Source organism: Arachis ipaensis, chromosome B7, assembly GCF_059453495.1.
Source record: "Arachis ipaensis isolate K30076 ecotype BB chromosome B7, ASM5945349v1, whole genome shotgun sequence".
In the NCBI taxonomy this organism is placed as follows: Eukaryota; Viridiplantae; Streptophyta; class Magnoliopsida; order Fabales; family Fabaceae; genus Arachis; species Arachis ipaensis.
This window is the reverse complement of record NC_142442.1, coordinates 19922762-19994850: the sequence shown is the minus strand read 5'-3', so window position 1 is coordinate 19994850 and position 72089 is coordinate 19922762. Positions and strand designations below refer to the sequence as shown.

The 72089-nt window shown below is 35.9% G+C and overlaps 2 protein-coding genes and 1 pseudogene across 2 annotated transcripts; all 3 read right to left on the bottom strand.

Annotated features, from left to right (window-relative positions):
* Positions 1 to 28514: 28514 nt before the first annotated feature.
* Positions 28515 to 28952, bottom strand: LOC148550517 (uncharacterized). The gene has a single exon (XM_088494523.1). The coding sequence runs from the start codon at positions 28950 to 28952 to the stop codon at positions 28515 to 28517; it is 438 nt and encodes a 145-aa protein (XP_088350649.1).
* Positions 28953 to 31187: 2235 nt separating this feature from the next.
* Positions 31188 to 32694, bottom strand: LOC107606839 (uncharacterized). Its single transcript, XM_016308854.1, has 2 exons — positions 32542 to 32694; positions 31188 to 31733 (listed from the first exon to the last, which is right to left on the bottom strand). Exons 1-2 carry the CDS (start codon positions 32692 to 32694, stop codon positions 31188 to 31190), a joined length of 699 nt encoding a protein of 232 aa, XP_016164340.1.
* A 14527-nt stretch (positions 32695 to 47221) lies between these two features.
* On the bottom strand, positions 47222 to 54954 carry LOC107606838 (uncharacterized; annotated as a pseudogene).
* Positions 54955 to 72089: the final 17135 nt, after the last annotated feature.

Genomic DNA, 72089 nt, shown 5'->3' with positions numbered 1-72089 from the left:
ACTGTTACACTTGAGAAATTCAACGAGGATAGAAACTCCAATTAATTTTCTCCTAGTCAAGACTTTTTAAATACACAACATATCTTGTTAATTGCTTCTTGCTTAATTCCTAGTTAATTAATTTTTCGTTTCGAATTTCTAAACTTTCTCGGAAAATTCCTGACCAATAAATTACACCCTGTGTCAACTCGTTGGGAAACGACCTGGAAATTCTACTCCCAGTTATTTTAAATTTAATTGTGACACAACTTTTTAAATTGATAGTAGAATTTTAGTCAGTTAAGAACTGTACTCACAACGTTATTTTACTAGAAATTCTTAACTGACAATTTTTCGCCCGTCAGTGGTACCTGTAAAAAGGACTCCGACGCTCAAGTCAGCAAAGAATCACTTATCAAAAAGAGTATATGATCAATGGGTTATATGTTGGATGGTCTGCCTTATTTCGTCAGCCTTGAACTAGGTTTTATAGTTTGATCAGAGCTGAATTATTTGTCAGTTAGTTCGAGATCATCGTGGCCGACGTTATGGCGAGATATTTGGGAAAGTGGTTTGTTGAGATAGCATTCCGTTGCGTTGAAGGATTCCAATTGATCTTGATTTTACCGAGGTATAACCCGATTTTTCCGACGTATAGGAGATACGGTACATAGCCCCTAAACTTGACTTGCCAAGTTGACGCTTTAGCAAGTTGAGCTTCAGTATATGGTTATACCTCGGTTAGGAATAGATGTATCGGCCCCAAGCTCAACGCGCGTCAGTGGTTTTCAAGTTTGGGGCTTAAATGAGAGGAAAAAAAAAAGAAAGAACAAAATAAGAATAAAAAATAATATTTTAAAATTTTACCTTGTGAATCGTGTTTTGTCATAAATTCACGATTTATTTTTTGCTGATTTGCTTTGGGCTTTGGAACTTCCCGGGTAGTGGAATAGTTATTCTTTTCTAGTTACCCACTAAGTTAGTGGGTTATAATCCACTTTTATTACCCTTTCTCTTGGAAAAAGACATCAAAATAAACTGAAGGTGTTTTTGCTTAAGTAAATAAAAGACATGACTTCTAGAGGTTAGCTTCTTTGTCTTTTTTTTTGTCGTTTCACCTTTACCATGGTTAAGGAAAGAGAAAAACAGGAAAAAAAAGGGAAGGAAAAAGAAAAGGTGGTTGAGGTGAAAACTGAAAATCCTTATTATTGGGTTCACGTTGATGTAAAAACTCGTTCTTCATCATATTGAACGTGGAGTCCCTCCGCGTACTTAGGGCTATGAAGTTAACTAAGGATGGGTCATGTATAAGCGTCGAGTTACTTCCCTGTAACAATGATCATAGGGTTGTGAAAGAATGGGGAATTGGGGTTATTTTTATATGGATTCTCTATGCTTTACTAAACTTTTCCTGAAATTTCCATTTTTTATTTTGAATGCAAAGTCTTGACTCAGCTCAACTGTGCTCCATCATAGTTGCATCCCATCTCTTGGGCGTTTTTGAAAGCATTCGAATGTTTGATGGAATTTCTGAATTTTCCTGCTTCTCTGAACGTCTTTTTTTCTTTGTTTCAATCGAAAGGTATTCGTAAAGGGTTATAGGTTTTCTTAGTAGTTTTCCTGGTCACTCTATATTCCTTTTGTACAAGTCGTCTTTTAAAAATTTAAAGTCCATATTTGTGAGGGTTCGGTCTCAAGAGACTGAATATCCCTTTTACTTGGATGAAGAACTTGTTAAAAAATTTCCTCTGTTTTGGTGCCTAGAGCCCATACGGATTCTTAAAGCTGTAGAGACGAGTGATGAGGAGAACAATTTTTTGGATTTTTTTTAATTGAGTACTTTGCTGAGGGTGACTATTTATCCATTCCTAATTTATTCAATTTTGATAAGGAGAATGACAAGCAAGGACTGGAGGCATACATAGGTAATGTTTTATTTTGTTGTTCTCCTGTAGTGCCAACCTTGTTGTTAATAGGAGTTTGTCTTTTGTTGTAGGTGGAAGGGTGCCGAATTTAAGCATGTCTCAGTTCCAGTCGTATTTGAAAAAGAAAAACAAAAAAGGAGGAGCGTTTCTGGAGTGGTGAAGGAGACGGGTGGAGATGTCGCCTATTCTTTTGCTCAACCCCCTTCTTCACCCAAAAGGAGGAAAGTGGAGTCAGAAAAATCCCTTGAAGTGTTGTCTGAAGGTGATCATGGTATTGCTGGTAAGTCTGTTTTGAAAGGCAAAGAAAATTGCATGGATTCATAGCTGGGGTGAATCCCCATTCTGTTTAGAGTGACCGATTTTCGATTTTCGAGCTTGCTGACCGTGTGTCTCAGTATCCTGACGACATGAGTCTGACAAGCCGAACTAGGGTTGAAGAGATGGAGAAATTTATCCAGGTTGGTTTTTTGTTCGTCCTTTTTAGTTGTTCTTTTTTATGAAACTGTTTCACTATATTCGTCCTCATGTTTGCATATTGTTGCTTCACGCCTGCTCTGTGTTGGACGTGCTGCCAAGTTATTAGGCTCGGAGCAGCAAGTTGTTGTCGAGAAGGTGGTTAACCTCGAACGCTCTGTTAAAGAAAAAGAGGAGGTGATTATTAATGTCACCTCCAAGATGAAGGACATGGAAGGCGAGGTTTCCCGTCTTCAAGATCAGATTCAATTGCTGCAGAGTGATATAAAGGAGAATGATAAGACCAAAGGAGAGATGATCACCCGCATTCATGAGCTTGAAGAGGAAGGAATGGATATGATCGTCGCCTGCTTTGATCGCGCTGTCAGTCAAGTTTTGCTGTTTTCTCCTAAGTTTGACGTCGGGAGGCTTGACGTAGCTAAGATAGTAGTCGATGGGAAGCTTGTGGAAGACGAGGCAGGCGAAGGGCATGCTGAAAATGTTCCTCCTCCTTCTTGAAAAGATTTGGATAATTGTATTTTGTTTGTTTGACTTTAGTTTATTTGAAACTTTGTGGTTTTCTTTCCGATTTAATCAGAATATTTTAAACTATTTTGTCCGATGTTTTGATGTCTGTTTTGGCTATTATGATACTTATGCGAAAGATGTTCTAACTTTTTGTTTTGTTGGTTTGACGTTAGCAACTGACAAATTATAGTTTTTCCATAGTGATCGGATAGAAAAACAGATTTGGATTTATTCGTATATGAGAAAGACCACTTCATTTGAAAGATGTGGGGTGGTCGGCCTCTTTAAAACCTGTTCGAGTAAAACGCTCCTTAGGGATAAAACCTCGTGATCAGGAAAAAGAGTACCTGGCCACTCCACTTTTACAAGAAGAGTTTAACTATAATATATCTTTAGAGATGAGATCTTCCAAGTGTTGGGAAGAGCTGTTCCTTCTAATGTTTCGAGGCAATATGCTCCTTTTCCAATGACCTTGGATATTCGGAAAGGACCTTCCCAATTTGCAGCTAATTTTTCATGTCCTAGAGGTTTCTGAACTTCCTCTATTTGCCTTAATACCAAATCTCCTACTTTTAGAGTTCTCAGCCGTACCCTCTTGTTGTATTGCTTTTGCATAGCTAGTTGCATAGATGATAAAACCATATTTTATGATATAATTTGTGATCAAATTGAGTGTTTCTATCAATTCTTCATATAAATTGCAAGGTTTTAACTATTCCTTCCTTATTTTATGATATATGTGAAAAAACATGTTTCCTATGCTTTAAAAATATTAATTTTAATTACCCTTTATTACCATTCGATGCCGTGATTTGTGTGTTAAGTATTTCAGATCTCATTGGGCAGGAATGGTTCAAAGGACAAAAAAAGGAAACATACAAAAATGGAAGGAAAACACAAAAATGGAGTTTTGAAGAAAAGGGCAGCGACGCGAACGCGTGCCTAGCGTGAAAATGCAGCGACGCGAACGCGCGCCTTGAGCAGAACGCAAATGACGCGTACGCGTGACAAGGAAAACTCCCAGATGACGTGAACGCGTGACCCACACAAATGCATGATAGACGCCACATACAAGAATCTGCAGAAAATGCCCCCAGCGATTTCTGGACCCTTTTTCGGCCCAAATCCAAGTCAGAAACACAGAATATAAGACAGAGAATAAAGGAATCAAGATATACGTAGAACAACTTAGTAATACATAATTTTTTAGGTTTTAGATGTAGTTTTTAGAGAGAGAGGTTCTCTCCTCTCTCTTAGGATTAGGATTTAGGATTTCCATTATGTTTAAGCTATGATCTCTTCAATCACAGGTTCAATGTTCCTTTAATTTATTTTCTACTTTCGTCTATTTCATTACTTTAATTGATATTTATCTTCCAGATTTGGCTTATGGACCATTCATGTTATGATTTTCTTAATTAATATATTTTGAGGTATTTCAGATTTTATTTTGCTTTAATTTATTTATGAATGATTCAATTCAAATTAGATTTATTTTCCCCTTTTAGCTTTGGTTAAGTAATTTATAACACTTGAATTATCAACTCAGCTGTTGATTGAAATTGGAATTCTTAGCTGGTTAATTTGCACTCCAATAACTCTAGTCTCTCCATAGGAGTTGACTAGGACCTGAGGATCAAATTAATTTGTCTACTTGACTTTCCTTTGTTTATCAAGGGTTAATTTAAGTGGGAGCAGAATCTAATTCTCTTCACACCTGATAAGGGTAACTAAGATAGGACTTCAAATTCTTATACCTTGCCAAGAGTTTTATTATTTATTTAAATTAATTCCTACAGTTTACTTTCTTTCCATTTACTATTCTTGCTTTTTATCTTATACATTAAAAAACCCAAAAACATATCTTTTTACATAACCAATGATAAATCATACTGCCCTGCAACTCCTTGAGAGACAACCCGAGGTTTAAATACTTCGGTTATAAATTTTATTGGGTTTTGTTACTTGTGACAACCAAACTTTTGTATGAAAGGATGATTGTTTGGTTTAGAAACTATACTTACAACGAGAATTTATTGTGAATTCTAAACCATCAATATTCCGTTCGTCAAAATGGCGCCGTTGCCGGGGAGTTGCAGCTGTGTGCTTTATTATTGGTTATTGTAAATATTTTCTTTTGCTCGTTTATTTCTTTTTATTTTCGCTTTTAATTTTTATTATTTACTATGAATTCTCACCCCTATCGCTTTGAGTTTGGTTCTAATAATGTTGAAAGGAATGAAAGTTATAACAAGAACATGCATCAAGGTTAAAACAATCAGAGATGGACGGAGCCACGAGGATCTGATCAACCCTTAGGCAACAACACCTTCCAAACTATCATAGACGACGACCATTCAATAATGCATGTCGGAACAATAGTTATGGTGGACCCCCTTGTAATTACCGACAAGCCCCATCATACGCCTATGAACCACCTCTTCAACACAGCTTTGAACCACCACACTCACAAGCCAACTACCACCATTCACCTCCATATGACCCTAACCCGTATCCACCCCAATTCCAACCTAATTACTCCTGAGAACCACCACTTCCCTATGCACCATGTCCATATTCATCACTCCAAGAATCAAGGAAGCAACTCAAGGAAACATTTGAAAAATTTCATGCCACACTTCACCAATTGAATCAAGCGATAAATAGACTACCTTCCCGACGTCCGGACACTCAAGGAACCCCCATGACTTCATGTGGACAAACTAATGAAGAACGTAGCATGAAGGAGATACTAGAAACACCACTGGATAGTACGGAGCATGACTTTATACTGGAACAAGTGGAGGAAGCTAAATTTATCGAAGAAGAAGAATTGGTTGAAGACTTAGGAGACGCTGAACCTCTATGGGAAGCCAGAATTGTGGAGAATTTCGTAAGGAAAAATGCAGTTGATGCTAAGGAGGACAGTGCACAACCTCCGAAGCAGGAATTCTATGAAGAACTGGACAGAATAACTCAACAAGCAAGTTTCCTTGATAACGAAGATCATGAGTCAAGTTCTCCTAGTAATGAACTTGCATCCTCAAGTGAATTCTTTGAGATGGAAGAATCTTCCCCAAGTGAATACGAAGATGATGCGGAGGTAGACTTTTCGCAACCTCCAACTTATGATTTGAGTGATGAGGAAGATATCGAAGACTTCGATCAAGACATGGTTACAGCTAAAGAAAATTGCAAAGAAGTGGAAGAATTCATAGAAGAATACAAGGGAGTAGAGCTTGCAAAACCACTGGAAACACCTATCCCAAGGCCATTACCGCCCAATACAAACTTCAAGTGGGTAAAATCCTTAGCTTTTATCTTTACTTTTTCACTTGAATATGGTTTACTTGAAACAGATGGTCAGCTTAGAGCTCTTTGCGGCTTTAAGAGTAAAAAGGAAATGGTTTGTGCTCAAGGCTGGTATGCAAGATTCAATAAGGTTCCACGCTTCAATCTGAAGTGTAAGGATTGGTTTCGAGTTCGATTGAATGGGTCTCAGAGAATGTTTGGCCATCTTGGTGAGAATGTAACTTCCAAACCGCCCGGCTGAAAAAATATAAATAAAGACAAAGGTGGATATAAGAGCAAGGTTTGGGATCCTGGAATCTATTCTGACATCCAACACCCCGGGAACCTGAGAACCTGTTTGAATTTACTCAAAGGCTTTACATGCCTAGTTTGGGACCCCGGAGGCTGTTGGCATCCCAAACAGTGGTGGAGATTTTGGATGAATTCAAGCACAAGCCACCATAACAAAGGACTCCCCAAATGTCCAACTTAAAGACTTTAACTAAAAGTGCTAGGTGGGAGACAAACCACCATAGTATGATCGTTCCTTTTTCAATTTTATTTCATTTTGTTTATTTTTATTTTATTTTATTTTCATTGAACCTGGAATTATTCATAGCATCTACATCAGCATTACATATTTCATACTGCATAATTGCATAAAAAAAGTAAAAAAATCACCCCACGCGAGCGCGCAAGCCACGCGTGGGCGTCGATTGGAAATCGGCGTAAAGATCCAACGCCCAGAAAGTTGGGCTGGAATCGTGCGACTGGTGTGCCTTTAGCACAAACTAGCCCACGTATTCGCGTCCCTGACGCGAACGCGTCAATGCACCACACACATCCCACGCGAAAGCGTGAGCGACGCGTGGATTTTATGGACCCCATTGGAAACAGAGAGTTGTGCCAAAATGACGCTGGAACTGTGCGTTTAGCGCAATTTTTAGCGATGCGTTCGCGTGCTTCACGCGTACGCGTCCCTTACTTTTTACCCAATTCACGCGATCACGTCAATGACGCATTCGCGTCAACACCCTTTTCGCCCAAATCACGCGATCGCGTGCTCCACGCATTCGCGTGGATTCAAAAACACTAACCTCCATTCATGCGAACCCCCCCCCACCTTCCTCTGCAACTTCTCTTCTCCCACCCCCCAACCACCACCTCTCCCAGCCGCCCAGACCCGCCGCCGTGCCGCCATCCCACCCGCCGGACCGCCACTGACGCCACCCCCCTTCTTCTTCACCCCCTCCCCTTCTCCCCCCCTCTTCTCCCCTTTCCTCCTCCCTCCACATTCACCAAACCCCACTCCCGCCGCCCCATCACCGAGCCGCCACCACCGCGCCACCACCAGCCACCGTACCAACCCTCACCCCCTTCTCTCTTCCCCCCTCAACCTTAACTACCCACAACCACCAACCGCCCCTGCCTCCACCTCGGACCGCCGCCGCTCCGCCACCAATCGCCGTACAGACCTCCTTTTCTCACTGCCTCGGGTGAGGCAGCCACATCTTCAGCTGTCCCTTCTGCATCCACTGCTGCACCAGCCCCACCCACTGCACTTCCACCTGCTCCTGAGCCCATTTATCATCTGGTGCACCGCCTCTTCGCACGCCTGGATCGTATGGAGCGTCGCCACAAGCGACACTATGAGCACCTAAAGTTGATGATCCGATCTGGCAGCGACATCCCCTCCGAGCCTGACACCACTTCTGAGCCTTCTGATGCGGAAGCGGATGATCATGAGGAGGAGGCACATGCCCAGGCTGAGCAAGGAGGACCTGAGCAGGCTGCACTACACCATGAGGAGCCCCACCAGATCCAGGCCGTAGATCCAGAGATTCCTGTACAGACAGAGCCTCCGCTTCAGCAGGCAGCTCCTCCTACACTTACAGAGACTGTAGATCCTCAGCCTACCACAGAGTCACCAGCAGCCCATCCTTTCGGAGATGACACTTCTCACACCCAGCCTGAGTGAGCATCAAGGACGATGCTATTATTTAAGTGTGGGGCGGTCGCCATCTCTGGCGTACTTTATTTTGGTGAACCACTCTTCAGACACTCTTTTTTTTCTGTATTTTGACAGTATTTCTGCATTTTACACTTTAGTTTATATATTTATCTTAGATATTTAGTTTAGTCTAATTGCAATTTTAGTTATTAAGTTGTGATATAGAATATATGGATTAATTAGTTTAGTTTACCCTTTTTAGCATACGATAACTTAGATTAATTGGAAATAAAAAGAGTAAACTAAAAACTTTAATATAACAGAATCACAACAATCCACATACTATATATATATAGCAATAAATGATTGGTTAATTTACACAATATTTTTCAAGAAAGAACACTAAGATTTTAAGGGCCACCCTAAGATTCATGATGAGCGGATATTTTATACGCTTTTTGGGAATAATTTCATATAGTTTAGAGTGTGTTTTAGTTAGTTTTTAGTCTATTTCTAGTAGTTTTTAGGAAAAATTCATATTTCTAGACTTTACTATGAGTTGTGTGTTTTTCTGTAATTTCAGGTATTTTTCTGGCTGAAATTGAAGGAGCTGAGCAAAAATCTGATTCAGGCTGAAAAAGGACTGCTGATGCTGTTGGATTCTGACCTCCCTGCACTCAAAGTGGATTTTCTGGAGCTACAGAACTCGAAATGGCATGCTTCCAATTGCGTTGGAAAGTAGACATCCAGGGCTTTCCATCAATATATAATAGTCCATACTTTTCACAAGGATAGATGACGTAAACTGGCATTCAACGCCAGTTCTCTGCCCAATTCTGGCGTCCAGCGCCAGAAAAGGATAAAAAACTGGAGTTGAACGCCCAAACTGGCATAAAAACTGGCGTTCAACTCCACAAATGGCCTCTGCACGAAATCTCAGCCCCAGCACACACCAAGTGGGCCCCAGCACACCAAGTGGGCCCCAGAAGTGGGTCTCTACATCATCCATCATAGTCCACTCATATTTTGTAACCCTAGGCTACTAGTTTAGTATTTAAACAACTTTTAGAGACTTATTTTGGATCTCATGACATTTCAGATCAAAACTTTGTATTCTCTGACAGCATGAGTCTCTAAACCCCATTGTTGGGGGTGAGGAGCTCTGCTGTATCTCGATGAATTAATGCAAGTATTTCTGTTTTCCATTCAAACACGCTTGTTCCTATCTAAGATATTCATTCGCGCTTAACTGTGATGAAGGTGATGATCCGTGACATTCATCACCTTCCTCAAACCATGAACGTGTGCCTGACAACCACCTCCGTTCTATATCCGATTGAATGAGTATCTCTTAGATTCCTTAATCAGAATCTCCGTGGTATAAGCTAGAACTGATGGCGGCATTCATGAGAATCTGGAAAGTCTAAACCTTGTCTGTGGTATTCCGAGTAGGATTCAAGGATTGAATGACTGTGACGAGCTTCAAACTCCTGAAGGCTGGGCGTTAGTGACAGACGCAAAAGGATAGTAAATCCTATTCCAACCGGATCGAGAACCAACCGGTGATTAGCCGTGCTGTGATAGAGCGCGTGAGCGTAGTTTTCACTGGAAGGATGGAAGGTAGCCATTGACAACGGTGATCCACCAACACACAGCTTGCTATAGGAGGACGTGCGTGCGTGAATCAGAAGACAGAAGAAAGCAGAGATTCAGAGGACAAAGCATCTCCAAAACTCCAACATATTCTCCATTACTGCACAACAAGTAACTTTTAATTTATGCTCTACTGGTTATTCACAATTCAACTGATAAACATAATTGACTTCCTGACTAAGATTTACAAGATAACCATAGATTGCTTCAAACCAACAATCTTTGTGGGATTCGACCCTTACTCACGTAAGGTATTACTTGGACGACCCAGTGCACTTGCTGGTCATGTGTGCGAAATTGTAAGAGAGTAATAATTTCGTGCATCAAGTTTTTGGCGCCGTTGCCGGGGATTGTTCGTGTTTGAACAACTGACGGATTATTTTGTTGCTTAGATTAGGAAAAAAATCTTTCTTTTTAGTTTAGAGTCTTTTATTATTTATCCCTTGTTAAAACACTTTAAATTTATAACTCAGTTAGTTAGAGCGTGGTGTTTATGTTCATGATAATTGGCTATCATATTTTTTAAAAACCTTTTTCAAAAATAATTTTTCTATTAAATCCTGTGCCAAACTTTAAGTTTGGTGTTTTCAAAAATAATCTTTCTTAAAATAAGGTCCCATAACTCATTTGGCTAGAACATTAATTTGATTGGGTTAGAATCTTTTATACTCTTTTCAAAACATTCTTTTTCAAAAATATTTTTTTCTATTAAATCTTGTGCCAAACTTTAAGTTTGGTGTTTTCTTGTTGATTTCCCTTTGATTTTCGAAAATTTTGTTTGGTTTTCAAAAAAAATTTTAAGTTTGGTGTTCTTCCTTCATGTTCTTGTGTTCTTGTGAGTCTTCAAAGTGTTCTTGAGTTTCCTTGTGTCTTGATCTTAAAATTTTTAAGTTTGGTGTTCCTTGGTGTTTTCCCTCCAAATTTTTCAAAAACAAGGAGCATTAGATCTAAAAATTTTAAATCTTGTACTATCTTATTGTTTTTCTCTTTCCTCACTAAATTCAAAAATATCTTTTCAAAATATCTTTTCTAACTTCCTATCTTTTCAAAATTTGTTTCAACTAACTAACCAACTTTTTGTTTGTTTCTTAACTTTTTCAAAACTACCTAACTAACTCTCTCTCTCTCAAATTTTCGAAAATATCTCCCTTCTTTTTCAAAAATTTCGTTTTTTTTTTTAACTAATTATTTTTAATTTTTTTTTACGAAAAAAAAAATTTTTCAAAATTCAAATTCTTTTTAGTTATTTTATTTTATTTAAGTATTTACTTCTTATAAAATAAAATAAATAAAAAGATAAATCAGTCCAAGTTATATCCATAGATCCATCATGGACATAAGTGGAAATGAACAGTCCAGGAGGACTCTGGGGTCATATTCTAACCCCTCTACTGCTTCATATGGGAGTAGCATATGCATACCCTCCATTGGAGTTAGTAGCTTTGAGTTGAATCCTCAGCTCATTATCATGGTGCAGCAAAGTTGCCAGTATTCCGGTCTTCCACAGGAAGAACCTACAGAGTTTCTGGCACAATTTTTACAAATTGCTGACACAGTACATGATAAGGAAATAGATCAGGATGTCTACAGACTATTACTGTTTCCATTTGCTGTAAAAGATCAAGCTAAGAGGTGGTTAAATAACCAACCTAAGGCCAGCATAAGAACATGGAAACAGCTGACAGAAAAATTCCTGAATCAATATTTCCCTCCAAAAAGGATGACACAGCTAAGGCTGGACATCCAAGGCTTTAAACAAGGGGATAATGAATCTCTTTATGATGCCTGGGAGAGATACAGAGAGATGCTACGAAAATGCCCCTCTGAAATGTTTTCAGAGTGGGTTCAGTTAGACATCTTCTACTATGGGCTTGCAGAAGGAGCTCAGATGTCTTTAGATTACTCAACTGGTGGATCTATCCATATGAGAAAGACAATTGAAGAAGCTCAAGAGCTCATTGATACAGTTGCCAGGAATCAACATCTGTATCTAAGCAGCAACCCTTCCATGAATGAAGAGGTTAAAACAGTAACTGCTGAATTCAGTACTGTAAAACAAGCTGCTGAATTCAATCAGCAATTAGATTTTCTAACAAAGCAGCTAGCTGAATTCAAAAACAGGTTACAGGAGACAAGGATAGCTAATATACATATGGAAGAACAGTTTAAGCAAACAAAGCAGCAGCTATCAAAGCAAATAGCAGAAGAATGCCAAGCAGTTCAATTAAGAAGTGGGAAAACATTAAATACCCCACCTCAAGGCATCAAAAATTCAAGAAACGAGCAACCCACCAAATATCCCCCTGAGGATAGTAAGAGCCCAGGGAAAAATAATTCTGGCACTAAAACGCCAGAAAATGGGTGGAAGGCTGGCGCTGAACGCCCAGACTATGCCCAAAACTGGCGTTCAGTGCCAGAAACAAGGCAGGATTGGCGTTCAACGCCAGAAATGAGCAAGAATCTGGCATTGAACGCCCAACAGGGGCACATTTCTGGCGTTCAGGCGCCAGGAACAGACAGTGAGTTGGCGTCTAACGTCACTCCAGCTTCTGACTCTGGTACGCAATTGCCAGTGAGGGATCAGACACACACAAGTGCTGATAACAACCCCTCTAAAAAGGCTCCTCTAACCACTAAGGTTGAGGATTATAAAGCCAAGATACCTTATCCTCAAAAACTCCGGAAAGAGGAGCAGGATAAGCAATTTGCTCGCTTTGCAGAATAACTAAGGACTCTTGAAATAAAGATTCCATTTGCAGAGGCACTTGAGCAAATACCTTCTTATGCCAAGTTCATGAAAGAGATCTTGAGTTATAAAAAGGAGTGGAGAGAAACAGAAAGAGTTCTCCTCACTGAAGAATGCAGTGCAGTCATTCTGAAAAGCTTTCCTGAAAAGCTTAAAGACCCTGGGAGTTTTCTGATACCATGCATATTAGAAGGTGATTGCACCAAGACAGCTTTATGCGATCTTGGGGCAAGCATCAACCTGATACCTGCATCCACTATCAGGAAGCTTGGCTTAACTGAAGAAGTTAAACCAACCCGGATATGTCTCCAACTTGCTGATGGTTCCACTAAATACCCATTAGGCGTGATTGAGGACATGATTGTCAGAGTTGGGCCATTCGCCTTTCCCACTGACTTTGTTGTGCTGGAAATGGAGGAGCACAAGAGTGCTACTCTCATTCTAGGAAGACCCTTCCTAGCAACTGGACGATCCCTCATTGACGTCCAACAGGGGGAAATAACCCTGAGAGTCAACGATGACGAGTTCAAGTTGAACGCTGTCAAAGCCATGCAGCATCCAGACACATCAACAGACTGCATGAAAGTTGACCTTATTGACTCTTTGGTAGAAGAGATCAACATGGCTGAGAGTCTCGAATCAGAGTTGGAAGACATCTTTAAAGATGTTCAGCCTGATTTGGAGGATTCAGGGGACATGAAAGAGCCTCTGAACTTTCTTCTGAAAGAGGAAAAACCTCCTAAACCAGAGCTCAAGCCACTGCCACCATCCTTGAAATATGCATTTCTAGGAGAAGGTGACACTTTTTCAGTGATTATAAGCTCTGCTTTAAATTCACAGGAAGAGGAAGCACTTATTCAAGTGCTAAGGACACACAAGACAGCTCTTGGGTGGTCCATAGGTGACCTTAAGGGTATAAGCCCAGCTAGATGCATGCACAAAATCCTATTGGAGGATAATGCCAAACCAGTGGTTCAACCACAGAGGCGGCTAAATCCAACCATGAAGGAAGTGGTGCAGAAAGAGGTCACCAAATTACTAGAGGCTGGGATTATTTATCCCATTTCTGATAGCCCCTGGGTGAGCCCTGTTCAAGTCGTCCCAAAAAAAGGAGGCATGACAGTGATTCATAATGAAAAAAATGAACTGGTTCCTACAAGAACAGTTACAGGGTGGCGCATGTGTATTGACTACAGAAGGCTCAATACAGCCACCAGAAAGGATCATTTTCCTTTACCATTCATAGACCAAATGCTAGAGAGACTAGCAGGTCATGATTATTACTGCTTTTTGGATGGCTACTCAGGCTATAACCAGATTGCAGTAGATCCCCAGGATCAAGAGAAAACAGCATTCACATGTCCATCCGGAGTGTTTGCTTATAGAAGGATGCCCTTTGGACTATGCAATGCACCTGCAACCTTCCAGAGATGCATGCTCTCTATTTTCTCTGACATGGTGGAAAAATTTCTGGAAGTCTTCATGGATGACTTCTCAGTATATGGAGACTCATTCAGCTCCTGTCTCGATCACCTGAAACTTGTTCTGAAAAGATGCCAAGAAACCAACCTAGTGTTAAACTGGGAAAAGTGTCACTTCATGGTGACTGAAGGAATTGTTCTTGGGCATAAAATCTCAAACAAGGGAATAGAGGTGGATCAAGCAAAAATAGAGGTAATTGAAAAATTACCACCACCTGCCAATGTTAAGGCAATCAGAAGCTTTCTGGGGCATGCAGGATTCTATAGGAGGTTTATAAAGGATTTTTCAAAAATCGCAAAACCTCTAAGCAATCTGCTAGCTGCTGACACACCATTTGTGTTTGACACAGCATGCCTGCAGGCGTTTGAAACGCTGAAAGCTAAGCTGGTCACAGCACCAGTCATTTCTGCACCAGACTGGACATTGCCATTTGAGTTAATGTGTGATGCCAGTAATCATGCCATTGGTGCAGTATTGGGACAGAGGCATGACAAGCTTCTGCATGTCATTTATTATGCCAGTCGCGTTCTAAATGATGCCCAGAAAAATTACACAACCACAGAAAAAGAACTACTTGCAGTGGTTTACGCCATTGACAAGTTCAGATCATACTTAGTAGGATCAAAAGTGATTGTGTATACTGACCATGCTGCTCTTAAATATCTACTCACAAAGTAGGATTCAAAACCCAGGCTCATCAGATGGGTATTGCTTCTGCAAGAGTTTGATATAGAAATAAGAGACAGAAAAGGGACAGAGAACCAAGTGGCTGATCATCTGTCCCGGATAGAGCCAGTGGAAGGGACGTCCCTCCCCTTCCTTGAGATCTCTGAGACGTTCCCTGATGAGCATCTATTTGCCATTCAGGAAGCACCATGGTTTGCCGATATTGCAAACTATAAAGCTGCAAGGTTCATACCCAAGGAGTACAATAGAATACAAAAAAAGAAACTAATTACTGATGCAAGGTACTACTTGTGGGATGAACCCTATCTCTTTAAGAGATGTGCAGACGGAATTATCCGTAGGTGTGTCCCCAGAGAGGAAGCACAGAGAATCCTATGGCATTGCCATGGATCTCAATATGGAGGCCATTTCGGAGGTGAGCGAACAGCCACCAAGGTTCTCCAATGTGGCTTCTATTGGCCCACACTCTATAAAGATTCCCGAGAGTTTGTACGTAATTGTGACAGTTGCCAAAGAGCTGGTAATCTGCCTCATGGGTACGCCATGCCTCAACAAGGAATCTTGGAAATAGAGTTGTTTGATGTATGGGGAATTGACTTCATGGGACCTTTCCCACCATCATACTCAAACACTTATATTCTGGTGGCAGTTGACTATGTATCAAAATGGGTTGAGGCTATTGCCACACCCACCAATGATACTAAAACAGTGCTGAAGTTCCTCCAGAAACATATCTTTAGCAGGTTTGGTGTCCCTAGAGTGTTAATCAGTGATGGGGGCACTCACTTCTGCAATAAACAGCTTTACTCTGCCATGGTTCAGTATGGAATTCGCCACAAAGTGGCCACTCCATATCATCCACAAACCAACGGGCAAGCTGAAGTCTCTAACAGAGAATTAAAGAGAATCCTGGAACGGACAGTAAATACCCGTAGAAAGGATTGGGCAAGGAGCTTGGATGATGCTCTGTGGGCTTACAGAACAGCATTCAAGACCCCTATAGGGACCTCTCCATACCAACTTGTGTATGGTAAGGCATGTCACCTGCCCGTGGAACTGGAACATAAAGCTTATTGGGCAACCAGATTCCTAAATTTAGATGCCAAATTAGCAGGAGAAAAACGATTGCTCCAGCTAAATGAGCTAGAGGAATTCAGATTCACAGCTTTCGAAAATGCCAAACTTTATAAAGAAAAATAAAAAAAATGGCATGACAGAAAGCTGTCATCTAGAATCTTTGAACCAGGACAGAAGGTCCTGTTGTTTAACTCTAGACTCAGGCTATTCCCCGGGAAACTGAAATCCCGGTGGAGGAGACCATACGTGATTACAAGTGTGTCACCATATGGTTATGTGGAGCTTCAAGATATTGATTCTGATAAGAAGTTCATTGTCAATGGACAGAGAATCAAGCATTATCTTGAAGGCAACACTGAGCAGGAATGCTCAAGGCTGCAGCTAGATTAAAAGCTCAGCAAGGTCCAGCTAAAGACAAAAAAGAAGCGCTTGCTGGGAGGCAACCCAGCCATGGGGCATCAATCCTCTAAGCATTTTTGCCCTATTTTTATTTTTATTTGTTTATATAAAGTTCACTGACACTAAGGTAAAGAATCATTTGCATAAGTTTACAGGGTTACAGAAGGAATCTACACACAAAACAGAGATAGGGAGCTTACTGGCAAGAAAACGCCAGTGAAGGCCATTTTGGGCGTTCAGCGCCCAAAATGGGCATCCAGTGGGCGCTGAACGCCAGTAAGGATAGCTATCTGGCGTTCAACGCCAGAAAAGGGCAACAACTGGGCGTTGAACGCCCAGGAGAGCAGCATTTGGGCGTTGAACGCCCAAAACAGGCAGTGTTTGGGCGTTCAAACGCCAGGATGGTGGGTAGGAGCTCTCCTTCTACCCATCTCCTTCTTTTTCTTTTGCTTGAGGACAAGCAAAGCTCTAAGTTTGGTGTGCTTATCCGTAATCACTAAGATCATGGCCCCTAAAGGAAAACAACCCACTCCAAGAGGAGCAAGGGCGTGATTTAAAGGAACTGAAGCGCCAGAAATTCTCTCTTGAAGGACCAAGCACCTCACAGACTAGAGGAACATCCACTTCCCAAACCTCAAGGTTGTTGAGTTCTAATCTTAGCCTTAACTCTGTGATAACTGTTCTTATTTTAATTCTACCTTAGGAGTCGTATAGTAGTAATTAGTATCTATTTTGATTTTATCTCCAATTAAGCTATAGTTTATTTTTCTCATCATCATTAAACATGAATAAAGTAGTAGATCTTTTGAATAAGAAGCAATAAAATTTCGAGTTTAAATAAAACAAATTCTAATTGGTTAAATGTGGTGGCAATGCTTTCTGTCTTCTGAATGAATGCTTGAACAATGCATATGTCTTTTGAATTTGTTGTTTAAGACTGTTAAATATGTTGGCTCTTGAAAGAATGATGAACATGAGAAATGTTATTGATGATCTGAAAAATCATAAAAATGATTCTTGAAGCAAGAAAAAGCAGCAAAGAACAAAGCTTGCAGAAAAAAAAAAAAAAGAAAAGCAAGCAGAAAAAGCCAGTAACCCTTAAAACCAAAAGGCAAGGGCAAATAAAAGGGATCCCAAGGCTTTGAGCATCAGTGGATAGGAGGGCCTAAAGGAATAAAATCCTGGTCTAAGCGGCTAAACCAAGCTGTCCCTAACCATGTGCTTGTGGCGTGAAGGTGTCAAGTGAAAACTTGAGACTGAGCAGTTAAAGTCAAGGTCCAGAGCAAAAAGAAGAGTGTGCTTAAGAACTCTGGACACCTCTAATTGGGGACTTTAGCAAAGCTGAGTCACAATCTGAAAAGGTTCACCCAATTATGTGTCTGTGGCATTTATGTATCCGGTGGTAATACTGGAAAACAAAGTGCTTAGGGCCACGGCCAAGACTCATAAAGAAGCTGTGTTCAAGAATCATCACACTGAACTAAGAGAATCAATAACACTATCTGAATTCTGAGTTCCTATAGATGCCAATCACTCTGAGCTTCAATGGATAAAGTGAGATGCCAAAACTGTTCAGAAGCAAAAAGCTACTAGTCCCGCTCATCTAATTAGGATCTGAGCTTCAATCAAAAACTCTGAGATATTATTGCTTCTCAACATATTAGTCTTCTATTTTATTTGTCTAGTTGCTTGAGGACAAGCAACAGTTTAAGTTTGGTGTTGTGATGAGCGGATATTTTATACGCTTTTTGGGAATAATTTCATATAGTTTAGAGTGTGTTTTAGTTAGTTTTTAGTCTATTTCTAGTAGTTTTTAGGAAAAATTCATATTTCTGGACTTTACTATGAGTTGTGTGTTTTTCTGTAATTTCAGGTATTTTTCTGGCTGAAATTGAAGGAGCTGAGCAAAAATCTGATTCAGGCTGAAAAAGGACTGCTGATGCTGTTGGATTCTGACCTCCCTGCACTCAAAGTAGATTTTCTGGAGCTACAGAACTCGAAATGGCATGCTTCGAATTGCGTTGGAAAGTAGACATCCAGGGCTTTCCATCAATATATAATAGTTCATACTTTGCACAAGGATAGATGACGTAAACTGGCATTCAACGCCAGTTCTCTGCCCAATTCTGGCGTCCAGCGCCAGAAAAGGATCAAAAACTGGAGTTGAACGCCCAAACTGGCATAAAAACTGGCGTTCAACTCCACAAATGGCCTCTGCACGAAATCTCAGCCCCAGCACACACCAAGTGGGCCCCAGCACACCAAGTGGGCCCCAGAAGTGGGTCTCTGCATCATCCATCATAGTCCACTCATATTTTGTAACCCTAGGCTACTAGTTTAGTATTTAAACAACTTTTAGAGACTTATTTTGGATCTCATGACATTTCAGATCAAAACTTTGTATTCTCTGACAACATGAGTCTCTAAACCCCATTGTTGGGGGTGAGGAGCTCTGCTGTATCTCGATGAATTAATGCAAGTATTTCTGTTTTCCATTCAAACACGCTTGTTCCTATCTAAGATATTCATTCGCGCTTAACTGTGATGAAGGTGATGATCCGTGACATTCATCACCTTCCTCAAACCATGAACGTGTGCCTGACAACCACCTCCGTTCTACATCCGATTGAATGAGTATCTCTTAGATTCCTTAATCAGAATCTCCGTGGTATAAGCTAGAACTGATGGCGGCATTCATGAGAATCTGGAAAGTCTAAACCTTGTCTGTGGTATTCCGAGTAGGATTCAAGGATTGAATGACTGTGACGAGCTTCAAACTCCTGAAGGCTGGGCGTTAGTGACAGACGCAAAAGGATAGTAAATCCTATTCCAACCGGATCGAGAACCAACCGGTGATTAGCCGTGCTGTGATAGAGCGCGTGAGCGTAGTTTTCACTGGAAGGATGGAAGGTAGCCATTGACAACGGTGATCCACCAACACACAGCTTGCCATAGGAGGACGTGCGTGCGTGAATCAGAAGACAGAGGAAAGCAGAGATTCAGAGGACAAAGCATCTCTAAAACTCCAACATATTCTCCATTACTGCACAACAAGTAACTTTTAATTTATGCTCTACTGGTTATTCACAATTCAACTGATAAACATAATTGACTTCCTGACTAAGATTTACAAGATAACCATAGATTGCTTCAAACCAACAATCTCCGTGGGATTCGACCCTTACTCACGTAAGGTATTACTTGGACGACCCAGTGCACTTGCTGGTCATGTGTGCGAAATTGTAAGAGAGTAATAATTTCGTGCATCAATTCACATTGAGAATAATGGGAACTCTTGATTTCTACTTGCATGACATACATAACTGATATATGGTTTTTGAGCTAGAGAACACACAACCTGTGAGTTTTTGAGCTTATTTGTATGGTTACATTATTTAACCATAATTATTTCATTCTTGTGTGTTCGCCCTTCTTTTTTATTCTGGTGATCTTTACTTTGTTTTAATCTATATGTCCAATATAGAATATAGATACATACCAAGAGATGATTGAGGCCATCATTTAAATTTTTCCTCACTTATCCCAAATAAACTTACCTTTTACATCACCCTTGTTAGCTCCCTTGAGCTTTTAATCTCCTCTTGTTCTATAACTACATTACTAGCCTTAAGCAGAAAAACAAATTAAAAAAATTCTCAAGTTGAATCCTTAGTTAGCTTAAGATAGAGATTGTGTATCCATTAAGTGTAGGGAAACACGGGAACATGGGTTGATAGGAGAGGATTAATTCAATAAGATAATAAAGATTTTGGGAGCATGCTCATGTAAAATCAAATTAAACCAAGATACCATGTGCATTGATATATGTTCTGTTTATATTTCAAAAAAAAAAATCCTTTTAGTTAAATAAGTAAATAAGGGGACAAAATTACCCCAATGATAAGTTTAGTAAAGAAATCAATGCACATAAAGTGAAATTCAAAGTAAAGTTAGTACATGAGTATGTAATAAAAAAGTAAAAAAATTTGGGTAGCTAGATAAAGCATTTCAATTTATATAAAGTATATGTTAGGTGAGACCTTAGACTAATTAAGGATTCAACTTATAGCTCACTTAGCCTTACATATATACCCCTACCTTTACCTTGGCCCCATTACAACCTTTAAAAGACCTCATGATCTTTGTATGTCTGTATTCAATATTTGTTGATTGGTTAGACGAAGAACAAAGTTTTAGAAAGTAAGAATAGAAAAGAATAGAGTGATTAACCCCAAACACTGAGTGACTAGAGAGTAAACACAAATCCAGTGAGGGTTCAATAGTTCATCACCATATATCTCTGTTTAAATATTTAATTGTCTTGCAAGCTTATGAAATATTTTAACCCAACTCAATTGTGACAGTGCTTTAACATGATTTAGGTTTGGCTATACATATATAATTTCTTGAAAATATGAATTAGATTAACCACATGTAAGCTTTATATATATAGGTGGGTGATAATTAAAATTGTATGATTCATGTAGGTAGTTTGTATTTAGAATAGATTGCATTGCATGAGATTCCACCATTCTAACTTTACCCTTTCACTTAGATTTAGCATGAGGACATGCTATTGTTTAAGTGTGGGGAGGTTGATAAACCCATATTTTATGATATAATTTGTGATCAAATTGAGTGTTTCTATCAATTCTTCACCCACTTATTCATGTAAATTGCATGGTTTTAACTATTCCTTCCTTATTTTATGATATATGTGAAAAAACATGTTCCCTATGCTTTAAAAATATTAATTTTAATTACCCTTTATTACCATTCGATGCCGTGATTTGTGTGTTAAGTGTTTCAGATCTCATAGGGCAGGAATGGCTCAAAGGACAAAAAAAAAAAAGAAACATACAAAAATGGAAGGAAAACACAAAAATTGAGTTTTGAAGAAAAGGGCAGCGACGCGAACGCATGGACGATGCGAACGCGTGCCTAGCGCAAAAATGCAGCGACGTGAACGCGTGGACGACGCGAGCGCGCACCTTGAGCAGAACGCAAATGACGCGTACGCATGACAAGGAAAACTCCCAGATGACGCGAACGCGTGACCCACGCGAATGCGTGACAAACGCCACGTACAAGAATCTGCAGAAAACGTCCCCAGCGATTTCTGGACCCTTTTTCGGCCCAAATCCAAGCCAGAAACACAGAATATAAGCCAGAGAATAGATGAATCAAGATATACGTAGAACAACTTAGTAATACATAATTTTTTAGGTTTTAGATGTAGTTTTTAGAGAGAGAGGTTCTCTCCTCTCTCTTAGGATTAGGATTTAGGATTTCCATTATGTTTAAGCTATGATCTCTTCAATCACAGGTTCAATGTTCCTTTAATTTATTTTCTACTTTCGTCTATTTCATTACTTTAATTGATATTTATCTTTCAGATTTGGCTTATGGACCATTCATGTTATGATTTTCTTAATTAATATATTTTGAGGTATTTCATATTTGATTTTACTTTAATTTATTTATGAATGATTTCAATTCAAATTAGATTTATTTTTCCCTTTTGGCTTTGGTTAAGTAATTTATAACACTTGAATTATCAACTCAACTGTTGATTGAAATTAGAATTCTTAGCTGGTTAATTTGCACTCCAATAACTCTAGCCTCTCCATAGGAGTTGAATAGGACCTGAGGATCAAATTAATTTATCCACTTGACTTTCCTTTGTTTAGCAAGGGTTAATTTAAGTGGGAGTAGAATCCAATTCTCTTCACACCTGATAAGGGTAACTAGGATAGGACTTCAAATTCTTATACCTTGCCAAGAGTTTTATTATTTATTTAAATTAATTCCTACAGTTTACTTTCTTGCCATTTACTATTCTTGCTTTTTATCTTATACATTAAAAAATCCAAAAATATATCTTTTTTACATAACCAATGATAAATCATACTGCCCTGCAACTCCTTGAGAGACGACCCGAGGTTTAAATACTTCGGTTATAAATTTTATTGGGTTTTGTTACTTGTGACAACCAAACTTTTGTATGAAAGGATGATTGTTTGGTTTAGAAACTATACTTGCAACGAGAATTTATTGTGAATTCTAAACCATCAATATTCTGTTCGTCAATAGACCTTTGCCTGAGCTCGGTTAGGCATCGTTCTTTGTTTATTGTGTCAAGTTCGGCTGTTCTGGCATCTTCGTTAGCGCTTTTGTCGAAATACTCAGTCCGAGTTGACCCCTGGCTGATCTCTATGGGGATCATACAGTCTGTTCCGTACACTAATCGGAATGGTCTTTCTTTTTTTCTGGATTGTGGTATTGTGTTGTAGCTCCACAATATTTCTGGTATGAGTTCGGCCTATTGTCCTTTAGTGTCTGCTAATTTTTTTCTTAAAGCCTGCAAAATGATTTTGTTATCTGCCTCTGCGAGCCTGTTACTTTGCGGGTGCTCGACAGAGAAAAAACGGTGTTTAATATTGAGGTCGGTTAAATACGAAGCTATTTTCTTGTCAATAAATTGCCGACCATTATCAGAAACATTTTCCATAGGTAAACCATATCGACATATAATAAATTTCCAAATGAACGTTTGTACCTTATCGGAAGTTATTTTCGCGAGTGGTTGTGCTTCTATCCACTTTGTGAAGTAATCAATTGCTACTAATAGGAACTTTACCTGCCCTGGTGCGATTAGAAATGGGCCGAGTATGTCTATCCCCCATTTATGAAAAGGCCAGCTAACATCTGAGGTGTGTAAAAGTTCGGCTGGGCTATGAATAAGTGGTGCACATTTCTGACATGCATCACATCTTTGTACTTTGTTTCTGCAATCTTCTTTCAAAGTCGGCCAATAGTATCCTGCTCATAAGATTTTTGTGGCTAGGCTTCTACTCCTAGTATGGTGCCCACAAATGCCGTCATAGAGTTTGGCTACAGCATTTGCTGCCTCCTCTCAGCCGAGGCATTTTAACAATGGCCTAGAGATACCCCGCTTGTATAGATCGGCTCCCATCATGGTGAAATGACTTGCTTTATATTTGAAAGACCTCGGATTTTCATTCTCTGGTATCTCTCCGTTTCTTAAATATCATATTAATGGGTTCCGCCAATCTTTTTTGTGTGACATCCTTAGAACAGTTTTGACATCTAAGCTAGGTTTCATTAGTGTAAAATGATATAATTTTCCTATTGAGTTAGTTTCTCGATACATAGCTAATTTTAATAGAATATCAGCCCTACAATTTTGTTCTCTAGGTACATGTGATATTTCAAAATTTTAAAAATATTGTATCATATTTTTTGCTGAAGTTAAATACTTTCTAAAAGTGGATCTCGTACCTGGAAATAGCCAATTACCTGTTATACTACAAGGAAGGAATTGCAATATACCTGTAGGTTTTTTACCTCAGCTTCCTCTGCTAACCTGAGGCCTGCCAGAAGTGTTTCATACTCAGCTTCGTTATTCGTGGCTTTAGAGAGGAATTTGATCGATTGTTTAGCCTGTACACCAGTGTTATCTCTTAGTAGGATTTCTGCTCCACATCCATGTTCGTTTGATGCTCCATCGACATACAATTGCCTTGTCTTGACATTTTCTTTTATGTTTGTGAATTTCGAGATGAAGTCGGCTAGTGCTTGGGTTTTAGGGGATCCTCGTGATTGATAAGAGATATCAAATTCAGAGAGCTCTATTGCCCATTTCGTAAGTCGGCCTGCTAAATCCGGTTTTGATAATATTTGTCGCAGGGGATGACCTGTCTGAACTATAATCGAATGTGTTTGAAAATAATTTCGCAGAGGCCGAGCTATGATGATCAGGCTAGGCTTAATGCTAATTTTTCTATTGTTGGATACCTTGTTTCGGCGTTTTGTAATACTTTGCTCACGAAATAGACTGGTGTTGCTCTTTCCCTGTTTCTGTTACAAGCGTGGAGCTAACCGTATTAGTGGAAATTGAAAGAAATATGAAAAGTGGTTTACCTGGCTTTGATTTTTTTAGTATAGGTGGCAATCCTAGGAGGTTTTTGAATTCGGCAAAGGCCTTTTCGCATTCGTCCATCCAGACGAACTTCTCAGCCTTCTTCAGAGTGTTGGAGAAGTGGTGTGATTTGGCAGCTGCTGCGGGTAAGAATCGGGATAGGGCTGCTAGACAACCTGTGAGTTGTTGCACTTCTTTGATGGACCGAGGTGACTGCATGTTTACCACGGCTTGACTTTTGTCGGGATCGGCTTCTATTCCCCTGTTTGTGAGCAGGAAACCGAGGAATTTGCCCCCGTGTACCCCGAAAGCACATTTTTCTGGATTCAACCTCATATTGTGCTCTTGGAGCTGTTGAAAATTTTCATTAAGATCGGCTTCATGTCGTTGTTCCGATCTTGAGTTGATGACCATATCATAGACGTATATTTCGATGTTTCGCCTGATTCGGTCTTTGAAGATCTTGTCCATTAGTCTTTGATAAGTTGCTCCTACATTTTTTAGTTTGAAAGACATTACTTTATAATAGAAATTACATCAGTCAGTCACAAACGCTCTTTTGTCTTCGTCATCGGGGTGCATCTGTATTTGATTGTAGCCAAAATGAGTGTCCATGAAGCTTAGCACTTGGTACCCCGAGGTGTCGTCCACTAATCTATCAATATTGGGTAGTGGATATGAGTCCTTCGGACAGACTTTATTTAGTTTTGTAAAGTCCACGCAAATGCGCCATTTTTCTGAGCTTTTCTTGACCATTACCACATTAGCTAACCATGATGAGAAGCGGAGTTCTCGGATAAAGCCTGCATCAAGTAATTTTTGTGTTTCTGCTATTGTTGCATTTCTTCTTTCTGCACCTAGATTTCATTTCTTTTGCCTTATAGGTCGGCCATTAGGATTGACTGTGATCTTGTGGCATATGAAGTTCGGATCGATCCCTGGCATGTTGGCTGGTATCCATGCAAATAGGTCGGTGTTTGATTTTAATGTCTCAATCAGATTTCGTTTTGTTCCTGCAGAGAAGATGGAGCCGGTGTTAGTAAATTGGTCTGGATTCATAAGTTGTACCTTTTCTAAGTCGTCCGTTGGGGCTGAGATACTATTACTTTCTCTTAGATCTAGCTTGGCCAAAGTTGGAATGCTCTCCGAGTTGTAAACAGAATGGATCTTTGTAATAGTCTCCTTTGGGTGACTTTTAAGCCCGCATTATAGCATTGCCTGGCTTCCCTGTGGTCTGCATGGACTGTTGCTATTATGTTATCCTGCATAGAAAACTTAACACAAAGGTGAATAGTAGAGATAATAGCTCTGAAGGAGTTAAGGGATGGATGTCCCGAAATGACATTATAAAGGCTTGCACAATCCACTACTAAGAATTGAATATCGAGGGTTTTTGAGTTCGGAGATTCCCCCATCGTTGTTCTCAACCATACATAACCTGATACGGAGACCATTTCCCTGGAGAAACCTACCAATATCCCAAGAATTCCTAATCAACATAATCTCATATTTAACCATTAAAGTATCATCATTATACATTCAATTCATCATCTCATCAACCATCAATCATGAGAATCAACCACCAATCCATTTTCAAACCCATTCAACATTTTTCATTAATTCTACTAAGCATTCAACATAATCATACATTCCAACCTATCCTATGGTCCTCTAGTCTAATTTTTCACAAAATATTATATATTACATACAAGAAACCAAAATCATACCTTGGCCGATTTCTCTCTACGCCAAAGACACCTCAAATTGGCAAAGTCACAAGTCTCCACCACTAAATATTTAGCACCCAAAGCTCAATCAAGCTTCCAATCTCCTCAAATGTGTTCCAAATTCACATATGCACTACCTAATACATATTACCACATTCATATACAAAAACTTAATGCTCAACCACAATTAATCAAGAAATTCACTAGGGTTTGAGAATCCTTACCTTACCCGTGCCTCAAGTGAACACAACCCATTAATCCCTCAAGCTTAATTTGAGCCTAAACACCAAGACATCAAGTTTTAACAACCAAACTCTCACATTTTTTAAATTTATGAGAGAATGAAAGGCTGAGATGAAATAAGGTTTCTTACTGAAATTAGTTATCGAGCTTTGTAGAGCTTGACGCAGTGGACACGTGGCTGTAAATGGTGCAGCGATCGGAGCTCAGAGTGAAAAATTATATGAGAGCAATGGTTTAAATCTTCTCCTTCCTCCCCCTTTGTATTTTTAACGTGTGTTGTGAATGGAGGAGGAAGGAATGAGCTGAAGCTCATATCGGCTAAGTTAGTCGGTTGGGCCTTGGGCCCGATTCGACCGGTTTGGCCCGTTCGGTCTAATTTTGGGCTAAAACCGTTAAAATTAGTGTCAAAATTCATATTTTAATTATTTCTACCTCATTAAATAATGAAATTCAATTTTATAATTTCTTGGATTAATAATTAATTCATTGGCTAATTATTTGTTAATTACACGAGATTTACATCCTACCCACCTAAATAAGAATTTTCCCCACAAAATTCAAACTTAGTTACCTGAAAATAAGTGTGGATAGTCCTTTCGCTTTTCGGATTCAAGTTCCCACATATGCTCTTCAATTCCGGTCCGGCTGATAAACCCCAATTTTGTGGTTTATCTTGTGCTTAATTTGGGGAATTTTATCACCTTTTCCCACATTTATTCAATGAAATAGCATGGTTTTGCAATTCTCTCTTGATTTGTGCTTAAATGTGAAAACATGCTTTTTAGGCCTTAAAATAGCTAAATTCAATTCACTTTAATTCCATTCGATGTCTTGATATGTTTGTTGAGTGATTTCAAGTTCATAAGGCAAGTATTGAATGGAAGAAATGAGGAGAAAAGCATGCAAAGTGGGAGAACTCATGAAGAAATGAAGGAACCGTAAAGTTGTCAAGCCTGACCTCTTCGCACTAAATCAACCATAACTTGAGCTACAGAGGTCCAAATGAGGCGGTTCTAGTTGCGTTGGAAAGCTAACATCCGAGGTTTTGAAGTGATATAAAATTTCCATAGTTACTTGACATCTAGAGATACGCACGCGCACTGTACGCGTGCGCGCCGATGGAGCAGCGTGGGTCCACTTTGGGCAACTCGTTGGGGGCGATTTGTAGCTCATTTTGGGCCCAATCCAACTCATTTCTGATGCTATTGAATCCAGGGATTGAAGGGGTAATGAACCAAGTAGTCATAGTTTAGTTTTTATCATGTTTTAGGGTAAAATTCTAGAGAGAGGCTCTCTCCTCTCTCTAGATTTAGGATAGAAATTAGGGTAAAGTTAGGTTAATCACTCTCAAATTTCTCTTTCAATTCTTGTTTTGATTTCAATTCTCTTTACATTTTATTGTTCTATTGTCGTAATCTTCTTAGTTTCTCTTGTTAGTTTCTTATTTTACTCTCTTTTATGTTTATGAACAATTGTTGGATCTTGATTTCTTCTAATGCAAATTTATGTTTCCATATCTCTTTTATGTTGATCTTGATTGTTATTGTTGATTTCTTGCTTGTGTTCGTTATGGGTATCCTTTAATTCTTGCATTTTATGATGTTTACTTTTCTTGCACACTAAGTGTTTGATAAAATGTTTACACTAGTTTTTGAGTAGTTCTCTTTACTCTTGCCCTAGGCTAAGGGAATTAAGTGACCTTAAGTCATTGGGTCTCAATGATTTGGTGATTTGAGAACCCTTAGTGATCAATTTGATATCCATTACACTAACCCACTACTAATCTAATTAGTAGATAGGTTGGGACTTATGGGTTGATGTGATCAAGCCTATTTGATGTACTTCAAGCCTAGGAGTAGATATTATGTACTTAAGACTTTTGGAAGTAGACTTAATAGGTTGGCCTCTCATAATTGTCAATATATGGTTTGTAGACAAGGATGGTGATCTCAATTACCTATGTCTAGCCAAGAGTACTTTTCATTTCTTTTATTAGTTCTTGTTGTTTACTTTCTTGTCATTTATTTTCTTACAAAAACATAAAATCAAACCCCTTGTTCTTCATAGACAATAATTGACCACTTCATTGCAATTCCTTGTGAGACGACCCGGAGTTTAAATACTTTGGTTAATTTTTATTGGGGTTTGTACATGTGACAAAACCAAAATTTAATTTGATGTGAGAGTTGTTTGTTGGTTTGGAGCTATGCTTGCAACGAAGTTCTTTTTCTATAAGAAAAATTCCTAACCAACACGATTCTTGCCATCACCAACTCCAAGCGACTTTAACCAATAAAACCTCTTTTTCGCGTAATCGTTTGATGCTGGTGTCGTTGATTCTAACCGGGATTACTTGAAGTGTCAAATTTTCTCTTACTTGAACCGATTCAGATTCTAAAACATGACTGGCATCAAGAGTATACTTCTAAAGCTACAAAACATAAAATACGTCGTGCAGGTTCGAAAGATGCAACGGTAAGGCAATTTTGTAGGCTACCAGTCCAATCCTCTTCAGAATTTGAAATGCGCCGATATAACAAGGGTTTAGCTTCTTTGTTTTGATCGCTCTACGTACTCCAGTTGTTGGTGTGACCTTTAGTAACACATGCTCCCCTTCCTCAAAATCTAAAGATTTTCGTCTTTGATCGGCGTAGCTTTTTTGGCGGCTTTGAGCGGTAAGCATTCGGTTTTGGAATTTATTGATATGTTCTGTAGTTTCAGCTACCAGCTCAAGCCCTAACAAACTTGTGTCCCTAGCTTCATACCAGTATAGCAGAGATTGACACTTTCTCCCATCCAGAGACTCATACGTAGCTATTTCGATGCTCGCATGGTAGCTGTTATTATACGCAAACTCCACTAGCGACATATACCGATCCCAGCTCACCGGCTGGTATAAAACACAAGCCCTAAATATATCTTCTAAGGTTTAGATTGTCTTCTCCAACTGGCCATCGGTTTGAGGATGGTACACCGTACTTAAGCTCAACTGAGTCCCAAATGCCTGTTGAAAACCCCCCAAGAATCTAGAAGTAAAACGTGAATCTCTATCAGAGATTATGGTGGTAGGCACGCCATGTAGTATCACAATTTTTTTGATGTACAAATGTGCTAGCTACTCTAAGGTACAATTCATCCGAACGGGTAAAAAGTGAGCTGACTTTGTCAGTTGATCCATAATCATCCAAACAGTGTCAAATCCAGCTCGAGTTCTTGGCAATCTTGACACAAAATCCATTACGATGCTTTTCCATTTCCATTGTGGAATTTCTAAAGGCTGAAGGATTCCGGATGGCCTCTGGTGTTCAATCTTGACTTTCTGACAGGTTAGGTATTTAGAAACGTGAAACGCTATATCATTCTTCATTCCCGGCCACCAGAACATCGCCTTTCAAATCATGGTACATCTTAGTACTTCCTGGGTGAATAGAGAGTCTGCTCTTATGCGCCTCTTTCAAGATATCTTGCCATAAATTCTCAATATTCGGCACGCAAATCCTACCCTTGTATCTCTATAATCTGTCTCCGTTCCACGAAGCTCCCCATCGCTTTCCTTTCTCAATCGCCGGCAACATCTTCTGTAACACCTGATCGTCTTGTTGAGCTTTTAAGATTTCAGCGTTAAAATCACTTGAAACTTGCAATTGACTTAAACACTGAGTTCCAGAAACTTCTTTGAAACCCAAGTTTAGATTCTCAAATTCCTTTAGCAACTCTTCTTCTCGAAGCATCATCCAAGCAGCACATAATGACTTTTGGCTCAAAGCGTCAGCCAATACATTAGCTTTTCCTGGGTAGTAGTTTAACTCGAAATTGTAATCTTTTAGCAGCTCCATCCACCCCCCTCTGACGCATATTCATTTTTTCTGATGAAAAAGATACTTTAAACTCTTGTGGTCCAAGAATAATTAAAATTTGACGCCATGTAGATAATGTATCTAGACTTTCAGAGCAAATACAACCACAGCCAGTTCAAGATCGTGAGTCGAATAATTCATTTCATATGGTCTCAACTGCTGTGAAGCGTGTGCCACGATATTACAGTGTTGCATCAGCACACACCCCAGACCCTTCAATGATGCGTCACAATATGTCTCAAAAGTTTCGTTAGGCTCAGGCAATACCAACATTGGTGTAGTGGTCAGTTTCTGCTTCAATGCTTGAAAACTTTCCTCGCATTCAGAGGTCTAAACAATGGTGTGTCCTTCCTAGTCAGCTTAGTTAAAGGCAAAGCGAGTTGTGAAAAATCTTTGATGAACCTTCGGTAATAACCCGCCAAACCTAGGAAACTCCTTATCTCTGTCACAGAGGTTGGTCGCACCCAGTCCATTACCACCTCAACTTTAGCAGAATCCACAGTAATCCCTTCTTGACTTACCACATGACCAAGAAACTTCACCTAATTCTTCCAGAATTCGCATTTAGATAACTTGACGTACAATTTTCTTTCCTTCAAAATTTGTAGCACAATCTGCAAGTGATCCACATGTTCTTCTTCGGTCTTGGAATAGATGAGGATGTCATCAATAAAGATGACGATGAATATTTTCAAGAAAGGACAGAAAATTCGGTTCATGTAGTCCATAAACACTGCCGGGGCATTGGTTAACTCGAAAGACATTACAGTATATTCATAGTGGTCGTAACGAGTTCTGAAAGCAGTTTTTGGAGTGTCCTCGTCTCTCACTCTTATCTAGTGATAACCAGATCTAAGGTCAATCTTGGAAAATACCACAGCACCCTTCGGTTGGTCCATCAGATCGTCAATTCTTGGTAAGGGATATTTATTCTTCACAGTGACTTTGTTCAGTTGCCGGTAGTCTACACACAGACGCATACTCCCATTCTTCTTCTTCACCAGTAATACTGGCACTCCCCACGGAGAAACACTCGGTCGAATAAAATTCTTACTCATCAGTTCTTCCAGCTAAGATTTAAGTTCAACCAATTCCAACGGCAACATTATATAAGGTGCAATTGAGATTGGCTCGGCCCCAAGCACTAACTCAATCGCAAACTCGATTTCTTGAGGGGGAGAAAATTCAGGAATGTTGTCCGAAAACACTTCAGGGAATTCATTCACGACCGGAATCTGTTTTAAACCTTACTCCTCGCCCGACACATTCACTGCTAACAACATAACACCCCGATATTCACACCCATTATAGTTTACAATAACAGAGTTCAAATAATAACCCTTCATCACAACCGGTCCTTCCGAGCCTTCCGTCATAAAATGCAACAACCTTTCAAAAAAGTCAAGTAGAATGCGATTCTTAGATAACCAATCCAATCCCAAGATGAGATCAAGACCAGTTATCGGTAAACAAATTAGATCATGAATAAAATCTCGCTGTTTAACTCGAAACGAAACTTGTGGATAGCCTAATCTAGTCACAATAGCTTCAAAAGTAGCATTATGTACTTTCAGATCATAAGTCAACACAACTATCTTCAATCCTAACTCGCTAGCCTTCTCGAATGCAATGAATGAATATGTTACTCCAGAATCAAATAAGGCATTTAAAATTTTATCAGCCACTTCATAATTATCTCTAATCAATGTCTCGAATCCCTCGGCACCTGCAGCAGATGTACCGAACACTCGCCCTGGTTGCTGTGCTCTCCCGGCCTTATACTTTTTTCTTTTCTGGACAATTCCAGACCATGTGCCCAGCTTGTCCACAAAAGTAGCATACACCCAGTCCAGCTCTGCACAGAACTCCAGGATGATTACTCCCGCACCTCGGACAACTCAGCTCGTTCTGTGGCTGCTTCCCAAACCTTCTCCCTTGATTATCATTGTTATTAGGCCTTCGGAAGTTGTTCTAAACCTAATTCTGTTGCAAGACAAAACCTCCACGCTTAAAAGTCGTACCCCTTGGTGCGAAATTCCTCCCTTTGTTCCTCTGAAAAGGCACCCTTTGACTCCCTTTCTCCACTGCTGCCTTCCTTACACACTCTTCAGCGACTCGGCTCTTATTCACAAGTTCAAAAAAGACCATTATCTCCATTGGCCCAACGGAGCTCAGAATGTCACTCCGAAGTCCTCCCTCATACTTTATAAATTTCCATTATGCAAAGTCTTCTGTAGCACCTTAGCAGATTCGAGAAAACCAACACAATTCTTTGAATTTATTTTTGTATTCAATAACAGACATCTGGCCTTGTTTTAACTGCAGCAGCTCAAGCTCCTTAGTGTTTTTAACTGAGTTAGGAAAGTATTTTCTGTAGAACTCAGTCCGAAACACCTCCCAAGATATCACAGCACCGTCGGGTTGTAGAATATATTGCGTTTCCTGCCACCAGTATTGAGTTTCACCCTATAACTGGTAGGTCACAAACTCCACCCATTGTTCTTCGGGAACCTGCTGAGCTTGCAAAGTCCGCTCCATTGGTTAGAGCCAGTTATTGGCCTTAGTAGGGTTTGTAGTCTATCTGAAGGTCGAAGGATGCACCTTCAGCAAAGTGGCAAGTGTCATCGGCCCCTCTTCACCGTTATTACCATTCCCATAGTTCATCTGATTTCTCATTACTTCAGCTGTCGCTTGCATAGCCGCAACCATATTTTCCAGGGCAGGCATAAAGTCCACAGGGTCGTTTCCTGCCATTCCATGGTTTGCATTACCTAATCTACCTCTGCCTCGCACGCGACCGCTTCCACGAGTCGATATCGGGTCTCTGTTCACACCAAACAAGTGATATCAAGTTGATTAGTCTCAATATCACAAGTCTAGTGCTTCAAAGTCCAAAATGCATGTTCATGAACATTCATGCCACATATATCAGTTAGATAACCTAATTTAGCATGTACAGACACCCAGAGTATGCCCAGAAGCATAGTCAGTCTGTCCCCAGGCCCTACAGGAACGAACTGCTCTGATACCATAATGTAATACCCGACCACACAGAACTTTACGCTTAAGCCGTAAAACAGAGGTAGTGTAGTATTACGACATCTAAAATAAAATATACATACATAATATAATTTAAGAAATATAATATTCAAGGAGTCTTGAAGGGTGGTTAAGCAAAAACATGAAAAATAAAAGCGCAACATTCAAGGTAATAATTACTTGCGTACGAAGAAAAGTAAAGATACATGTAGATAATAGGAACAGAGTGTCAAGAATACAAAATAATTAAGCTCAGGGCTAAACCTGTGAAATTAAGGCTGGCCGGAGAATAATTACATAAGTATATACAAAACCCAAGTTTCCAAAATACCCAAAATACTCTAGTTCTCCATCAAAAGCCTCTATGAGATACAAAAGCTAAACAAAATAAGGGAGAAGTCTACACAATATATATATACTCATCAAAATAACCCAAATTCTATTTTTACCACATTTTCCATCTCAAACCAACATTCCAAGTTTCTAAATCAACCCAAAACAAGCTAAATTCAATCTCAGCCCTTTTCACTCATTCCATGACCCATCAATACACATATTCATCAATTTCAACTCCAAGAATTCCTAATCAACATATCTCATACTTAATCATTAAAGTAGGATCATTATACATTCAATTCATCATCTCATCAACCATCAATCATAAGAATCAACCACCAATCCATTCTCAAACCCATTCAACAATTTTCATCAATTCTACTAAGCATTTAACATAATCATACATTCCAACCTATCCTATGGTTCTCTAGACTAAGTTTTCACAAAACATTATATATTACATACGAAAAACCAAAACCATACCTTGGCCAATTTCTCTCTACGCCAAAGACACCTCAAATTGGTGAAGTCACAAGTCTCCACCACCAAATATTCAGCACGCAAAGCTCAATCAAGCTTTCAATCTCCTCAAATGTGTTCCAAATTCACATATACACTACCTAATACATATTACCACATTCATATACATAAAATTAATGCTCAAACACAATTAATCAAGTAATTCACTAGGGTTTGAGAATCCTTACCTTACCTGTACCTCAAGTAAACACAACCCATTAATCCCTCAAGCTTAATTTGAGCCTAAACACCAAGACATCAAGTTTCAACAATCAAACTCTCACATTTTCAAAATTTAGGGGGGAATGAGAGGCTGAGATGAAAACAAGGTTCCTTACCAAAAGTAGTTACCGGGCTTTGTAGAGTTCGACGCAGTGGACGCGTGACTGCAAACGATGCAGCGATTGGAGCTCGGAGTGAGAAGTTTTGTGAGATTAAAGTGAGAGCAGTGGTTTGAAGCTTATCCTTCCTCCCCCTTTGTATTTTGAACGTGTTGTGAATGGAGGAGGAAGGAATGAGCTGAAGCTCATATGGGCTAAGTGAGTTGGTTGGGCCTTGGGCCCGGTTTAGGTCTGGTTCGACCGATTTGACTCGTTCAGTCTAATTTTGGGTCAAAATCTTTAAAATTATTGTCAAAATATATATTTTAATTATTTCATCCACATTAAACTATGAAATTCAATTTTCTAATTTTTTGGATTAATAATTAATTTATTTACTAATTATTCGTTAATTACGTGGGATTTACAACGGGCGTTCCCGCACAATCATGCACGTACAAAGTCCACGACTTGTTAACATTTATCCTTCGGCACCAAAACCATATTAGCATCATCCTCTCGTGACCTTCCCATAATCACACGTGCCAATTTATCTTTTCTCTTTCTTTAGTCTTTTACTTTATAAATCTCAAAATATCGAATTATGTTCGCACTATTCTCTCACCTTTTCCTAGTTATCTTATGAAAAGAGAATTATAAAACTCTTTAATAATATTCTGTGTTTCTAATACTTTTAGAAAGTCTTGCTACTTTACTTTTCTTTCTTATTAAATAAAAATAAAATAATGGATTTTAAAAAATATATTAATTAAATATGCATAATTACAATAATAATTAAGAATACTAATATTTAATATTTCTATTTTTGTTATACAAAAACTAGCTTTATTAAAGCTTTATTCTTATATTTTTATAAATTATACTTTAAACCCCAAGTTTATAAATATTTATTTTTATCCCAACATTTTTAGACAAATATTAATTAAATTTCACATATTTTAATATTTATAAAAGTAACCCATAATTTTTATAAAATATTCGTTCATCTCTGAACTCTTACTTTTTACTCAAAATACCCCAAACTTATATATTTACAAAATAAATCTTAATTTTTATCAAAATATAATTTTATTCTCAAAATAATAATGTTATGTTGGTGATAAGCACAACTCTTAAAATCCAAAAATACCTTATTGAAATCTGTTCGAAAATATATATGATTCTAAATCTGTTTTCGAGTTTTACTGTTACCGATTTTTTATCGTTTTTTAGTTAATCTCTTAGCCATCAAACCTCATCAATTTTCTTAATAATTGTCATTCGCAACAGTCCCAAAATTATCAAAATAATCCCAGCTGGACTGTTCTTCCTAGCCGAACCATAATTCACAAGCGACAACAATAATTCAATAAAATTTCAACATAAATTTAATCAAATTCAACCAATAATCAATCAAGCTAACAATCACTTATCACATTAACATTTAATCGGTGAAAAATTACCAAATTCTACCTCCGTATGAAATCAAAATAACGAGAACTCCAGAGAAGATTTTTGACCAAGCTGCTGAAGAAAAAAACGTCAGAAATCGTCTGTGCCTCCTAGAATTCCAATTGACCGAACTCAAGGAGAAGGGGAGCTATGTTACCGTCAACTTCTACCAACCAAAAGTGATTTCAATGTGTAGAGGAGAAAAATATAAACACTTTTATCGGATTAAATTTTTTTTTGGAGTTACGGATCACAAGAAATTGAAACCAGAAGTCATGGAGATTTTACGGTTCATATATATAAGAGCACTCTCGGTCTCTCTCTTTTCTTTTTAAGCTCAATTGGTGATAAATGAAGAGAAAAGGAAGATGATTAGGGGCTTATATATATAAATATATATAGCCACATTTCATTTTTTTTTCTTTGTTCCCTTAATGGCTTCGGCCAAATTCTTTTTCCTGGTTCTCTTATCAAAATTGAATAATTATCAAAATTGAATAATTATTAATGGTAATAATAGTGAATGGAACTAATGGTAATGATAAAAATTAATAGTAATTTAGTGACTAGGTGTCAAGTTTTAGAGCTGCTGAATTAGTGATTTAAGTTATAAATATCTTAAATGAATAATTATGAAAACTGAATATATTAAAACACAAGTAATAATATATATATTGTAACACCCTAATATTCAAATTCTTATACTCGAGTCATAAGTCAATGATAATAAGGTGGTACGACTCTCAAGGGGAATTTTTAATACATAATTATAAGTAAGATTGAAAGGAGTATTAATCGAGAAGCCTGAAAAGAGTAAAAATAAAATCGCAAAGTCGTATCACTCACGTATCGATAACTAAAAGATAAAGCGTAAAGTCAAAAGCGATATAAAGTTAAAGGCATAAAGGAGAGTAAGATAAGGACAGTATATAGATATATAACATAAGTAAATAGCCACTAGTCGTGACCCGCAAAGTTTAGGCCGGCTAGGGTACAGTATAACAGTAGTTTGACAACCATATCTCCTAATCTCTCCCAAAAGATACACAAGGGCCTCTATAGGCAAGTTTTCAAAAGGATAAAATACATAGCATGAGTTCTTTAAAAATAAAAGTGGAGAGAATCTAAGCAAAATGTAAATAAGAGATCTTAGAAGTCTTCCACCGTCTTTCAGACAAACCACAGCTCACTTCTGAGCACCTGAACCTGTATCTGAAAAACAAGATATATATACGGAATGAGAACCCTAACCCATGGGTTTTCAGTACGTAAAAGTGCTAAATAAATACAATGTATTGTAATAAAAACTCACTAAGCATCCTAACTTTCTTTCACCAATTATTCATCCTATGTTCTCGATAATCCATAAATAGGTAACTGTCATAAGGGAATGCTAAATCTAATTCCTCTTCCTCATGCTTCTCAACTCTCTAACTCTCTGACAATTCACAATCAGGATTATAAACAAAACCATCACCAGCTATTCTGTCTTAGCAATTCTATATCAATGCCTTGTATCCTTACTTGGAGCAAGTGAAATCACTTCACTGCGTCCACCCAAGGAGCTCAAATCATCTCATTTTCTACCTGGAGCAAGTGAAATCACTTCATTGCGTCAACTCAGGGAACTCAAATTACCTCATTCAATAATCATCATTTTAAATTAATCGTATCATTATTCCATTTCAATAAGAACAGCCTTCAGCGTCAACCGACACCAGCATGAGGGACCTCTCAGTTGTACAAACACAAGCAATACAGGCAAGTAATACACAATTAAAGTACAAGTACAACAAGTAGCACATAGTCAGGTAACATAGCATATATGATATAGCAATCCAAAACAAATAGAAAAATTCAAACAATTCAAACATATGCAAATGATGTATGCCTGCCCTATGGCTGATGATATCATCTGTCGGTTACAAAGCCAACCCGACATGTCCTGGTATCTAACCATTGGACAGTCCCTGTGAGCGCGTATCCCCAAGTTCAAAATCATAATCAATCAAAATAAAATATCCATGGGGGAGAGCTCATCCGGAAAGGTCTAAGTGTCCGGCCACATCTTATAACGCAGGGTCAACAGAATCTCGGATCTCAACATGGAGCAAGTGGAGTCGACCCACTGCATCTACCCAAGAAAATCCAAAACTCAGATAGTTTCACAAATCTTAAATCAATCTCGACTGGGAGCAAGTGGAGGCTAACCACTGTATCTACCCCAGGAGTCTCAAAACCAAACCCGGAGCAAGTGGAATCACTCCACTGCATCTACCCAGGTAGGTATGTCTCACCATGTCCCGGAGCAAGTGGATAAATGCCACTGCATCTACCCAGGCAGGTATGTCTCACCACGTCCTGGAGCAAGTGGATCAATACCACTGCATCTACCCAGGCAGTTGTTTAAAAGCTAAACCTGGAGCGAGTGGAATCACCACTACTACTCAGGCATCTCAAACATACATTCATTCAAAATTATATAATTAAACTCATTTATCGTAATCCTCCTTCCCCATCTCATACCCAGGGTCACACGTCACATTCAACATTTTCCATCATTATTCATTTACCACATTTAATCATTAATCATATACATATACATACTCAGCCATAATTCAATTCTTATCACAGCCATCCGACTCATACTATACATAGCACTTCCACCATCATCCTCAACAACTCATACAATCATCATTACTTATCATTCATCATTGATTCTCACTTTACTTCATCCACAAGTTACCACATGTCCTAACTTCTTTTCATTACTAGGCATATTAAGGGACTTAAAGGATGAAAATGGAGGTTTAGAAGTCTGAAATTTGGCTTTAAAAGTCCAAAAATCAATTTTTGTTGAAAACAGGGTCACGTGGGGAGGGCAGAAAAGTAAAGTGACGCGTGAGCGTCGACCGTGTGCACGCACAGAAAGCAGAGAGGTAGTGTGATGCGTGTGCGTCAGTCATGCGTAGAGCGTACACGTGGGTGCGTTTTGTGCTCCTCGCACAAAACCGGCACAGTACCCGCGCAACTCCCTGGATTTTTACTGGGGCACCTGCATCAATATAGCGACACGTACGCGTCGGCCAGGCGCACGCGTGAGAGTAAAAATCGTGAGTGAAGCAGGCGCGTCGGCCATGCGTGCGCGTCGGAGTACGTTTTCTTAAAAATTTTACTAAGTCTGAAAAAGTTGCAGAATTTCATTTTCAAACCTCAAACTTTCGTCACACATAACTTCTTCTACAAAATTCCTTTTTCAACCATTTCTGAACCGTTGGAAAGATCGTTGAATAAAATTTTATAAAACTTCGGTTTTGAAGAATTCCTAACTTCAGGGACCGAGTTACGGACCACCGAAATTGGTCAAAAATTAGTTTTTACCCAAAAACATAAATCACCAATTATTCCAATGTTCACAAGCCAAATTCATTTTCACTCATCCAAGTGACCACAACCCAACCACATTTACATAATTACACTCAACCAAAACCAAACCTACCTCGTCTACATAATTCAATTCAATTTTGTCACCTTCCACTCCTAAATTCCTAATTTCTTATTATTCCACATTCCTCCCATTTATTCACACACTCAATATTCAATATCCATTCAATCTCATATGACATCACTCAATACACACATCACTTACCTTCCTTACCTCTTTCCGGTCTCCGGCCAAAGATTCACGGCCTCCGGCCCAAATTCACAATTTAAATGCATATTCCACAAATCAATATTCATTACCCAATTCATCAAATTCTCAACACACCAAACATACAAATTCACACAATTCTCAACCCAATCATTAATTTACATTACATATCAACTATACATATTAGTACCAACCATTTACACAATCCAAACTTAATCCTAGGAGCATCTAGCCTAGGAATTCTCATCACACCACACGGTACTTAAATGATACTTAAATCGTACCTCTTGTAGCCAAAATAATTGAGCCTCTTCTTTGGAAGTCTCCACCAACCTTAGCTCCAAACCTCACCCAAGAATTCCACAAGCCAATTCAAGTTTCCAAGAGCACCAAAATCTCACCCAATAACTCTAACACAACCAATATCATACATACATCAACTTAGGGTTTATTAAATCTAGTAAATCACAAGGGTTAGTGATTACTTACCTTAACCCACTAAATTTTGTGATGAATATCACAAATGGCTCATACTAGAGCACCCCTAAACAACCAAAATCATAAGATTTCCTTAAAACCCAAACCAAATTTGAATTTAAAGGAAAAAATGAAAAATAGGAAGAGGATAGTAACTCACCACAAAACTTAGATAGAATTGTAGAGGATGAAAAGAGCGACGCATGGCCATAAACGGCTTGTCAATCGGAGTTCCAGAGAGAAAGTTATGGTGATTTGAAGTTTGGGAAGTTAGGTTTCCTTTCTCTCTTCTCTCTCTATCCGCCCCTTCCTCTCATTTTTAGGGTAAATGAGCTGAAATGCTTATAACTAATGTTTATATATATTGGGACTTGGGCCCACTTGGACCCGGTTCACTTGGTTTAGTCCGTTGGCCCAGCTTTGGGCCAAAATCTTTAAGATTAGAGTTTTAAATCGTATTTTAAATATTTCTATCTTCCCAAATTATAAATTCTCATTTCTTAACCTTATTCACTTATAATTAATTTCCTCAGCTGCAGTACCAGACGGATCTCAGTCGGTGCTGCCGGTCAAATTTTCAGTGCGCATTTTTATTCAGAAAACTATGTTTTTCGACTCAAAAAAATTCACTGAGTCCAAATATCATATTTAAATTATCAAATTCCGATTGCTAGATTTTCTAACCATATTTGCTCCTATTTAATTTATTATTTAATTACTTACGGTTTGACCGGATTTTACATATAGGGTTAAATATACATGAGTTATTAATATAAATGACATTAGTAACTTAAAGATGAAAGATATTTGATGAAACATTAGCAACTCTAAGCTCATCAGAAAATACTAATAATTATATATATCGGCAAATATCGGACTTGAGAATAATAATAATATTGTTATCTAGGCTCTATTATAATTATAGCATGTAAAATAAATTAATAGCATAATAATAAAATTATATTATCATTTATTGTACTTCGAAACTCGGAATTAACTCATCAAAATAAAACTAATTGCTGAAAATAATATTTTTCGAAAAATATCATGTTGGCATAAAAATTTGAGTTGTTACATTCTACCCTCCTAAAAAAAATTTTGTCTTCAAAATTTTCTTTACCTGTAAACAGGTACAGATAATCAGCCCTTATTTTATCTTCTAGCTCTCAGGTGTGTTCTGTTTCCTCATCTCGTTTCCAAACTATTTTGACTAAAGAAGCCGTTTTGCCTTGTAGATGCTTGTCGCTCGTGACTACTTTTCAAACCGGTTTGACAAGATGTGTCAAGTTACTTCGAAATTACACCATTTTCGGTTGCAAAACATAACTTTTGTCGGGATTATACCTCTCTATTTGTGAGATATGAAAAATATTATGAAGATTTGACAAAGAATGGGAAAAAACTATCTAGTAAACTATTAGGCCGACTCCTTTGCGTATCTGAAAAGGTCCTATATATTAAGAGGTTAAAATTTTAGGAGCTCAACCTATTCCTGCAGTAGGGGTTGCTTTTAGAAAAATATGATCACTCTCACAGAATTTAAGTAAGAAAAATGAGATGACACAGGTCTAGTATGCAAATAATTAGATAAAATAATAGCAGTTTTTTTAAAATAGTCAAGAAAAATATGATTCTATTGTCTATATCAAACTCTACTTGTCGACACACTAGGCTAATCAGAACATTTTAGGGTGTAAGTGTATGAACAAGTAAATCAAAATTCAACTTTGAGAAATCTAATCCCAACTCACACACAATAGTTAAAAAAATAAAAAAATGCGATACACCAAAATCGTAAAGTATAATTAAGAAATGAGTCTTGACACAATACTGACCTTAGGTCAGGGAGTCCAAATACAAATGTTTTCAGCAATCATTATAAATAATCTTTTTTACTGATGCGGTCTAGCTATTCCTTATACTGACTTCTATCAAATTTGAACACAAAATCATTTAATAAAAAGAAAAAACTACAAACAAATGGCAATGGCTTTTATATATGGAGCAGTTCTCATAGAACAAACTGCAAGACGAAAATTTGGAATTAAAAATCTGATACTTCCATCTCAAAGGTTTTATATCGTTGTGAGAATCTATAAATCAAAATCAAAATCAAAATAAAAAAAGCCGCCCTAAAATTTTCGATTTGATTATACGCTCTCTTAACAAATGCTCGCAGTATGATTATTAATAAAGAGATAAACTTTATGTAAATAAACTACACAAGTCCTTTATAAATTTCATCCCAACTAAGCATTATTGGATTCCAAGAACAAACTAAAGTCAACTCACATGTGCATGGATCTGAACATATATATAAACCAGTTAGTTATTAATTAGCATCCCCTGCCAAATAATAATCCATTTTGAATTTTCTCTCATATGTTGTTCATTTTTTGAAAATGATGAAGATATAGAAAAAGAAAAAGTGACTACTGACTAGGGTGTGAAAAAATCATGAGTGCATGAATCAAAACTTGGTCATATAAACATACCCAATTGTCATGCATGCAAAGTGTACAAAAAGACAAAGCATTATCTACCCTTTATTGGGGGTTGGTGTGGTGCTGAGCAAGTCAAACACAAGCTTCATCATGATTATGATGAGTTATGACTCAACAGAAAAACAAAAATAAATAAACAAATAAAAGGAAAGGAACAAAAGACAAAACAAATCTACATCCAACAGCTCTCACCAGAGCCACTTTTTATGTTTGCCAACTACTACTTCTACCTGTTTTCTGGATCTAGATCTCTATTTGTTTTTAATTTTAATTTTCCACCTTTCACAATAACCACAAAAAATTAATAATCTGTGCCATACTAAATGTTTTAGCTTTTCTTTTCCCTGCATAAATGTTTTAACAATATCTTAGAAGCCAAGACCACATGGAAACATCCTAGTTACATAACTTCTATATAATTTAATTTTAGCTAAAATAATATTTTAGCTAGCATTACTTTACATTTATATAATTTTAGTTATATTAATTTATACCATTAAATTATTTAGTATAGTGCATCATGCATGAAGGAAAAAATTCATATTAATGGATAATTTTATGATGTACGGAAGGAAAGACGAATTTGAGACGTTTCCATTGCATCCATGGCTATATATCTATAAGAAAGTTGGACTAGTTAATTTTTTGTGAATTTTTATATTATAATAAGTTTGCCATGGAACTGCTTGGTCAATAATAATGATGATGAGAAAGCTATGCAAATTTAAGCTTTAATTCTAGCATAGAGATCATGTCTCACCTTTAGCCAAAGAATACATGATTACAGATGTGGGCTTCATTATTGTGCGTTTGCATGGATTAAAGTTCGTAAATGAGAATTTGCATTAAATTAAATTTTTAAATTTAATTTTGATAAAAAATAATTATATTTAATAATTTTTATATAAAGATAAATTATGATAAAATAAATATTATTTAAATTATATTATTTAAAATTATATTTAGATAAAAATTACTAAATATAACATATATTTATATTATTCAAAATCACATTTCTTTTTTGAACATTCTTTTGGCTATAATTTTTTAAAAAAGAATTTAAATTTATATGTTAAAATTTAATACTCTTTTAGTCATAATTTTTTAATATTTTTTTATTTAATCTGGTTTTTTTAATAAAATCAATAATTTATATTATAAAAAAGTAACATTAATAAATAAAGTGCATTCTAATTTAGAAACTCACAATAAAAATTATATAAAACCAAACAAAAATAACAAAGAAAAGTTTCATACAAAAGAAATTTATATTAATAAAAATGATCAAAAAATTTATACCAACAATGAATATTAAAAATTCCATAAAAAAGCAACAATATACATTAGAGAATATTAAAGAAAAAACTCCAAAAAAAAAAATCCACAGTATGAACAAAAAAATATATAAAAAATTGGTAAAAAATCAAAACTTAGTAGAGAGTACTAAAAATGATATTATAAAAAAAATTAAAATATTTACTTGTAAAGTATTGCCCTAAAAAAATCAAATATGAATATTATGATGATTATTTTTTCAATTACTTCTCCAATTGTCACAATTGAATGCAAAAACCATAATTTGTTCTTTCGAGTAAACAGAAGTTAAAACTTAGAATCACATTTGTATTTAGAAAAAAAAATAGTTAAATAAAAAGTTGAGACATTTAAAAAAAGAGTAAAATCCCTCCCCGGTCCTTAATCATTTACGAAATTGACCTGACACCCCCTCACGATTGGAAATTAACAACGCGGCCCTTAACCATTCTCTCCGTGTGACTAAAAGGACCCTATTATCGGTTTACAGGTAAAAAATAACCGGAAGATCCTACCTGTACCGGTAGCTGTTATACGTGAACTGAGTGTTGTTGATAGGATAGAATCTATGTACACAGTCATCAAAAACGCTGCAGTTTTGATTCCAGTTCTTAATAAGAGTAATCCCAAATGTTAATGTGAATCCTAGATATTAAATCTTACCTTGCCTTCAGTGATGAATACGGAAGAACATTTATCAGATTCAATCCGTCGCTCATGGAAAGAGAAGTCGATCGGAGCTTCAAGCAACAACTCTGGCAATGTTGGCATGGCAAGGAAGAAGTTCACACATCCAAGCTGTTATTGTGGAGCTCATGCGATTCTCTTTGAATCCACCACATCAAATAATCCAAATAGGTTATTCTTTGGTTGCAGTTATTTCAAGGTACATTAGGGTTTATTCCATCTTACAATCTTTTCTGTAATTAGGTTGATTAAATTTTTTTTTCATAATTGTAGACTCCTTCAATGCATTGCAAATATTTTAAGTGGCTGGATGAGCTGATAACTAAGTCTGGCTATACAGTGGTAGAAGTCCAAAAAATGGAAGTTCATGGGAGATTGAAGGAGTTGGAGGACAAAGTTAAAGAGATGGAGATTAAGCTATATGATGGAGTTCATGGAAGAAGATACACTAAACAGAATAGATGTATTATCATGGCATTTTTCATTGTTGTTGTTGGTGGAATTTTTGTTACTGCACTTCAGCCTAATAGGATGTAAAAAAATTGTAACTTATTTTGGATGTTGATGTTATGAACTAGATGCACATTAAGAATGATGACTGTGATGTTAAATTGTTGAATTTCAATGATAGAAATGTTGTTGTGATTTAAATTGTAAGTAACCTTGTGACAATTTCTGAGTGTTTAATCATTTGAAGTATATTTTCATACAATCTCATTGAATGAAGAATAAACCAAATCTAGTGTGCAACCAAAATCTTTAGACTGAAACACAATATCATAATATATAAAAAGTTGCAGAACACCTACATGGCATTACACCTACATGGCATTACATGTTATGCCTGGGTAAGTATATAAAACACATAATCTAAAGTGTTCATGTACTAGAAATTCCAAAATACTAGACCAATGTTAGGCAGAGTTTTCAATCAGATATAAGTCACAAAATATTATCCAAAATACTAGCCATAACTATCTAATCTTCATTTTTTCCGTGGAGCTTTAAAAGGGGGTGCAGTGGAGCCAAATTCTTTAATGCTTAGTGGTGCTCCGAAGCTTGGTGCCTTGATTCCTTGTTTGAGTCCTGGTGTTGGGATGAATTGGAACAACCTAGCTGCCGTGCCAGCATTAGTTGCTGCCTGTGTCTCGAGAGAAATGCCAATGGATGTAGTTGATCTTGTAGCCATCCTTGATTGGGTTGGTGGGGCTTGGTTTGTGGGCATAGTGGGTGGAAGTAACGGCCCATGAACTTGAGATGTCAATGACTTACGAATTGGCTGTTTCTTCCGGAAGGGTGTAGGAATTTGTGGACCATTCACCATATTTTGCAAGACATGGTAGGTTGCAATTATGGTTGGGCCTGGGGCAGTTGGACTAGGTACAGCTGAGTTTGGTGCAAGTGATCCATCACCATTTTCACCAGTTTGTCCATTGATGTCTTGAGCCTGCTTTTTTGACCAACAATAATGAAAATTAGATTTCTTTTTGGTACACTAAAATTTCAGCCACAATGTTATATTGATCACTACTATTACCTCATTCGTAGGAGCAGATTGTGACACTGAAATTTCTACTCCTACCTGTTGAAGGGTCACTGGAGTAACATTTCTTGGTATCTTCTTCTTATGCTTTCTTGCTTTAGCCTATAATTTGTGTACAAATTAAGGGTTATCCTATTTTATGCCACACCATAAACAAGATAACACATATTAGTCATCAACTTACGATAGGATCTATGACCGTAGAGGGAGCAGCACCAGATTTAGGTAAACAATAGCTTGGTTATCACCCTGTAATCAATTGTAAGAAATTTAGGACACATAAACCCCTCATTAAACCATTTATAAGATACATAAACCCCTCATTAAACCATTTTCTAGACATATAAACTCCTTCGATACTCACATTAACAGACATTTAAATCCCTATAACTCCTAATACTACCCTACGTATTGTACCTTTGCATTTCTTGCCTTCTTCTTCTTTGGCTGCCAATTGGGATCCCTTGGAGCTCCCTTACATGTCTTGTAATAGTGATCCTTTTCCCCGCACTTGCTGCATGTCACCTCGAAGGCCTTTTTTACCTTGTTCCTTGTTAGTTGGCTCTCAGACACAGGATCAGTAGTTCTTCTCTTCCTAGGACGACCAGGAGGTCTCTTGATGGCAGGTGCCACTGGCCTAAGAGCATCTTGATGGCATGCCTGCAACAAATTACATTATTACATGTCTACTTAATAGAAACAACTAAGTGGAGTTTACTAGAGAATTACCAGTAAGTTGCCATTGATTACAAGTGCAGGTCTTTTCCCTTAGATTAACCCCAAGCTTACTTTGGCGTCTTTGAACCTCAAAGATAACTCGTTCATCATCTCCAGTCCACTCAGCTGTCCACTTACAGCTTTCAGGCTTAATGAATTCGTCAAACCTTTGCTGTTGAACAGGAGCCAGTTTTCCATGATAGTTACTTAACCTCTTCTTATGTCCAGCCATTTTTCTCATTATGTAACACCTCAAATCCTCACACATTGTCAATATCGACTTGCTCCTATACTCCACAATCTTTACATTCCAAACCTCACACATATTGTTGGTGATGTTATCAACCTTCGGATAGTGAGAGAATTGACTCTTAGTCCATGCGGATTCACGAAATTTGGAGAGATACTCCCAAGCAGGCGAGTTCACTAATTTCAACTTGTCCATTTGGAGTTGTTGTACTCCTTGCACATTGCCCATACCAAACCCTTCAATTGTTTGTCTTTCCATTGCTTAACAAAGTTTTTCCAAATGTGGAGGACGCAGTTCCTGTGGTGCGTCCGTGGCATAACTTTTTGAAGAGCAACCTCCAGTCCCTTCCACACAATAGGCACACAATCATTTGATTACTAATTCAGATGGGCATCAATTCACTAATCAACAAAAAATCAACTACCAGCACAAAAGTAATTATCAACACACCATCAATTAACACATTAATAATTAACATACCTTCTGCTGATCCGAAATAAAATTCCATCCATATTCAGTGCAAGAGCCTAGGTCCTCCTGGAGGAGAGTTAGGAACCACCTCCATGTGTCAGTACATTCACTATCAACCACAGCGTAAGCAATGACGAAAAAGTGGTTGTTAGCGTCTTGAGTAACGGCTGAAAGGAGATGTCCACCAAAATAACCCTTTAGGTGACAGCCATCTAGCCCGATTAAAGGACGACATCCTGACTTGAACCCACGCTTGCATGCATCCAATGATATGTATAGCTTGTCAAACATAGGTGGTGACTCAGGTTGGGGGATCACATCTACTATAGCTGTTGACCCTGGATTACTCCTATGAAGCTCAGACAAGTAATCTCTAACCTTCCCAAATTGCTCCTTTTCATTTCCTATAACCTCCTCTCTGGCTGCCTTCAAAGCTCTCAGTATTATTTTATTGTGGATATGCACATTATAGTCCTCTTTCATGTGCTCTAAAGCCTCCTTAGGTGATAGCTGCGGCTGTGTGAGCAACCTCTTCACTAGCTTGCTTGTAACCCATGATCTACTTACCATGTTGCTTGTCAAATTTCTCCCACAAGTGTGCTCCTTAACATATGTTTTGACTTGAAAACACAGTTCCTGGCTGTTCCAGGAAGTTAGGATTAGCCAAGGACAGCCCTCTTCCGCACACTTTGCTCTCACTCTATACTTTTCATTTTTTAAATACTCTAACTCTTTTCCTTCAAAAACAAACATGTCCTTCAATGCTTGCTTGAATTGTGCTATGGTGTCAAACATTTCTCCAATCTCGAAATCCACCTCACCATAACCAGTGTCATCATCAAATTCATGAAATTTAGGCTTTCTACCCTCATCATCAGAAGAAATTGGAGAGTTGAATGCTTCTGATTCATACTGATATGGCTTGTCAATGTCAGAATCTAGCTCTTCCACAATGGGCTCATCATTGTCACCTGCTCCATGCACTACATTTGGGCTTTCATCCTCTCCAGCCTGTTGCCCTTGCCTTGGCCCATTAAGACCCTCATCCCTATCCAGTATATGCCTTCTTGTCCTCCCCACATATCTCTTATTCTTTTTCTTCTTCGTTTTAGGAGATAGGCCATCATCATCATTAACTTTTTCCTTTACAGGTGTCACAGTTTTCTTCTTAGGTGTTGCTCTCTTCTTCTTAGGTGTCATTTTCTTCTTTTTGGGTGTGTCCTTCTTACTATTTTTCCTTGACCTTAACTCCTCACTACTACTGCTGCTTAGTGTCTCATAACCAGGTGGGGGGAGGCTTATAAACCTCATCTTCAGCGCTCTCATAGCCATCATCAGTGGAGGAATCACTCAAGTCTACAGGAGCAGCCCCTGCTTCATCCACATCTGGCTGCCTCATATAATGCTCAAAATACACATGCAACTCATCAGTTTCTAAATTTGCCATCTTGTTATCACACATCTGGTTAATTTCTTTGTCACCTTTTAAAATGTGGAGGTCAGCCTCTAGGTAAGGGGCACTGGGGTCTTGCCAATACATAGCCTTGTACTCTATATATCCTAACCCTTTGAACATCTCCTCAAAATCCTTAAAATTAACAAAGTCAATGTCCAACTTGGGAAATTTCTCCACCTTACCACCAAGGTAGCTGAGTATAAAATTATCGTCTCTCTCAAACCACCCCCATGGTGAAATACTGGTATAATCTCAACAGCCATCTGCAATATATAAACTTCACTCAGTAACCCATAAATAAATTATTATTAACAGACATTAATATACTCAAAACAAACAAAAAAAACTTTACTCCAAATGATGACTCAACCCTAGTGAAAGTGACTGTTCTTCACAAATGTAAAAAAGTACACATATCATACTTTATAGTGGTCCATTGTAACAATACTTCCTTCGGATAAACAAATGAAGGACCACAGTGATGTCGTTAACAAACGGTAGTACAAACTCACCTCTAAAAACGGAAGTGCGGCTCCGTCAGTAGCACGTCACCACCTCCGTCAGCAAACGCCACGTTACTGCACAGTTACGTCGTCCTCGCCGGCTCTCTTTCGTCGTCGTTTCTGACGGGAAGACTGACAGTCTCTAAGGTTTACGGTAATTCTTTGTGTGGATGAGGGCAAAGAGTGAGAGCGTGTGATACTTCAGGGAGAGAATGAGGAATGTATGTTAGAATCTGAATCCATTGTGCATCAAAACGGCAACGTTTTTTATGACTGTGCAAGGACCCAATTGTCTCATCAAATCGTTTGAATCCACGTCAGATAGTTACCGTTACACGTAGGATTTCTCGGTTACATTTCACGGAGAGGGTCCTTTTGGTCACACGGAGAGAATGGTTAAGAATCGCGTTGTTAATTTCCAATGGTGAAAGGGCACCAGGTCAATTTAGTAAATGGTTAGGGATCGGGGAGGGATTTTACTCTTAAAAAAATTGAACGTGCTTTCTATGACTCAAACATTAAATCAAACGCACCATTAGTTGGTTAATGAGAATCACTAATTTTGTGAAAATTGTATGTTATCCAAAGAGAAATAATCATCTTTATATCAGTTTTTTATTTTTTTTATAGTATAATTCATAAACTTTTTTTCACTTCTTTTCATTCACTTTTATCAAAAGCAAAAATACGAAAGAAGTATAAAAATACTTTTATTATAAAATGAGAGTATATAAAAATAAATATATATAAAAAATAATTAATTTCTATTCAATTCTCTCATAAATAAGGAGTTGATTATTCTCTCTAATTTGTTTAATTATTATTAAAAAAATTAATTTGGTGATTAATTTAGTGTGCACCTAATTAATATGATTGATATAAAAAATATATAAAAATAGTAAAATAATTTAAAATTCAGAATTCTCTCTCTATTGATAGATAGAAAAAAACTTTAAAAATATTATTTATATATCAAAATAAATCACTAAAATCAGTCGTTATATATTTTTATATAAATATATATATAATTTAATTTATTTTTAATATGTATTTTAAATTTTAATGATATTTTATACCAATAACTAATTTTAATATACATTTAACATAATTAAAATAATTTATATAGTGATTAGATTATAAATGACATTAATGTTATACTATTTGGCCGTTAAGTCAGTAATATGACTAATAATATCATAAGTATGATATTAAAAATATCCATATACACTAAAAATGGAATTAGAGATTAATGGACTACAATTCCAATATGTTCATAAAGCTTCATGCATATTCATAAACTAGCAGTATGAGAACCTCATGTGGCTTTTCCAATTTGTTCGTACATTGTATACTACTTGTGCATTAGCATTTAGTAATGCCAAAATTTGTTAATGGCGAGTGACTGGTATAAGTGGTGAGTGGGGTATATATCTCTATATGTAAATTAATTGTATTGTTCTTGTTCCAGTCGGTATGGACATGGTGACGAATTTAAATGTAGACCCAATCATGAATCTCACTTTTTTTAATTGACTTGTTCACATTCACATACTATTTAATTTTGTTTTTCAGTTCATATTTTATCTGCCATAAATGTATTTATAGTTGTTCTGAATAAGGTTGATATTTTAATTTTAGTATTTTTAGTTTTATTTGAATTATCAGTTTGGTTTTTCTTTTGAAATTTACAATATACACTTTTTATTACTATTTTTCACTTTAAAATCGCTTTAAATTTTGGACTATATATCTGAGTATTTTGATTTCTTAATACGTAAAAACATTATTATTGATAATGATGTTGGCCTAACCGTAGAAATCAAAATTCTAACATCAAGTGATGATTCAGCCTCTCTTGTTGAAGTAGGGTTGATAATAGATAGAATAGAGTAGTATTTAGTATTTATATTTTATTTTAATTTTATTTGTGAATTTAAATTCTTTTTAAAATTTAATTATATTTTACTTGTGGATTGAGAATTTTTTAATTCTAACTCTATCTGTATTCTAAAATTTAATATTCTATCTGACGATTTATAATAAATTATTTTTTTAATCAAATATAATATTATTTAATTATTCCATAGTTATAAATATATTAATTAAGTCTATATTAAAATTAAAAATAACAAAAATTATAATAAAATCCTTGTTAAAATTATAAAAGTGAAAAAATTTAAATTTGATCTCCATCAATATCATTATATATGTATAATATATAATGAATTTTAATTATATGCTATAATATATCAAGAAAGCAGATTAATCTAGTTGGGTTAAGCATAAACCTGCATCTGATCCTATACATAGCCACTGATGGAACCAAGGGAAAGCTGGCGTGTGTGTTAAATCATTAATTATTTAGAGCCTGTTTGGGAAGTAGTAGATGCTATTTTTTTTTTATTGTGAAAAATCACTGTATGTGTATTTGGCATCATTTTAAGAAAAGCTTTTACCTTTTTAAAAAGTTAATTCTTAACTTTTTGAAAAAGTACAAATATATGACTTCTCTACTTCTTGATAAGTTATTTTACTACGTTTAAAAAAATTTAACTTCAAAACAAAAAAATCTACTTTCCCTCCACCACTATTTTCACTTAAGGTCTGCTAGGCACTGGCCTTCTACCATCATTCTCATGCAATGTTTTATCAGCTGGAAGTAAGGGTCCTCCATCACCATTTTCACGTAATGATTCATCTGCTGAAAGTATTGATCTTCTACCACCATTTTCAGACAATATTCCATCTGAATAATCTACTGCATATATTTTTTTAGGTATTTTTTTATCATTTTATCACTCTATTTTTATTATTAAATTTGTATTTAATTGTGGTATGAAATTTCAGTTTTAATTTTATTTTTTTCGCATGTGATTTATAGCTTGCTATTATTTTCATAGTTATTAATTATAGCAAGTTCTTGACCTCAATAAATGAGAAGGAAGTTCTAATAGAGTATAAAAAAAAATAGAAAACAGCAACAAAATATACATTGACACACATTTTATATTTATTTTTTATTTTCACCTACCATATCATATATAATATTAGTGATTAGGTTATGTAAAATTAACATTAAATATTGGAAAATATTTGTTATCATCGTTATCCCTTATTTTAATATTCATTCTCTTGTGTAAAAAAAAATTGTATTTTTTGAGTTATTTATCCAAACGTTACAACTTTAAAATAAGTACTTTTATAACTAAAAATCCAAACACAAAATAATTTATTTATAAGCTACTATTAATAAAAGTCCTTATACTTTAAGCTCTTTTTCCAAAAGAGCTTATTTAAGTTATTTATCCAAACTGGCCTTACTTTTAAGTTTTTGAGTTTATTAAACATATTTTTAGTATAAACTTTATATAATAATTTTATAGATTATATTAAATTTTTTGATGACTGATTGGATAATTATTGCATAGAATATATTATATTTTAAATTTTTAAAATAAGATTAAGTGTTTGTATTTATTTTATGTACACAAAAAAATTTTTAAACTAGAATTGACCTAAAAAATTAGTGAAAATATAATTTTTTTTACATATTCAATGCGTTAAAAACATAAAAATATTTTAAAATTTTTATTATTATATTTTTAAAAAGTGCTTTTAGATTAAATTTATTACAATAAAAAGCTAAAGCTAAAAATATTGTAGATTTAACATTAGTTATAAGAATTTGGTTTTCTAATATTAAAATTTTAGTTCCATCACTGCATGCAACACATAATTCGTTTCGCTCTCAATTCGAACCTTATGAATCAGGATGCCATCTTATCTAAAGGGATTGGATCAGATTAAATATTCATAAATAGAATTAGTATTGTGAATCTTATATTAGTGAATGTATTTGGAAATTTTTATATTAAAAAAAATAATATTTAAGAAAGTTTTATCTTATAGTATAAACAAACTCAACTTCAATGCGCGTAGTTTAGATTTTTTTTTTATTGGAAAGTGGAGAAAGGGTTATTCAAAAGAGATTAGCTCATCATATCATAGTTCACTTAAGAAAATGCTAATCATATATATATATATATATATATTGTATTGTTATATTTATATTTGATTGCAAATCATTCTACATACCAACTTGAAAAACTTGAAACGTTGGGGGAAAAAATCATTCTACCAGACAATAATACAGGATCGACGCACGTTACTCTGAAAGATTTAATTTCGTAATTATATATTTTTTATTTTAAAATAATTTATACAAAAAAATTATATAGTGTATACATAGTCAAATGCTTTCTTACATAGACGACAGGAGCTTCAAGTCATCATCAGATCATTAAAATAATTAATTATGGCAGCAAATTTTTGTTGTCTGACTATACTCAGAATATTCCACCTTCTAAAATCCCCAATTAAAAATTGAATCACAGCCTCACTTTGATTTTGTTCACCAGACGGGGTGCGGGACCCAAGTCCCCATCTCCTTTTTGAAAAGATAAATTTCAAATTTAATATTTGCTATTATTAAAAAAAAAAAAGATTATTGCCAATATAGACTTTAGTTTTTTTTATTATTTCAAATCATACTTCTCTAAAAAATGAAATTTTTAAATAATTTATAACTGAAAAACATTTTTTATTTCATAAACTAATTTTTAGAATTGAGACTTTATCAATATTGATTCTAATATAATATTTCACCCACGTATAAATATTCACATTCTATCTTATTCACAAACTGATTCTATATAATGTTTAAAATTTTAAATATTCTTGTTGAATTTCTGTTCTTGATGACAGAAAAAGCGGGTGAAAGAAGAGATATTACAAAAACAGAATTTAAGAAGTTTCTAATATGAATTCTGACTTTAAAATTATGGAAATTACCTTACTACATATACATGCCATTTCTTATATATTGGCTGCCATAAGCTTAACTATTCTAATCTTAACTATTCTAATTTTTTTAACTAACTTCTAACAAGTTGCAGGTGTAACTAATTTAGTTATGACAGCCGGTAGCTCATTTTCTTTCATTGTCCAACTGTCTCAATACACTGCTATCTACCAACATCCCCCCTCAAGCTAGGAGGGTGAAAATCGAATATGCCAAGTTTGGAATGGAATGTAAAAAAAAGTTCAGGAGCTAGTGATTTGGTCAGCACGTCTACCACTTGATTGGCAGAGGAGATGGGAAGCAACTTAAGAACACCTTTTTTAGTATTGTCTCTGATAATGTGGCAGTCAATGTCAATGTGTTTTGTGCGTTCATGGAACACAGGATTAGCAGCGATGTGTTGAGCAGCCTAATTGTCACAATAGAGGGTGATTGATTTTCCTCATGTTACACTAAAATCATTGATGATATAAGTGAGTCACAAGCCTTCGCGAGTCGCTGTAGCCAAGGCCCGATATTTTGCTTCTACAGAGGAGCATGAAACAGTCCCTTGCTTTTTGCTCTTCCATGATACCAAAGTTGAGCCTAAAAAAAAGTAGCCAGTCATAGATCTTCGTGAATCTAGACATGTACCCCAGTCTGAATCGGAGTAGCCGGTGAGCTCAGAATCAAATTTACGTGGAAAGAAAACACCCTTTGCTAGAGCTTGTTTGAGGTAGCGAAGCACATAAAGTCTAGTTTTGAAGTGAAGGTCAGTGGCACAATCCAAGTACTAGCTTAATTTGCTTACTGCGAAACATATGTCAGGTCTGGTATTGGTAAGGTAAATGAGACGGCCAATCAATCGTCTATAAGGTTGAAGATCATCTAACGGAACCCTAAAGGAATTTGACAGTGTTACAGTGTAATTCATAGGAGTTGATGCAGGTTTTGCATCAGTCAAGCTATACTCCTTTAAGAGATCAAGGGTGTACTTTTGCTGGTAAAGAGAGATGCCTTCTGTAGTCCTGGCAACTTCTAATCCCAAGAAGTATTTGAGTCTCCTCGGATCCTTAATTTTGAATTTGTCATCAAGTAGCTTCTTGATGCGTTCAATTTATGCTAAATCATCACCTCCCAAGATTAAGTCATCTACATATACCAAGATTGCAGTAAAGCCTGAGTTGGTGCGTTTAGTGAAGAGAGAGTGATCTGAGCAAGACTGTTTGTAGTTAGAAGCAAGTAGCACCGATCGAAGATTTGTGTTCCACTAGCAAGAGGCCTGTTTTAGTCCATCGAGTGACTTGACTAGCTTGCAAACTATCCCAAGCTCGACATCAAGACCTGGTGGTGACCGCATATACACATCTTTGGGCAAGTCCCATGGAGAAAAAGCAGTATTTATATTAAGTTGGTGTATGTCCTAGTTATTGAGGGCTGCTAGGGACCACATGATCCTTAAGGTAGTCATCTTTATAATAGAACTAAAAGTGTCAAAATAATCAAAACCTTAAACCTGGGTGAAGCCCTTAGCCACTAACCGAGCTTTGTGATTTTTCACATTGCCATCAACTTTGAATTTGGTCTTGATGACCCACTTACACCCAATAGCTTTCTTCTCGGGAGAAACTTTTGTCAAGATTCAGGTTTTGTTGGTCTCTAATGCATCAAGTTTGGCCTTAATTGCATCCTTCCAACAGTCATACACAACTGCTTGCTCATAGGAATGGGGTTCTGTGTTGTTCTGTGAAGGGTTGCACCTGTTCAAACTCACATAATTGCAAGGGAGATATTTTTTGAAATTGGAGTCATCTGTGCTTAATACTGAAGTTTTCATGCACTGAAAGTCTTGTAGATAAAGAGGCTTATTTGTTAATCTTGTTGCTCTTCGTAAAAGTGTGTGAAATTAATTGTGCTGGTGCAGCTGTGTTTGAGGGAACACAGTGTGATGTGATAATTGTGGTGAAAGTTGTGAGTTGGTATTGCATTGAGTGTAGCTTCTAAATTTTCAGGTAGAGAAGAATTGTGTATAATATGTGGTGTTGAGTCAAGACTAGCATCATTGGTGAGATTTGAGAGACAAGTGTCATAAGGATCTAGTGTATGAAAAACTGGTGTTGAGTCAACTATTTGTGTGTGCTCATTTTGAAAGAGATCATGAAATGGAAAACATTTTTCATAGAAAATGACATGCCTGGAGACAAAAATGTTCCTATTGTCCAGATTCATTAAAACATATCTTTTTGTGCCTTGCTGCAAACCCAAAAACACAACTTTGATGCTCTTTTATCAAGTTTTTTTTCTATTAGTAGTTAGTGTGGATGCAAAGGCTAGACAACCAAAAGTTCTTAAATGCTCGTAGAAGGCAATTTATTGTGTAAAATCTGATACGGGCACTTATCATTTAAGGAGGAGCTCGAAATTCTGTTTATTATATATGCAGCATATGCTGCAGCATAATCCCAGAAGCACTTAGGCATATTCGATTTGAAAATTATGGCTCTAGCAATGCACAAGATATCTTGGTGTTTGTGCTCCATGACCCCATTTTGTTGAGGAGTCTCAACATACGAGGTCTGGTAAAGAATGCCTTTTGAGCGGAAGAAATTTTTTAAAGCTTTAAATTCAGTGCCATGATCAGATCTTACAATTTTGACATGAGTATTATGTTGATTTTCAGCCAAAAGAATGAAATTTTGCAGAGTTGTAGCTGTCTTGGATTTGTGCTTCATGAAATATAGCTAAATAAACTTACTATGATAATCTACAATGGTTAAGAAATACTTGTGACCATTTATTGAAGGGTTGGCCAGTAGCCCCCAAGCATTAACATGAAGAAGATCAAATGGTGTATCTGATCTATTCTGACTTATGCTAATTAAAAGATAAACGTTTTTGCTTGGCATAATGACAGAACTCACAAGGAATAACATGTGGAATGTAGTCTAACTCAGTGTATTATTTTTTCAAAATTTTTAGCCTATCATTTGACACATGACCTAACCTACAATGCCAGAGATGGAACTCATTTGATTGATTAACAACATTAATGTGTGTGACTGTGTCAGTGTGCTTGTTGGTGCCTCCAGATTTATTTTTGCCTCTTTATTATGTCTTTCTCTCAGTATGTAAAGTCTTTTTTCAAGCTCAGCTGCTCCAAACATCCTCAAGGAAAGCTGATCATGTATCTCACAGTTAATGTGACTGAACAAAAATTGACATGACAGAGAATTAGTGGCTTTAGAAATTGAAATCAGATTAAAAGAAAAACTAGAAACATGTAAAAAATCAGTTAAGTAGAATTCTTTAGTAAAGGAAACTGTGCCACATATGGTGGAGACAATTTGTGAACCGTCTGAAATTTTGACAATTATTGGGTTAATGACCATGTAAGATTGAAAGAATTTCAGTGAAAATGATACATGAGCAGTTGCTCCTATAACTAAGATCCATTTTTGAGAAAAATTAGATTGTGTATATGATGAGAGAATTTCAAATACACCTGAAGAGGGAGCAAGAACTGTTGTTACCGAATCATTGCCATGAGTAGATAACTGTGTTTGTTGTTGGAACAAAGCTTCTTTTGTGGCAATTCCCCCCATGGGTTGAGAGCTTGTTGCTGTCTTCGCCATTGTTCTCAGCAACCATCAAGCTATTTATGGTGGTTTCTCGTTGAGCTCGCTACAAATGGGGGGAGGTGATGCGTGAGCATCATTAGTGTCTTTTCTATATGATTTATATGGTATTTTTTTTATTTGTCAGAGAATTTTAGTGAATTATACCCTAATGGATGCCACTTTGAATTTTTTTGACCTTTTGTGATTTCAGGTAGCATTCAGATGAAGATTTGGTGAAAAATTCATGAAAAAGAAAAGAAGGACTCACGCGTATGCATCATGCATGCGTACACATCACTAGCGCAATAAGGGACCTCATACGTATGCATCTATTGTGCGTACGGATGATTGGACGAGCTCAACAAACCAATTCTTCTCGGGATAGGTGGCGTTAAACACCACATTAACGGTGTTTAGCGCCAGCACCTTAATTCTCACTATTTCATTCTGGAAGGGTGGCGCTAAACGCTACGACCCAGCGTTTAGCGTCGAGGACTTTGTAATGCATGAGAGATCACTGGAACGGTGGCGCTAAATGCCACCAATCCAGCGTTTAGCATCGATAGTGCTCAATGGAATGGGGACCACGCGTGCAACAAATCACACAGAGGAGGCTTTGATTTTATTTCAAATCAATTAACAAAATAAAAAAGGATTTGTTAGGTTTTGAATTCAAGTTTTAAATCAATTAGGATTAGGACTATAAATAAGATAGAGATTCGCCCTCGCGGGGATCTCTTCTTTTCTCTTCTACTTCCGCACTTTCAATTTTTACACTTTTACTCTCCTAGGATTTTTTCTGCACCATGAGCCACTAAACCTCCATTTCTAAGGTTAGGAGCTCTGTTTACTTTGATGGATTAATAATCATAGTTAGCAGAACCGGACCGGACCGACCGGTTTGACTGGAAACCGGTGAATCGGACCTAGTACCGGTTCGGTTTGATATTTGGACCGTGCAAGGTATGAAACCGAAACAAACCGGTCAAATTCGGAATAAACTGGTGAGAACCGGTCAAACTTGGTAAGACCGGTCTGACCGAACCATTTGAAAGTCAAAATTATCCAAAATGTGTGATATGGGATTTGAACCCCTATCTTCTGTAAGACCAAAACCTTTTCTTGCCGCTGAACTGTGTTGATTTTCAATAATATATATGCAAATTATAATATATATATATATCTTTCATCAAATAGTTTACTTTTATTTAATTTATTTTAATTTTAGTTATAAACTCACTCATTCTTAAATTAATTGTATTTTTATTTAACAATAATTATAAACTCGCTTATTTTTTCTTTTCATAATTATATAATATATTAATATTATTTTTAATAAATACATATAGTAATTTTTTATTTTACTTATATTCAATTAATTTTAATTTTAAAGTCACTCATTTTTAAATCAATTATATTTTATTTAACTATAAATTTTATTAAAAAATATATATATATTAAAAAGATAAAAAAATTATTAACCATAATTTATTTTTTCTTTTTATGATTATATGATATCTATTAATATTATTTTTTTCAATAAATACTTGTAGTATATAAGAATAGGTAAAGACTCACATGCAGTTATCTTCATATGAAGTTAATAATTGAAAATCGTTAGATGATATTTAGTTAAACTTGTCAAATCATCTAACTGTTTTTAAATATCAACTTCACATGAAAATTAACTGTATGTAAGTTTTTACTTATAATAATATAATAATACAATAAATATAAATTAATTAATAAAGTATTAAAATTTGAAAATGATAATTATTTTTATAAAAATAAAATAAAAGTACTTATAATTAAAAAAATAATTAAATTTTACATAATTATTTAATTATACCGGGTTAACCGGTTCGACCAGTGACCCACCGGTTGAACCAGTAACCCAGTGACCCAGTAACCTTACCAGTTCGATCACCGATTCGGTTCTGACAACTATGTTAATAATTATTTATTCTTCTACTCTTGATTAATGCATTGATTCATGTTTAAGAATTGGTTTCGTTCTTCATCCTACGGATTAGTGTGTATTGAAAAATAACTCTAATCTAATTTGAATTCTTTTGAATCTTGGAAAAGTTACATCACTAGAATTAAAGTTTGAAATCCTTTTCTCATAACTCCTTAATTGTTTAGATTTAATGTGATACGTGACATATAATCGGATTATTTTTGGGTTCTTAGAGATTGTGTGGCTTATAAATCAGATTTTGAACTTAACCTTCTAATACAATTGATTGATCAAGGAATTGACGGTTGATTGGGTTAGAGAAAATTGAATTGCCTTGGAATAGGAATTCAATCACCTAGGGTTTGCCATAAACTCAATCTTTGCATGATTAGGGTAGTTGACATTGAATGTTAATCCAAAAATCTAAACATCTCTTAAGTCTTAACTCTTTTCTCATACTATTTTCTTAACCATTTACTGCTTAGTTTTCTTAATTCACTGTCTTTTACACTACTTGATATTCAAAACTCTCATTTCAACTTGTCTAACTAGAATAATTAATCAATTATTGCTTGTTTAGTCCATCAATCCTCGTGGGATCTCACTCACCGTGAGTTTATTACTTGATACGATTCGATGCACTTGCCGGTAATTGTGGTTTGAAAAATTCGCATCAAATTTTGGCGTCGTTGCCGGGGAATGAGGAGGAACCCATGTTTGTAATAACAGCTATCAATCAGCTGGCAGTTTTGCCACAGTAAGCACACAGCTTGGAAGGAACTCGTCCTCTACTTCTTCCATGAACTCCACGTCCACTTCCTCTCCCTTGAATGTTTGGGGTCCATTGCTAAGTGCTGCATTTATCAAACTCTTGGAATTCAGCATCTCTGGCTGATTCAACTCCCTTTCTTTCTGTAGAAGGAGTTAATAAATCGCAGCAACCTCTGGGAGGGGTTTCATCAGCATTATTTAGGATTTGACGGTGGAGTATTGGTTATTGAGCCCCCCTTATAAATCGAATTGCATTTGTTCTTTTCCTGTATCCTCTCATTACATCAAGCCCGCATTCACATTCTTTCATGCATTCACAACTAGGAACTGGTTCAAATTCTTCGAGTTCTTCCCAGATTCTTTTAAGTTTTGTGAAATATGACGTTACTGACATCTCTCCTTGCTTTAATGAGAACAGTTCTTCTTGCAACTCTGCTACTCTAAATGCACCCCCTTCATATAATTTGTGCTTTAGCTCATTCCAAAGCTCACAGGCATTGTTGTACGAAAGGACACTTTGGAGAATATCTTGACTCAGTGACGCGTGCAGCCAGGAGATCACGAGTGTATTGCATCTATCCCATGTATTGAACTTGCTATCTGTCTCATCAGGTTTTAGCAAAGAACCATCTACAAACTTGATATTGTTCTTTGATTTCAGTGATATCCATGCAGAGCACGCCCAAGAGTAGTAGTTTTGATTCGTCAGTGGAGTTGAGGTGAGAGCGATACTTGGATTCTCATTCGGATGTAGGAAGTAGAGGCTTGAGGGATCTTGATTGAGATTCAATGTTGCTTTCGGAGCTTGAGCTTGAATTGACGAAAACTGTGTCATCATTTTTGTGAATCGTTGGAATTCAGCCATGGAAAAATCTTGATTATCGGGATTCGAGTGTCCATGAGTTTCTGGACTTGTCAGATCCATCATTCTTTCTTGTGATCTCGCTGAAAATTAGCTTGAATCACAAGATCAGAATGCACGAAACTTGATTAAACCTTGAAATTGAAGGTACTCACAAATCTCTGCAACCATCCACGCTCACCGCACCATATTGAATCTTGGTGGCAGAAAAAGCGGGTGAGAGAAGAGAGTTACAAGAGCGGAATTTGAAAAATTTTTAATATGATGAATTCTGACTTTAAAATGATAGAAATTACCTCGCTACAGATACATGTCACTCCATATATATTGGCCGCCATAAGTTTAACTATTCTAATTTTAACTATTCTAACTTGCCTAACTAACTTCTAACAAGCTGCATGTGTAACTAATTTATATGACAGCTGGTAGCTCATTTTCTTTACTGCCAAGCTATCTCAATGCACTGCTATCTACCAACAGTTCTTCTAATTTGTTAGTAGTATTATAACAACATAGCTAGAGCATACATTTGATTGATTTCATCTTTTCTATGTGATACCGAAATTTTGTAGTGCTTTTGTTCCTATAAAACTGTTTAAATTTTGCTTTCATGATATCCTCCAAGCCTATGTGATGTAAATGAACAATGGGATTGTTTAAGATAATTGAAGCTAGTTTTAATTTATACCTAATTTTCCAGCTTGAGAATAATTGCAGCTCATTAAACAAAAGACCACGGAACTATTTAGCGACGGTCAATAAAAATTGTCACTATCTGCAATTTATGTTGTAATGAATACACTAATTAAGCTAATTTAAAATATATATGTTATCCAATCCGATCCCCTTGCATGGTGTAGTTACGTACAGTTTAATCAAATTGACTAATAAGAATTAATATAAAGTAACGGCTACATATATACACACCAACACATGTGATACCGTGAGCAATTATGAGACCAACACATCTTTATTTATATGATACTTTAATTTAATGGATTCGTATGATACTTTAATTTGGTATTATGTAAAATTACAAAGTATCAGTACTCTTATATGGTTGAACAATTATTAGGTGTCTTATTAAGTAAAATTAAAAATAATCTTAAAAACAAATATTAAATCATTTACTAAATAAAAAGATCAATATCTTTATATAAAGAATATTACTTACAAAAAAAAATTCAATAACTAACAGAGTTTATTATTTTTTATCAAGACTTTTAGTCATTAATTTAATATTTTTTGTCTAATAATTTAATAATATATTTTTAGTCTATATTTTAAATATTATTAATTAATTACTTGCTAAAAACAATAAATTTCATTAGTATTTAACATTCTTCCTATAAGTAATTTAGAGATGTAGTTAAGTAAAATGACTCATCTCATTTTAATCAAGTATCAAAGATTCAAACGTTATTTTAGACATAGAAAAACTTTGAAATTTCCGAGGAGTTATTCCATCTATTAAAGTATCTATAAATTAGTATGTATTAGTTCATAACAAAGAGAAAGATTCACAAGTCCATTAAATCCCTTAATTTAAACTTACTCGTAAAGTAATTAACATCACCTTTTGATCATAAAAAGAAGATAATTTCATCACTGAGCATTGATTCGGTATTAAGTTCCAGTTTGAGTGTTTCTGCTGATCTGTCGCCATTTGAAAAAGTACTATTTGTCATTATTTGTAAAATTAAGATTTAATTATTTTATTATTTTTTATAATTTTACTAAATTTTTAATTAAATTTCTATATTTTTTTAATTAAATCTTTACACTACTTTTAATTTTATAATTAAATTTTTTAATTTCTAATATAAAATAATGCTAGAATTAATTGAATATTTTTTCACAAATTAAATGTATCTATAATTAAGAATTTAATTAGATCTTTCATCACATATTTTTAAAAAAAATATTTTGTTAATTTTAATATTTTTAACATGAAAATAACTTAATTACAAAATTAAAATCTAATTTAAAAAAAATATAAAGACCTAATTGTTAAATTAAGTGAAACTAAACTAAACCTAAAATTATATATATATTGTTATTTTGTTTTCACACACCTATTTAAATTAAATTTAGTTTCAACATATTTTTTTATTTATTTCATCTCCTTTTCTTTATTTATTTGAATTTTAAGTTAGTATTAAGAAAAAACAAAAATATCAATTTAGATGTACAATCCTCCCCCCCCCCCCCCTCCCTTTCTTCTCTCCCTCCCTCTTTAGAATTATCATTAATTGACACCTAAAGAGTAGGTCCCTCTAGTAATGTAGTAGCAGAGGCCACAGATTGCAGTGTAGAATGACCAATTATTTCCGAATTGAATCCGCAGAGCATACTTGAGTCAATCTACCCGCATGGAACCCTAAATTATATATTTTTATAATATATATAATATAAACAAAAGTATCATTGGTATGAATGCAAGGTGTCCATTTCAATGACATGGTATGGTATTTGTGCTTACAGAGACAAATGGAGATGGAAGCTAAGTAGCAAACAATGGAGTGAGACATTTCAAAGAAACCCACTTCATAGTTTCATTTCACATTCAAATGCTTCATGCAACCATGGTCCCCTTCTATTAATTATTCTTCCACTTAATTAGTGATATTTTTATTTCTTTCTCTTTTTGTCATCATGGCTAAATATGGTGTCAAATATATTATTTTTTACTTTTCTTAATTATGATATATATAAAGTTTGAGTCTTTGAGTAGTTTTGAAAGAATCATGCCGGAGTCCCAGTTTTTGAGTAGTATTAATAATAAAACATTTTTTTCTCTCTATAGTGAATATGTAAAATGGTTTTTCCATTCTTCATCAACTCCTTATTTGATCTTTATTTATTCTTTTCTCTTTTTATATTAACAGGCCTTGTTAGGTTTAGTTAAAAAAAAAAGTTTTACCTTCATGTAAACAAGTTTTACATTTGTATTTATTTACCTATTGTTAGGTTAGTAAAACTTTCACACTTAACCATGTAAATGGTCATCTTAAAAAATAAATGTGATTAAATAATTATATAAATTATTTATTAATTAGTGCATTAAAATTAATAAAAAATGTTTTTATGGGAGAACAAAGAAGATTAGTGCCATTTTTTTTTTCTGAACAGAAGACATTAGTGATGTTTTGTTTGTTCAGTGTTCCTTTAGATCCAAATTAACTTCATCAAGGCCCAGCTAAATGGACTCCTGCAGCTTGCATTTAGAATCCTATCCATATCCAATACCACCAAAAATTCATCCAAATTGGCAAAAATAATGGTGATAAAATTTCCTAATAATGAACTAGTCTTTTTTTCTATTAGATTGAGAGATACTATAGACAACTAAAAAATGTGTTAGATTTTTTTAAAATAAAGCAGTTATTTTTTTTTTAAAGAATTTGATTATGATAATGATTAATATTTTAGAATTATCTACGAATTTAGTATTATCCATAAAATATTTTTTTTAAGTATCTAAAGTTTAATCAATCATGATGTGAAGAAAATGGTTTATAGTAAAAAAAAATAAGTACAAAATATTGAAGTTTATCAACTTTCTTTTTATAATTTTATATAAAAAACTTGCATAATTTTTTTTTATATATAAATAACAAACAAAATAGCGATAATTTATGTAAATTAATTTATCCATTTTACAATGTTTATTTCAACAATTGTTAAAAGATATCGCAAATTCGTTTACTAGAACATTAAAGAACGACAATTAATTAAGTGCCATAAATCTATTTTGTATCTGTTTGAAATCACTGCAAAATATCAATAAAATCGCCACTAAAAATCAAATTCTCCTTGTAATAAAGTCACGAAAATAAAAATAAAAACACAAATAACTCGTTGTTAGTTAATGACAATGTTAATTTCAATAGAAGATAGTTAGCTTGTGAAGCAAGACACAATATCTTAGTGTGTCTTAGTGTATCTATTAATATATAATAAGTAACTAGTGCATGCTTATTTGCTTGACAAGTGTATAAGTCAATTACATGATAAATATCCAATCTTTTTGGTTGACAAGTGTCATGATGAGAGATAAAGTGAATAGGTAAATAAGACTTTACACTTTAGATGATTTTAAAGTATTCAAAATATTCAAATTCAAACATTGACTCAAAGTATCTTCATTCAATTTAAACAGGTTCTTCAGCCCCTGTACCAAGCTTTCATTTCATAAAAGAAACCTATTATAAACATATGTTGGCCATCAAATTGCTTCCATACCTGTAAAAAATGGAAAAACAATATAATTTAATTATGGATGTTAATCCCAGAAAACTATAATGGTATTTCAAAATGTATATTGTTAGGATATGGGAGGTTCCAAATAAATACATTAAGAGAGAAATAGATTCGATTGAAATGATTCTACAAGATATCAAGGTATCATTTAATATGGTAATTTATTTATTATGCATGCTATTTCTTTTTTTACTTTGAGTGGTGGTATTCCAAAGTCAATAAATATATAATATTTATTTTGTTCATTGTTTGTGATGTTAAAACAGAATGGTAAAATATTCTTGCACTATTTTGAGGGAGTTAGTGAAAAAATGAAGTGGTGTCATTATTGAGTTTCAGATGTATACAATGACTAATTTTGTAGTCTTCGACAACAAGACGAAGAAAAAAAATGGTGTGAGTAGAATGGTGTTGACATTCTCTCAAAAAATTCTGGTGAATCATATTCAGAATCCTAGCTTTCCTTTTATGTTTTCTGCCTTAAGTCCTTTGTGGATCTACTAACGACCGACAAAATACAAGATTTTGATATGTTTAGTTAGTTTACTATATTTTTTTCTTAAACACTGCATGTTATGGTAATATAAACTATTTTCACATAATATCATATTAATTATTTCATTTGTAGATCTGATTAGCAAGGTTGTTGGCAAAAAAGATCCTAGAGATCTGATAACTAACAAAGGGAGGAAAACTAAGCGGTTGGTCACCATTCTTTAGGACCTTGAGTATATATATATCATTATTTTTTATGCATTAGTGTCTTATTAATTCTTATCTTGGGTACTTGATATATGCATGTGCTCACTAAACTCATTTTAGTCAATATTGGTCATTCATGATTGCCTATAAATAAACTATAATAAAATTTTTTGAAAGAACCCAATAGCGAAAATAACAGAAATATCGAAGATAAGAATAATATGAAGGCACTCACAAAATAATATGACAGCAACTATTAACAAACAAATATATCAAGTAAAGCAACAACAAGAACACACTGTATTTTAACGTGAAAAATCTCCCTCAATGTATGAGTTAAAAACCACGAGTCGTTCAAACCAATAAAATAGTTCCACTATAATCAAATATGAAATACAAGAAAGTCTCAAACAAAGCACAAATCGAACATACAATTAGCCAAAACACCAAAGCTTACAAATGAGTAACAAGATGAAAAATACCTAAAATTAGAGTTGTTATTCGAAACTAGTTTCTCCCACTATAAACCTTCAATCAACATCTCCACCGTTCAGAATGAAAAAAAAGATGGGATGAACTTGCAGTCCAAATTTTTGACCGATCTAAATGTGAACAAATGAAAAAATACTGTTTAAAATCAGTTACTCTGCATAAAAATTATAACACCCTACCATACAAAGTCTTATGCTTAAGTCATAATTCAGAGATGGCAAGGTATTACGACCTCTAAAACAAAAATTTAGTACGTATAGTAGTATGAATAATTGATTATAACTAGGAGCCTTTGTAGAAAAAGGGGGTAAACAAAAACCGTAACTCGAACGCGCAACACTCCGATCGATAACGTAACGAACCGGGATAAGCTAACGCGAGATTATATATATAAAGAGTGTCAAAAACAAGAATATCAAGACTCAAAATCCGGCTGCGAAGAGAATCGGTCCGAGCATAGCAATATATACATATGATAAAATAAGGAAACCCCAAAGGAAACCCAAAGGGACACAAATACAGAAAACCTATTCTCCAAAAATCCCCTCTAGAAGGAGTCATCACAGTTTGTATTATTTAATGGAGATAAAAGTATCTAAACAAGATATATAACCCAAAACAGAGTCCCGAGAACAAAGGATCTTCGCTAATCCAGAAGTCTCCAGCATGCCTCAACGAGAAGCCTCGCGTCCTGCATCTGAAAACCACAAAATCCGCATGGGTGAGAACCAGAGGTCCCCAGCACGGTAACAGCTTCCACATATATAATACATAATAATAGAGGAAAGCCAAAGGCAATCCTAGAGCTTCTTCCAGATAATATCAAAGCTTATAAACAAGCTAAACCGTAAGTGGCAACTGACTAAAGATTCTTCAGTCTAACTAATACTTCCCTTTCCAATTCCTTCAGACCTCCCAACCACCAGCAGGAGTATAATATAGCAAACACAGTTATATCAGACAAGAGATTTACAAATAGGAACAGATAAGGCATTTAGGCAATTAGCAAGTAATATGCAGTCAAATAGGCAATCTCAAACAATTCATGTAGTATGCTTATGATGCATGCCTGTCCCTAGTGGCTGATGATATCATCTGTCGGTTATAGAGCCAACCCGACAAGTCCTGGTAGCTAATCATTGGACTGTCCCTCTGTCGTGCATCCCCAACTCGAGTTATACTCATCATAAACTTGATCATAATCATGATCCATATCCATCACCCTCACTGGTGAATATTTACGGGGGCGAGCTCATCCGGGCCTTTCACAGTGCCTGGCCACACTTACGACATAGGGTTAAAAGAGCTTCGAGTCTCAACCTGGAGCGCGTGGTGGCTAGCCACTGCTACTACCCAGGGAAACCCTCATCTCCGATGGTGGAAGTGCAAACATTCACAATTCATTCAACAGCATATATGCATTTATACTTAGCCATAAACATGGCTCCGCCGCCACACGGCATAATCCAGCCATCTCATTAACAATTACGGCCATTCGGCCCATGGCATAACAAGCACTTCCACCGCCATCCTCCACATCTCACATAATCATCTTTGATCCTCATGGATCATTCATTTTTCCCTTGCTTCACTCGCAAGTTACCACATTCACTAGCCCTTTTCCTCATGCTAGTCATATCATAATGATTTAAGACATAAGTGGTGAGATCGGAGGCTTAGAAGTATGAAGTTTGGCTTTTAAAACTCAAAAATCAACTTTGGGATGAAAACAGGGCCACGCATACGCGCACTCCACGCGCACGCGTGGATGGCCTTAAAACTCATCGACACGCAAGCGTCATACGTGCGAACGCGTGGGTTGAAAATTAGCCAAACGGCGCGCACGCGTCAGCCACGCGTACGCGTGGGTACTCTTGCGCCCCAGGCACAAAACTGGCACAACTTTGGCACAACTCTCGGGAAAATGGCTGGGCATTGGGTGCAGCACATTCGGCGCGCCCGCGCACATCACGCGCATGCGTGGATGGCGCTTCCTGGAAGAACGGCACGTACGCGCCAAGTGCGCCTACGCGCGGGGGGTCATTCTGCTAAAAATTTTCTAAGTTAAAAACTGCAGAATTCACAGATTCAACCCCCAATCTTCCGACGGTCATAACTCTCTCATTTTAAATCATTTTTCACCCGTTCTTCGAACGGCATGGACATCCCGGATCCAATTTCATTTCTAAACAGATTTGGCACAAATCAGAGATTTGTAGTCCAAGTTATGTCCCGTCAAAGTATGCCCAAAAACCATGTTTTCATTCAAAACCACAAAATGCCATTTTCAAAACAAGCCACTTTCAACTCTTTTCAAAATCAATCAAAACATGCCAATTTCAACCCTTCTCTTTGAAATCATTCAAAATATACCAAAATCAACAACAAGCCATCCTCAACTCACACATTGACATTTTACCAAAATTTCCAAAACCACATCCAACCATTTTAACACTTCTCTATCAAATGGCTAAAGGACAAACACAATATCATGTCATACATCCTTTCTCATCCCAATTTCCAACAATACCATTTCTAATCAACAATCACTATACATAATCAACATCATACTCACCATCAACATGGTACCACCCACCAATTCAACCTTAATCATCCATCAAGCATATATCACAACATGCATTTCTTATATATCACACAATCAAGGCATCAATATTCATAATCACATATATGAACACATCATATATCTCAACCATTCAACAACACTAACAATTCAATGCCTATCTTAGGGCCTCTAGCCTAAGTATTTCCTACCACATTACATATTAGATACGGAAAACCGAAACCATACCTTAGCCAATTTCCCAAGCTCAACCGGAGCACTTCCAAACCACTTGTCCACAAGCTCTCAAGGTATCAACACCAAGAACAGATTTTATCACACAAAACCCTCTTTCAAGCTTTCCAAAATCACCAATCAAGCTCCAATATTCACATATACACAACCTAAGCCACAATCATCATATCCATACACAACATCTCAATACCCAAACCTCATAGAACAACAAATTACACTAGGGTTGAGAATCTTACCACACTCAAGGTCCAAGGAGACAAGATTAACCTTCTCCTTCAAGAGAGTTAGGTCCTATAACATCAAAGAACCCAAAATCTCAACATTTTTGCTCATGAAACTCGAAATCAAGGGCTGGAATTTTGAACAGTAAAACGTGGTTTACTTCAAGATTGATTGTATGGGTTTTGTAGAGCTCTCCGCGGTGAACGCGTGGCCGCAAACGGAGCGGCAATCGGAGCTCTAGATCAAAAGTTATGGTGGTTTGAAGATCAAGTGAGAGAAAGAACTTGAGAGAGTGTTCTTCCTCCCCTCTCTTCAATTTTCAGCGTGTATGAGTGTTGTGTGAGGAGAGAGAGTGCTGAAAACTAGGGTTTTAGTTTAGTTTAGTTGGGCCAAGGGCCCACTTTGGGTCCGGTTGGCCCGGTTTGGCCCGTTCGGCCCAATCTTGGTCCGTTTTCTATAAAATTGGTACCGAAATTCTCGTCTCAAACTCCTCTATCACATTTAGCCATAAAAATAACATTTTTAGCTTTCTAGAATAAATTCTCATTTATGGGTTAATTAGCCGTTAATTAACCGGGTCTTACAAAAATAAAATTTTATTTTTCCCTCTTCTCTGACACTCTTGTGACTACTCTCTCTCACTCTCAATGACTTCCAAAATATTGGGACAATGGCAAAAGAGTGCAAAGAGATACATAAAAAATTGGATTTGAACCTCATAAAGAAGAGAAAAAAACTAACACTTTCATAATCACATACATATATAACCAAAAGAAGTACATAGTTGTGCTTTCTTAGTAAAATTTACATATATTATAATGAATATATTATTATTGAGAGCATGTTATAAAATCTCAATTATAATGATATATATATATATATATATATATATATATATATATATATATATATATATATATATATATATATATATATATATATATATGTATTAATAACACTATCTTATTCTCTCTATTTTATTTCTATATCTACTTCTTTTCTCTATCTATTTATTTTATAGTAGATTATCAGCACGAAATTTTGATCAAATTTGAGGAAGAAAAGACACAAGTAATAAATTTACATTATGTCAATATTTTTTCATGTTAAATTTAATACTCCTAACATATATGCAAATAACTACTTATCATGGATATTAGATGTCGAAGTTCATGTTAATTCAATGGGTCTTGAAGACACCAATAAATCTGATAATAAAGCATCTCAAAAAGATAAAGCTAAAGTCATGATCTTCATTCATCATCATTTTGACAAAGTATTGAAGAATGAATACCTAACTTTAAAAAATCCTGCATATCTAGTGGAAGAACTTTCAAGAAAAGGTATAATCACCAAAAGATGGTGATACTTCCTCAACCTCTTTATGAAAGGACACATTTGCGCTTAAAGGATTTTAAATCCATAAATAAATATAATTTCGCAATGTTTTGAATTACCTCACAAATGAAATTATGTGAAAAAATATAACTGATAACGATATGTTAGAAAAGACTTACTTGACCTTCCATACCTCGAATGTGCTCTTGCAGTAGCAATATCGAGAAAAATATTTTAAAAAATATTCTAAACTAATTGCTTGCTTGTTGTTGCTGAACAAAATAATGAATTGTTCTTGAGAAATCATGAAAAATATCCAGTTGGCGCTACCCCATTTTCTAAAGCAAATGAAGTAAATTATAACCCCAAAAGTGAAAAATGGAAAGGTTTTGATAAAAAAATATATTATAGAAGAAAGAAAAATTTTCATAAAAAAATGTCTCACCAGAAGTGGGATAATCATGAAAAAATAATGGGCAGAATAAAAAAACAGAAAATAAATATTTTTGTTGTGGTGATAAAGGCTATTAGTTATATACATGTCATACCCCAAGGTACTTAAACGAATGGAAGCAATTTCATCTCAAAAGATGCTGATGAAAATTACGCCACTTATTATGAAGTATCTGATTTCTTTGAGAATCCCAAAAAAAATATTGGTCATGTAATAACTAAAGGAAAAATTTAATAATTGGGTTCATCGTTTTCTATGTTTCTTATATCATGAAATAATGTAAGAAATTTTTTATTGAATTTTATTTTCTATGTATTTGAATTTATTAAAGTTCGATGTATTTGAATATAATATTCAATAAAATAGTTATGTTTATATTTTTATTAAGAATTTTAAAATCTCTAAACTATATAACAAATAATCTTAAAATAAAAAGATTGATATAAGTAATATTCAAGAATATGATTTTACTGTTCATGTACATTTATTTGTTTTATTTTATTTTTTTATCACATATATAAAAGATTTTGAAAATTTTTCTTATTATTATTATTATTATTATTATTTATTTTT

Excerpts from the sequence above, each read along its gene's own strand:
- LOC148550517 (XM_088494523.1), bottom strand. The coding sequence starts at position 28,952 with ATGTCGCTAGTGGAGTTTGCGTATAATAACAGCTACCATGCGAGCATC.
- LOC107606839 (XM_016308854.1), bottom strand. The coding sequence starts at position 32,694 with ATGGCAGGAAACGACCCTGTGGACTTTATGCCTGCCCTGGAAAATATG. Across the intron at positions 31,734-32,541 it reads CACTTGCCACTTTGCTGAAG|AAAAGAAAAAAGTATAAGGC; the intron begins GTGCATCCTTCG and ends GGAATTGTCCAG.